A 69399-nucleotide genomic window follows, 5' to 3' on the forward strand; every position below is an offset into this window, starting at 1 on the left:
AAGATACGATACGATACACCTCCTGTTTGCTTCCACCCGAAGGTGCTTAGGCAAACTAAGGAAATCCTTAGTCGGTAATTATTGAGGTTCCAAGTTTTTTGTGCGTGGAAGGACACCGGCGAATTTCGCCTTCTCTTTTCGAATAGTGTCCTGAAGTAACGAGGCAGGGGTGTGTAGTCCTGCTCCCGGGACCGCAATTTAACGTCCCCTCCGAAGGACGTGAGTACCGCTTCCACGTGTAGCAACTTTCCTACCACGAGAAAGGAGCGGGGTGAAAATTGGTGTCAGTGTCGACACCGAGGTTTGAACCAGGGACCTCAGGTACTGCAGACGTGCCCTCTCCCGTTCTGCCACCTCATCGCTCTAGTTTCAAGTTTCAAGATACGATACGATACACCTCGTGTTCTGCTTCCACCCGAAGGTGCTTCAGCAAACTAAGGAAATCCTTAGTCGGTAATTATTGAGGCTCCATGTTTTTTGTGCGTGGAAGGACACCGGCGAATTTCGCCTTCTCTTTTCGAATAGTGCCCTGAAGTAACGAGGCAGGGGTGTGTAATCCTGCTCCCGGGACCGCAATTTAACGTCCCCTCCGAAGGACGTGAGTACCGCTTCCACGTGTAGCCACTTTCCTACCACGAGAACGGAGCGGGGTGAAAATTGGTGTCAGTGTCGACACCGAGGTTTGAACCAGGGACCTCAGGTACTGCAGACGTGCACTCTCCCGTTCTGCCACCTCATCGCTCTATTTCAAGTTTCAAGATATGATATGATACACCTCGTATTACGCTTCCACCCGAAGGTGCTTCAAGCAGACTAAGGAAATCCTTAGTCGGAAATTATTGAGGTTCCAAGTGTTTGTGCGTGGAAGGACACAGGCGAAACTAGCCTTCTCTTTTCGAATAGTGCCCTGAAGTAACGATGCAGGGGTGTGTAGTCCTGCTCCCGGGACCGCAATTTAACGTCCACTCCGAAGGACGTGAGTACCGCTTTCCACGTGTAGCCACTTTCCTACCACGAGAAAGGAGCGGGGTGAAAATTGGTGTCAGTGTCGACACCGAGGTTTGAACCAGGGACCTCAGGTACTGCAGACGTGTACTCTCCCGTTCTGCCACCTCACCGCTCTAAAAGTTCAAGATATGATATACCTCGTATTATGCTTCCACCCGAAGGTGCTTCAGCAGACTAAGGAAATCCTTAGTCGGAAATTATTGAGGCTCCAAGTTTTTGTGCGTGGAAGGACACCGGCGAATTTCGCCTTCTCTTTTCGAATAGTGCCCTGAAGTAACGATGCAGGGGTGTGTAGTCCTGCTCCCGGGACCGCAATTTAACGTCCCCTCCGAAGGACGTGAGTACCGCTTTCCACGTGTAGCCACTTTCCTACCACGAGAAAGGAGCGGGGTGAAAATTGGTGTCAGTGTCGACACCGAGGTTTGAACCAGGGACCTCAGGTACTGCAGAGAATACACCAACAGCCGAACACCGAAGAAAGTCTTACAAACCCACCAACAGAACGGACGCAAAAGAGAATACACCGGCAGAACAATACACCAACAACCGCATAATCCCCGGTAATCCCGACAAGGACCCTATATATTCATGGAGCATAACTTGAAACTTTGTTTTTTTTTACAAAGTTTCAAGTTATGCTCCATGAATATATAGGGTCCTTGTCGGGATTACCGGGGATTATGCGGTTGTTGGTGTATTGTTCTGCCGGTGTATTCTCTTTTGCGTCCGTTCTGTTGGTGGGTTTGTAAGACTTTCTTCGGTGTTCGGCTGTTGGTGTATTCTCTTTTGCGTCCGTTCTGTTGTTGGGGTTTTTTGCCTTCCTTCGGTGCTCGCTCCTTAGTTGTGTGTGGTTCTCTTGACGGTGTTTGGTGGTTGGACTGGAGTTGTTTATGTAGAACTTGTTTTCGTGGCGACACTTCGATATGAGCTCTGGGAGTTTGTTCAGGAGGGTCCGTTTGTCTGCGTTGATAATGATGAGTTTTTCAGTGAGACAGGGGTTGCACCGCTTCGACTCGTTGCTGTAGGCTTTGGCTCTGCTGGCGATCGACCAATTGATAGTGAATGGCTGGTTGTTCAGTTTCAGCTGCCAGATGTGCTTCGAGAGTTCCGTTGCGTTTTGGTGTTTTTCGTGGTTGAGCGCCATCTTCTTCTTCTTCTTCTTCTATACATAAGTTGCATTTATCGTTGCGGGGTTGTACGGACTATAGCTTTTTGTGATAATTCTCCACTATGTTGTAGTCTTTTTGTCATTCTTCAATTCCCATATGTGTTCCCTTCCCCACCCCCCCCCCACCCCCCTTACCATCTTACAACCCTCTGCAGAAATTCTGAACTTCCAATTCAAAAAAGGTTAGCAAAAGGTTAATTTGTGTCTAATTTAAAATCGGCCACATGTGTCAACAATACATTTGGGGAGAAATAAATTGCTCATAGCGCCTTCGTTATTTGATACCTTGCCTCTTCCAGCTTTTGATCGTTATCCTAAATGGATCAATTGTTTGCTATTAGTTACAGGATAAATTCAGAAGAAAAGTAAAAACATGGAAAATATAATCACAGATAATCGGCTAATCGTATAAGTCACTGAATAAACCTCAAGTACATTTTCCAAAGGCGGTAGAAATTTAGTGTGGATCATCCTCGACTTCACTGAGAAGCATTTAAAGATGTCCGGCTTTCTCAATGCGTTCAGTCTATACTTTGCACATTTATTTGAACATCTTAGGGGATCATAATTTTCGCAGGAATTCCTTCTCCCTCTTGTTGATATTAAGTGCAGACGGGGAGGGGGGGGGGGGCCTAAAATGGTGGCTACGATTGTACATTTAAAGTAAAGGTTGAATTTCTTGAGTATATGTCACGAAAAGTGTTCAAGAGTGGGGATGAGAAAATTATGTAATCATCTGCGTCTTAGAGTGTGGATTAACTATGTGTTTCACAGTTAAACGCATTCAAGATTTTGAATAGATAGGTGGTGGGTTGGGGGGGGGGGGGTGGCTACGAGTTGTATAAAATCAGGATTGACAGGCAATTGCCAGTTGTTTCTATACTAATAGCAGGACAAAATGAGTATAATATTAAGATAATTCGGGGTTTTGTTTGAACAATTATTGGGAAAGTTTACCCATCGGGGACACTTGCAAAGAGTAATGGACATCACGTGAATTCCGAGGAAAATTTAATTCGGCGGGGATATATCGTGAAATGTAGGGACTGTTTAATGAATCAGAGGACGGCCTGTGACATCATATCTTGTTGTCTAATTCATATAAGCAATTGTAGAGGGTCAAGAACTTTTCAAGAACTTTTGAAAATCCTTTAGCAAAAGGCTGTTTAAATTGTAAACTCCTTTATCAAACTTAATGACTAAGCATTAGTACAGGGATTAGCACATTTCTGGATCAAATACAAACAGACATGTTTTTTCAGCTTTATTTAACCGATATTCTAAGACCAAAAATGTACAGCCTACGTCTTAAAGCAAGATTAACCGATATTTGATGATCGTTAATTTAAAGAAAGTCACGGCTAACGAATAACCTAATGAGTATGGTAGGCCGACGGTTAGGTATAACGATACTAGCTTTCGCTTTAATTAATCGCGCGTAAAAAATCGCTTTTAATTGCAAACTAGACAAAAAATGATATACTTGTTCATGTCCTTGAAGAACGCAATCACCCCTCCCCCATCAAAGAAAAACAAACAATTAACAACAATAAATACTGAACGTTTGACTGCTCATAACCTACGCACATCCGTGTGCCGTAAGTAAACCGAGCTTTATATGTGACTTTAAAAATACTTTACCGTGTAAGCAATGTATTAATATTGTTAATATTGTTTGGTTTTGTACGTCTCCAAAATTTTGGCAGCCATGGGTGACTACTTTTCTTTTAAATTGATACGTATTCAGTAATTTTGGTACGATCGAAACTTCGAAAAAGCAACTTCACTGAAGTACTTCTTAAGGAAAACGCCGGCAGCATTGACCGTATATATATAGTATTTAACAAAATCGTCATCAAGACTAAAAGTTAGTCAGAATAGGCCCCAAATTACAGCACGTTACAATTGTTAGAAGTTTAAAAAAAAAGTATTTTCCTGGAGGTCTTTACTCTCCAAATTGTTCTCAGACATTAGATTCACATTTTACGTCCATTATTAAGAATTGTTAATTGTCAACAACTCTGTAACTGGACGACATACAGTAATCTTGGAGCGACTCGAGCTCGGGACCTTATGATTGAAAGGCACCGGCGTTAACCACTGAGCTATTACTCCATGTCAAACTCCACGTAAAATGACAAACCGCTTGGAAGGATCTGTCCCTCCAAGTATTTCCAAGCGTGGTGAAAATTGTCACAATTAGGGGAATGAAAAGGTTTTGAAAGCGGTCATGGATAGCTGAATAGCTTCCTTGTTCAGTTCAACATTTGACTCTATATAGATCTGTATGTTACATCTGCGAACACTACTGTTATAGGATACGTTTATACGTCGCGAGGGTTACACGATATGCTAGAAGACTTACAATACAACAGTTGAGTCACTCGTTTTCGCTTTAGTCGAGTTCAGTCAACCGTTTATACGCTCCGTGCCAAGCAAAAATAAATATTGAAGTAACCATTGGCTTGCTGTCAGTGGCAGTCATTCTTCGACGAGAAGAGGGTTCGGTTGTTTTGTGTGTAATTCGCCATACATCGTGAAACCATCGACTATATATATCACTACCGTGGCCAGGTTAAAACTACAATGGAGGGGAATGCATCTCGAGACCGTTATGGCTGTTTGCATGCTACACCATCAATAAATGTCATATTTCAAAGTGAGCTCATTTTGTCTTTTCTTTTTCATCTTTTAAATATTCGACTGTTTCCTAGTACCTTTTCACAGTGTTGATTCAAATCCATCAATCGCATTTAAGATTTGGCCGTGGCTATTCTTACGACGAGTCGTAACAATTATTTATAAACTAGTCTTACGATAAAGGCAAATTCAAGCGCAGCAAAGTAAATAAAGCAACTGCGCATGTAGTAGGGGTAACCCTAACCCTAAACATAACCCTAAACCTCAATCCTAACCCTTACCCTAACCCTAACCGGAAATTATTGTTTCTCCTCGTCGTAAGAATAGTACTCCTGGTCATGAAAATAGCAACTGCGCATGCGTAGTCGGGAATTATTCTTACGACTAGTCGTAACAATAGCCACTTTGTTAAGATTTCCTTCAGGTTAAATAGACACGTAGTATCGCCATAATGTGCTATAAGCACACACTATAATGATATATGCATGGGGACGTATATAGTATAGCATCACCGGTACAGTATAGTATAATAACAGAAATGCAGCATAAATGATAAGTACGTATCATAATAGGGATGATGGTATAATAATGATAGCCATATGACATAGCGATATATATGGTTATATTAGTTATTATAATTATAAGAATGTCTATATTATAATCATAGGGATAATGTATCAGCACAAGAATGTATGATTATCACAGGATGGATTATCACGACAAGATTTACAGTTTTAACTATAAGGTATAGTATTGTTAACAAATGGATGTATAGTATCATAATAGCGATGTGGTAGCGATACATCACCACCGTTAGAAGTATTTATGGATGTAGTATCTTCATAGGGATGTAGTATCATCACAGACATATTATCACGAAAGAGATACATCATTAAAATGATATAAGGTAAAGTAATGCCACCATAGGAATTAAGGTACCACCATGAAGGTATACTGGTCTGACTCTGTAGTATCACCATCGTCAGCAGTTATCATCATTATAGGAATATGGGAATAGGTCTATGTATAAACAAGTATAATCATAGTGATGAAATGTCACCATGTGAACGCAACGATACCACCATAGAGGTACAGTATCATTGCATGGGGACGATGAACTAGGACCTATAAGATGTGCTGTATCATCATGGAGATGTATAGTACAGTGACAGGGCATAAAAGATTCAAGTATACCATCAGAGGGACGACGTACCGTATAGCATGGGCAGAAGTTTGTGAGTATATGTATATATATATATATACATATATATATATATATTATATTATATATATATTATATTATATACATTAATTAATTACTTAATTACAAACCCGATAAAGTAAACTAAAAGAGTAACAGAACTGAGAATAGTGCAATAAATATTATAGACTTAACTATTTCATACACGGACAGTATATAACCTTGTAGGTTTAGTTATAGTGTCCCTCACACAGATTTAACAGCAAGGATGCATGTGTGTTACTCACAAACGTCAGAGAAGACGTTCTCATCATACATGTCCAAGCGAACTACTCGTCAAAGCTTAACTATATATTGATAGTGCTAGAAATAATGAATCTGAAACACAGGAAGGTGAACGATTATGTACAGATATTGTCATTCTATAGTTGCATTTTCAGCTGCTAACGGTTATTTTTGGAATGCGTTTGGAATGTGTTTTATTTCTTTGTTATAAAACAAAATGCAAATCAAGCAAGAAAACGGATATGCTCTATCTAGTTTAGAGTGACCTTAAATCCATGCAGTTTAGCTCTCAAATTGTAAAGTGAATGTGAAAGAAAGAGCTCTTGTTTCAAGTACAGTGCATAGGCATATACAGGCCGTCCCAATATGAGGGGAGTGGGGAGGGAAGGGAAGGCAGAAAGGTTTTGGCAAATCTTTGAACTGATTGTTTCTTAAGGAATCGGGAACAATTCGGGCCATGGGCGGCGATCCGTACTTCCGAGTGGGGGGGATATGACCTTGTTGACTATCTAAGCGTAGCGCCACCATGAGTTGGCGCGAAGCGTACAAGAAAATTTTGGGATTTACAAACCCTCTAGATGGCCGGAAACGGCACTTGCCGAGGTTTCCAAGCGGCATATACCCAACTTTAAAATAGGGATTTCATGTCCGAAATATCTCATAATCAGGATCCAAAATACTTTTTTTTTAAATTTCGGGTGTTATTTTGGGAAAATTGCCCCTGTCAATCTTGTTTCAGGCGCTACGTTAGAATGTTCGAGAGCTCTTTATATTATTCGATGAAGAAAATGGCCTCATGCAGGCTATTATAGGCCTATACATAATTACACATAGTTACATTCCTAGGTACCGATTGCTAGGGCATCCAGGTGAAACGTACGTGTATTAACAGGGGCGTCGGAAGCTATTTTGGATTGGTACGGAAGATCAGAGTGTGGCCATCTACCATAATTATCGGGGGGGGGGACGTTTGGAAGGTCAAACTACGCTACGCGCCACCATTGGTTGGCGCGTAGCGTAATGGAGAAAATTTTGAAAAAATGCCTCCCAGATTGCAGGAAATGGCACTTCCGGAGCTTTTCTTCTGTGCATTCTCCCTTGTCTGTTTTTGCACCCGATTAATCTTCTGAAACACATTTTGAAGTATGTTTTCATTTTGGTTCTTTATTTTTTGCCTTTTTTTCTTCTTAGTGCTACTTTTTTCTCCTTTTTTTTTTTGCGCCGTGAATATTGGTCCGGCGAACCGCTCCGACGCCCCTAATTAAGCATTACCCTGGTAACATGAGATTCTCAGCTGTTCGAGGGTACATGTACGTGTGTAGGCCTACTATAGGGCCTATATGAATACTATGAGGGTGCATATATGTACTATATCAATACCGTGGGCGCAATAATACATTTTGTTGTTATAGGGCCAATGAAGCCTACAGTCAACTATTCTTGCTTTATAAAGACGGTTTATTTGAAAAGATCGCACTGCGTTTATGGTATAGGCGAGAAATGAAGCTAAAAAGAGCCGTACATTCACGATGATGCATAAATGAAGGCATGAAAATATTCTTATTCCTGGCATTTGGTGGGGGGGATATGGTGTATTACATCCCCTCCACCCATTTTCATGGGGGGATATATCCCCCCCATCCCCCCCAGGATCGCCGCCCATGATTCGGGCACGAATCGAAGAAAATTCGGACAAGCGACCGTATCTTCAAATCTTTGCAATATCTGTCTAATATCTCTGTAGAAGCTGCCCGAATTTTGCAACAACTGTTGCCCGAATTTTGAGTCCCCTGAATTTTCATTGGGTGGGGGGGGGGGGAGTCTGCCCACCCCGTCTTGTACGGCTATGGTATTCTGAGTTGTGGATATGCAAACAGAAAGTTTGTCAAATGCCTTTCTATCTTTATATTAGTTAAGTTCTGAATTGACAAAGACGAAATAATGGAGGCCTGCATAGTTGATTGATATAACAGAAACGAAGAACAAATGCCATCCCTTACCAAGTAATGTGTCTCTTGATTCTGATTGTGGCTTTGCAAACAGAAAGTTTGTTAAAAATTCCTTTTTATCTTTATAGAAAAGTTCTGGAATTGACAAAGACGAAATCATGGAAGGATGCATAATTGACATAACAGAAACAAAGAACAGATACCATCCCTAACTGTAATATGACTCTAAATTCTGATTGTGGCTTTGCAAACAGAAAGTTTGTCGGATTCCTATTTTCCTTTATAGAAATTTTTTGAAATTGACAATAACGAAATAATGGTAGGCCTGCATTGTCGAGGTTTCCTTCAGAGAATTAGTAGCAACTGGAATGTAAAAAATCAACAGTCAACAAAAAATCGAAAAAAAAATTGTGGCTTTGCAAACAGAAAGTTTGTCAAAATTCCTTTTTATCTTTATAGAAAAGTTCTGGAATTGACAAAGACGAAATCATGGAAGGATGCATAATTGACATAACAGAAACAAAGAACAGATACCATCCCTAACTGTAATATGACTCTAAATTCTGATTGTGGCTTTGCAAACAGAAATTTTGTCGAATTCCTGTTTTTCTTTATAGAAATTTTTTGAAATTGACAATAACGAAATAATGGTAGGCCTGCATTGTCGAGGTCTCCTTCAGAGAATTAGTAGCAACTGGAATGTAAAAAATCAACAGTCAACAAAAAATCGAAAAAAAAATTGTGGCTTTGCAAACAGAAAGTTTGTCAAAATTCCTTTTTATCTTGATAGAAAAGTTCTGGAATTGACAAAGACGAAATCATAGAAGGATGCATAATTGACATAACAGAAACAAAGAACAGATACCATCCCTAACTGTAATATGACTCTAATTTCTGATTGTGGCTTTGCAAACAGAAAGTTTATCGGATTCCTATTTTCCTTTATAGAAATTTTTTGAAATTGACAATAACGAAATAATGGTAGGCCTGCATTGTCGAGGTTTCCTTCAGAGAATTAGTAGCAACTGGAATGTAAAAAATCAACAGTCAACAAAAAATCCTTTCGTTAAAAATTACTACTATATTATGAGGGAGATCTATATATACCTTATACATATAACTTCGTTTCCGTAAAGCATCAACAGTATATCATGCCTGTTAAGATAACACACTTTAAAGACCTCTCTGTAATGGTGGAAGAGATAATCACCCTTTAATGGAGGACAACGTATATGTCTAGACAATAAACTGGTTGTTTTGCCTATATAAACTACCCCTGCGGTACCCATGTTAAAAAGAAAATCAGCCAACAGCAAACAAGAAACAGCAACGAGCAAACAGAAAACAGCAAACGAGCAGGTTAGCTGTGAAGGGAAACGTCAATGAACTCTGACGTCATATTTGCGTCATTCTAACAAATCTCTGGAATGATGATAGCAATTAAATATAATACAATGCGGTAAAAGTCATTACGATCCACCTATAAGTGACACGGATTATTCGATTTCTTTGTGGTGCGCGTTTTAACGGTCATGCATAGTACAGTACCTTGTTAAGGTCTCTACTCCCTTTAAGAAGGAACTGAAAGTGAAAAAGAAACGTGTGTTACTTCCGATAAATTTCCTATAACGTAAACTGAACAAGAATTTTCGTTTTTACTTTAAGCTGTAGTTCGATATTGATGGTGATATCATTATTAAGTTTAGTCATACTTATTAATAGCTAGTAGATAAATGTTAAAATCTTCACATAGACCTGTTAGGTACAAATGATAAAAGGGGTGTATATCTCTTTCTTGTCTTGCAATTGACGAAAATTTGCCTTCCCATCGATGACTCAAACATGCATAAAAACATCAAGAATATTTGCATATTTGCAACAGCTATGGCAGTTAATATTAATAAATTGTAAATTAATCATTGAGTTTATTAGCAACAGTATTTCGATATGATTGTGTGATTTTAGTCGAATTTATTGACACAAAATGACGAAAATTGCCCAATAATATATAAAACATATATATATATATATATATATATATATATATAAACATATGTATAAACACACATATATACATATTTACATATATATATATATATATATATGTATATATATTTTTATAAATATATATATATTTATATATATAATTGTATATCTATCTATCTATATATATATATATATATATAGATATAAATATATATATATACATATATATATATACATATGTATATATATATATGTATATATATATATATAGATATAAATATATACATATATATATACATATGTATATATATATATGTATATATATATATATATATATATATATATATATATATATATATATGTATACCTTCTAATCATCACTGCAAATAAAAAGCTCCTTCAGTTCTAATGCAGCTCTGAATTCTGAGTACATAAACAGGTACTGACGAAAAATTCTAATTGCATCATACGAAGGAAACTTTATTACAGGGTTACAAGCCTCGGTGATTGAAGCTATGATCCATCTCTCAACTCTCATACATCACCTTTATTTCAATCTAATCATATCATATGAAACAATAAAAATGAGATAGCACTAAACATGCGTGAAAATATTGCCAAAACAATATGAAATAGGTATTAAATCACAGAGTAAGACGAACACTGAAAAGATGATTGATTGATTGAGAGGACTGCTGAGAAAGTTTAACAACTTAGAAAACTTGTAGAGTATAGAAGTCCCCGAAAAGCAAGAAATACAAGCGAAAAGAAAAACAAAGAAAGAATTGTCACACTTTAAAGACAAATGAGATCCCCACCCGCACACCCGCACACCCCGGACACCCCGGACACCCGCACACCCCGGACACCCGCACACCCACCATTTACCCCATACTACAAAACAAGCTACAGTGAACTATAAAATATAGATCTGAACGAAAATGGTAAGAAACATAGGAATACTTTTATAACAATTCTCTTTGTAAACAAGTTTTTAAAGTGAGCAAAGAACGGTACGTATAGGGCAGCCAGACGGATACTCTACAATGGTTCTTATTATTCTGCACATTTAATTCACATTTCTAAGATACGAACTGTGGGCTAATTAGATATAGGAACGAGAAATTGGGATGAATGCTCTTACCGTTTACCAATATGGAGTGGTTTTGGCATATATAGTTACCGTGCGTGAAAGTCGAAATAAACAGCTAAAATTGATACGGGAAAAGAAAACATAAAGCCATTTGGTATTTTCAATATTTTGAGGCACATGGAAAATGTCGTCCATTCGTTCGGATTCCTACAGAACAATGGCATGAATGTGTTGGAATTGGTGAAATCTGATCAAAACATTAAAAATAAAAATCGTCAGAATGATTATCATTACCGTTTTAAGTTTGGCCTATAAAGGAACATTCTGTGCAGTTGTCAGCGGCATCGCATAGTCATCGTATATATATACCAATCCAACATAATCTTCGGTTTAAGTTTTTAAAAGGTTTTACTGTATACTAATGACTTTCTATTTATTTCTTTAGTTTATTTTATGGAACCGTGGAGTTCCTTCCTTCTGATTGCGGCGTTCATTTCAACCTTCATCACCGTTGCAATTTACATCTACGCTCTGGTTAAAGTAAGACAACACAATCCTCTTGGAAGTCAAAGACGCGGTGCTCTTCAATTAGTATTTGGTCTCTTCCCGGTAAGAACATTTCACTCTATAGCATAACTCCTTACCATCATTGGCAACTTTTCTAAAGCAATTATGGTTTTTAAGTGTATGAAACTAAGAATACCTCATTCTTTATCCCATAATACACCGCCTCCCCCCACCCCCACCCACAATGGACACCGAGCCCCGGAGGCCGTCACTCATACACATTTTACAGTTTTAAAGTTACGTGATATCAAGTCGATCTCTGATTATACAAGATGAATTATTAATTGACATTCATACGTGTATCTAAATTATGTCGACAATTGCACGCATGTCTCCATTGAAGGCCACTCTGCCTTTTGAGATAGGCAAATACATGTACAGTATGATATTATTAAGGGCATTATGTTTCTTTGTTTCTATAAATGTTATTATATTTTAATTCCAATACAATTCTTTGGCATATTGAGTTCAGTATATATGATCAAAGCTATTAAGTGGCAAACAAAGGTTGCTTAGGATCAGCATCATAATCCACACATCAACATTTATCCTATGATAAACTACATCTTTGTTCTCAATTGTTTCCCCTTAATTCATATTTTCTTGACAGGTATTTGCCCTGACGTCATTATGTGGCATTATCATTCCGAGGGCAGCCTATAGTGTAGAATGGGGTGCAAGCGTGTAAGATTTTCTTTATATTGATAGTGACTTTCTGTAAACGTTCTTGTACAACATATTCCACTTCAAACAAACAAACAAACGGTGTTGGGTGTCATGGGTGGGTTGGTGAAAGGTGAGGGGGGGGGGGGGTTAAATCCCCTTAAAATACTATTAGGTTGTCACAGGTTCAAGGTAAGCCTACATAATTATTCGCTGGTACCTAAATAATTGACACCGTATATGTACACAAATATTTTACTATTCTGACTTTATCGTGAAACTTACCAATCTAAGGAAAAGCCTCACCATGGACTTTACGTTAAAAGAATCATATAATATACGGTTTTGTCCATGGAGCTATTTTTGTTAATAGATCTATGAGTTAACTTCATGTTCTTTCTAATCGTTTCATGAAATTAAATCTATATGTGGTCAACTTGAAGCAATTCTTGCAGTGTTTATTCCCTTTCATTGTATCTTTTACGTTAAACTAATAAGTGATTTGGAATGTGGCGAGACCACTTCATATCCCTTTAGTGAATAAGAGCGTCTTCAGAGTTGAAAGTTGTCGGGGGGGGGGGGGCAAGGAGAGGGTGAGGTGTAAGGAAGTAGGTATGGTCAACGAATCCACGTAATGCATGGTACTTATAATGAAACAATAACTCTGAACTATGAAACTGAACTTCTGAACTATGCAATGACATCCTGATAGTAGTATGTTTTGCAAAGATAACGTGTTGTAGAGTTTTGTTGAACATTTATCAATTTAGGTGGTCGTGCCACAGTGAGTGACGTCATCGTCTAAAAACGAGTTGAAAAAAAATGTCTAATTCTTTTCCAAGAGGAAAGTGCTGTTATTTTTTAATTGAACACTTCTATCACCTTCCACGAATAAATGAACAACAAGCTTAAAAATAAAATAAAAAAGCCTTTCGCCATGATGACATCATACAATAGGCCAGGACTAATAATGCGTTTTTGTTTCAATGTCAATCATGCTTGCATGGAAATCATGTGCATGCATAAATTATATTTCAATAGCATATTTTATATCCCTTTTTATACAGATATTTAGCGATAACTATTTACTCTTTTCTTGGTCTCGTTACGGAGTATTTCGGCGGCACAGCTGCAATGATGAAGTTCTTTGAAGAGAATAAAGTTTCTTACGCACAACCACCCTTCGCGTGTTGTTGTGTTTGCTTACCCGAGGTTTACATGGATGAGTAAGTAGGCTTGTAACTATAGGGTTACAGCTGTACGGGTAAAGCAGTCAACGCGAAGCTCTTGTAACGATGAGCGTAAATCATTCAACTTGACAAAATCATTTTGAATTCGAAACTGGAGAGGATTTTTTTCAAGTTTGCAGTGTTTGTATCAAAGATGGGGTAGATGGCAAATATTGTATCAAGTATTTCTGTAGATAAAGATTTCACGTCGACTGTTTTCATTGAAGCTGTGGCTGAGGCCGTCAGAATCTAACGAATTGGGTCTTACACCCCCTCCCCGCCCCCCGAAAGAAAAATACAAAAAACATCACTATCAGGCATAAGGGGTGCCCAACCCTTTCAAAACCAATGCAAATATATATATTTTTTCTTCCTAAACAGAGGCACTTTATAGTAAAATGAACATTTATGAAAGTTTATTGTATTTAACTTTATATACTCAGTAGAGTATAACTCTGACTCATATCCGAACAGCAACTTTGCCAACGGCATCTTTGGTTAAACTGCATCTACAACATCTAGAGCTTTATAAAGAGATACTTTTGGCTAGCCACGATTATGTCCGAAGTATTGAACTGTCATTATAATCTAATAGCTCTATTCTCTCCTTACCAACAGGAGAAAGTTTAAATTTAACCGTTACCTAGTTTTACAAGTCATTATTGTACGACCGCTATGTGTCTTCATCGGGGCCGTTCTCTGGTCTGACTCAGTTGAAGAAAATTCTGCGGTAAGAGGCAAATTTATAATTACTTTTGATATTTGAAAAATTATTGAGCAATCGCCAGCTATCAAGATGAGACTGAAATTATAGGACTTAAAGAATCATTTAATACTCTGCAATTTTGCAATTAGCCTATTCAGCACCTCCCCCATTCTTTTCAAGTCCACCCCTCAGATCCCATACCTCCACCGCCCTCATCTTCAAAATTACATGGGGATACACCATACGTATCTATATGGCCATATCATTAAAGAGGCGGGGGGGGGGGGACAGAGTTTACTCAGTAAAATTAATTCTTCTAATTATGTGTGACCATCTGTTTGTGTGTAATATGATATGGCGGCACGACTGAACAAGGCTGCCTTCACGGACGGTTGGTAGTTTCAACAGAATCGTTCTGCTTTAGTTTTGATTCACTATAAGAGTCTCCTTCATAGTTTATATGCATGGTTGTACGATATGATCGGGGTTGCCAGTTTCAAGTTTCTGACGTTGCAGTACCCCAAAGTTGTTAGACACAAATTGACATCTCTGTTATGATCTACGTCGTCTTACAAACTCTTTACATTTACTGAGCAGCTCTTGCTTTGGTCACCTCAGTACGTGGCCACAGCCAAAGCCTATAATGTCTGGCCCAGTCCCCCCCCCCCCCACACTCCCCCCAAATAAGGGAAAATTTGGTTCTAAAGAGTGAAGCGCATGGCAGTTGATTTAAAATGTATTCCTTTGATTTGAATATTTTGCTCCAGATACAAAACACGGACGCCCTTAACTTCTGGCTTGGGACAGTTGCCGGTTTCTCTACCGGTATTGCGGTGTACGGTATTCAGGTCTTCAGCAAATCGTCCAATCACTACCTTAAGCAGTATTATGTGAGAATAAAGCTAACGGTTGTGCTATTGGTGCTGATTTTGACCAGCACAGTGGCATTTGTACTAGATGTGATGAGTTTCGCTGGGTCCATTCCTTGTCAACCCAGCGGTCCCTTCAGCTCGCGTGAGAGGGCCCAAAGTAAGTCAAACTGGTACAATATGACCACGTGAAAGTGAAATAGTTTGGAAGGGGGAAAATTACAAGTAGATCTTACGGATTTGAACAAACGGGCCTATTATGTAGATGTGTCAACATTATGACCAGAAGCTATTAAAAATTTAATGTAAACAAATAGGCCTACAATAAAGTATGTAATTTACTACTTTACATAATCCAAAAGTTAACTTCTTGAAATAGTTTCGAAATTGGTAGTCCAGAAATATGCGTGTCATTGTTATACGCCATTCCGCATAGAGGTACATCACATTAAAGTAAGGTATTGCATAAGTTGCATATAAGTAATGCACATTTCAATATCAGACATGTGTCGAAATTCTGTTGGCCTAAGTAAGTTAAAACTTCTCATCAGCTTTAACCTCAAAAGAATTGACATAAACTCAACCATCAAGTTAAGCTTTTTAAAGAACTTGTGATGTCTCTAAAATGGATTTTTCTTTTAGCTATTTGGGGAAGTTGATTGTGACATTCATCTTTACCACATAGACGATTAATTGTGTGTTTTTTCTATAAACATTGATGAGAGAGAATATGTTATAATCCAATACTGGACAGACACACGGAATGAATTAGGAAAGTTAAGTGTTAACCATGTATAGAAAAAAAAAATGTACTGCAATCAATATGTAGACTGCTTATCCTTGTGACAGGTTTGTTGTGGTTAGTTTGCAGTTGGAAGGGAAGTACTTCACTTCCTTTAAGATTAGGTTCCCGTAGCCATGGTAGTTAACATGCAAATATCGTGATAACACAAACGGTCACAATTCAGAATCTCATCTGGGAGCAGAAGGATACTCATGTAACTTACACGCTACAGTTGCACGTGCGCCACTATCTGCTATAATTACAAGTTGAGACTTTTAAAACTTGTCTTATTACTGTTTTATCAAACACTTTATTCCCTTTATTTCTAATCCAGCTATGTACAACCACGTGACCATACACCTGATGGCTCTTACCATATGCGGAATATTTTGCTTTTGGATCTGGCTAAGCAAATTCAGTGACAACAAAGATGATGTTGAACTTGTTCCAGTGGTACCTAGTCCCGGCGGGGGAAACACGCCAGTTGAAAACCATAGCAGTGCTGATCAGACAGCCACTGTGATAGTTGACACACAGGGTACTTTGACAGTTGACAAACAGACGAATGACACTCAAAGTGACCAGCAGGACACTCAGACAGATGACAAGCAGGACACTCAGACAGATGGCAAGCAGGACACTCAGACAGTTGAAAACCATAACAGTGCTGATCAGACAGCCACTGAGATAGTTGACACACAGGGTCTTTGACAGTTGACAAACAGACGGATGACACTCAAAGTGACCAACAGGACACTCAGACATATGACAAGCAGGACATTCAGACATATCTACAAGCAGGACACTCAGACAGAGGATAAGCAGGACATTCAAGACAGTTGACAAGCAGGACAGTTGACAAGCAGGACAGTCAAGACAGTTGACAAGCAGGACAGTCCAGAAAGTTGACAAGCAGGACACTCAGACATATGACAAGCAGGACACTCAGACATATGACAAGCAGGAAACTCAGACAGTTGACAAGCAGGACAGTCAAGACAGTTGACAAGCAGGACAGTCAAGACAGTTGACAAGCAGGACAGTCAAGACAGTTGACAAGCAGGATAGTCCAGAAAGTTGACAAGCAGGACAGTCAAGACAGTTGACAAAGAGGACGATCAGATAATTGACAAGTGGGGCGAGGCTCTCCAAAAGTTGAGAAGTGAAATCCTAAGAGTTCACAAGCAAAGATAGATGAAACAGCAATGTAGACAGAGAGGACACACACAAAATAAAAGGAGAAAACAGAGATTTACTCTTTGCACAATGTCTTTGATAAAACAGTACAGACCGAATAATAAAATGTGAAAACAAAAGTGCAATGGGAAAAGGGGCTAGAAAAACAAAACAATTGGGGTATGGAACACAATGCTCAATTTTACAATTAAATATTTGCCCCAAAAATACATTTGCCAAAAAAAAAATCAAAAATTGTCATTGTTTTCTGACCAGATCTTTGCACAAAGTTTTCAGTTGTCTAGAATCAGTGGCTGAGTTTTACAAGAACTTTCACATGAAAGTAGACTATTATTTATACCACTTTTAATACTATTAATATTACCAAATCAACAAAAGGTACTGACTGCATGCTGTTACACTACAAAACCTCTATATTTACACCTCAGTGTAAATGCTACTTATGTAAGCAATAATTTCTTAGTTACTATATCAGAGTAAGTCAGTCCACATTTTTATGGCAGTTAAATTTGGTTAGTCTTCCAGCCCTTGTTAATGTATAACATGAAATGTGCAACAGTCCGATCCAGGATTTCATAAAGTTGTTGGTGGTTGTCCTGTAGTCGTGGAAGCCAACTCCAGCCCGAGGGGTGGGTAGAAAAAACTAAATTTAGGGCCTCACATAGGAGGTGTATTCTGTGGCATAGTTAGATTGTAAACAAGGTTTATTGTAAGGTCAAAACCGAAGGCTGTGATCACAACTACTGGATGTCTGTGTGATGTTGAACAGGGTATGGGCAGTTGTACAATGACTTCATAAGAATGTTTTAGTTACATTGCTGACTGGTTAGTTGATTATATTTATGATAATTCTCTGCCAGCTGATAATTTGAAGTAGCTGCCGCAAGTTTAAAGTGACAGTGTTGTAAGACAGACAGACGATGTACTTTAGCTGTAGTGTAGAACAGACAATACACTAAAGGAGAAGGTGAAACACTAAAATCAGATAGAAACACGATTACAATCTGTTTCTGACATCATAAGCATTCTACTGAAAATTGTGTCAACTTGACAAGTCGCACGAAAGCCTTCACCCTCCATCTAACAAAAGTACCATCAATGGGGGTTGTAACCATAGCAACCTGTTAAAGATAAACGTGGCTGGATAACAGAGGAACGACCCAGGATTGATCCATCATTTATGCTATTTTGGATTAATATATTTAAAATATGCATTTTTGATCTGTCAGGGTGTTTAATGATTCTCATTTTAAGTTTCAGTTTATAAGTATGTAACTATTTGTAAAAAAAATCATATAAGAAATATACATATGAAAATATCTCACAAGTGGAATTTGCTTGCTTGCTTATGTATTGATGTGTGTGTGTATGCTAGTATGAATAAGAGATGTCACTGCGATATGTTTTATACAGGACTTCTGCAACCTTTGAAAACAGAAGATACAGCCAGAACATTTCCACTTGTTACTTGAAAGGGTTAGAAGAGTACCATTGTACTTCTTAAAGTCAATGGTAGGTCCACAGCCACTGTGAAGTATTTCACACTACTGCTATCGCTAACATATTTAATTCCAGGATCACCAGTTTTCCCTCCCAAGTTTAGTATCATAGAAACAACAATTGGTTATAGTTTTTTCTTAAAATAATCAGTAGGATATTGTGACTGTAAATTATTCTCCTCAAACAGTGATAAGTGTTAAACTGACAATGATAATTCTTTGAGTGAGTTTTGCAGGTAATTGGGTGAAGGTTTACACAGCTGTGACTGTGTTTTATTGGACTGTCTGTCGGATTTGGGTTCAATACCGATAACCTTTACATAATACCAATGATGCATCTAACTCATAATTAATTAAATGGACAATGATAGTCTCAGATAAAAGGCAAAGGTATACTGTAAATACAGTTAACAAAAAATATTATTGTTTAACATCCATATTCACAAATCTGGAGCACATGTGAAATTAGCTTACTCAAAAATAACCTAATACCTGTCTATGATGGGCCTGAAAGCATCTCTATTCATAGAGAATGTCTGGTATGTGTGTTGGAGGACATGATCATTCTAACAAACAGATAAAACGTCCATGGTGGGCCTGCAACCATCTCTATTCATAGAGAATGTCTGGTATGTGTGTTGGAGGAAAGGATCATTCTAACAAACAGATAAAACGTCCATGGTGGGCCTGAAACCATCTCTATTCATAGAAAATGTCTGGTATGTGTGTTGGAGGACAGGATCATTCTAACATACAGATAAAACAAGAGCAGGGGATAACCTTTCTTGGAATTAGATTGAGTTCCAACTAGACTGACAACCTCAAAGTTCTTAAAACATATGCAACGGTATCAAAAGGAGACATATTCTGTGGTCGGTTGAGTGGGTCACAATCATTCCATTTTGGGTGAAATGTAACTCCCAGAATACGTCTACCGAGAAGCTGCATGATCTAGTCAGGTCTTTAAGCCGTTTGCAGAATGGTGATTCTCTAGACAGAGACTAACATGGTAGCTGGCACACATCGCCTAATTTTCAGGTGGGTAAGTCCCCTTTACAGCACCAGATCCAGAGTCACTTTTTCCCTTTGAATTAGAAGCATTCCACCCGCGCCGAATCCTTGCCAGATTTTAACTTTCCTCTAGACAATTTTCTCTATTTCGTCTGCGTCATCGGTGAGTAATCTCTCAATTTTGCGACCTGCAATAAACGAAGCGAAGAAATAATGCATGAACAATGACCAGCCATGTAGACAGATCATCAATAAGGGAAGGTTGAAAGTGCACTAATTGATGTGCCAAGTACTACTATTAATGGGTGTCACTAAACAGAAAATTGATATGACCCAGAGTAACCACAGCAGCATGTGAAGGGGGGGGGGTAGGGGCAAAGGAATTGGAGAGGGGAAAACGAGAGCGGGAATGGCAGAGGGTAAGAGAGGGGGACAGATGGATAGGGGAGGAGAGAGGAAGAATAGAGGGAATATTAACTATGCTGAAAGAGAGAGGGGAAAGGGGGAGAAGAGGGGGAATGATAATTAACCTGAAAAGTGGAACAGGGAGGAATGAGAGACAAGAAGAAAGAGAGAGGGGAGAGAAAAGAGTAAGAGGGGAATGGAGGGGAGGGAGAGGGGAAAATAGTAACTAAGCAGAAAGCTGAAAGAGAGAGTGTAGAGACAAACTGCTTTTGTTCCAGCTAATCTGAGTCTTTCCAAGCTAAAGTATCTACGATATGTTTTCTACTAACCAAAGTGCTGCTCTATCCTTTGAAGTTTCTTCATCGTTCTGGGTCCATCGATGAAGTTAATAGCCAGACCAGACTTGCCAAATCGACCGGTTCGTCCTATTCTGTGAAGGTATGTTTCAACGTCTGGCTCACCACTCATGTCAACAGGAAGATCAAAGTTGATCACCAATGTGACCTGTTCAATGTCAATTCCTGTGTGTTGAATAAAAGTTGATCATTTTCAGTACGAAGTGAACTTCATTATCAGAGTGTAATGAGATAGGACATACAGAAAGACTGCTATTTATAGTATCTACAAAAGGTGAGAATTTCAGAAATGATTGGCAAAAGCAGACATGCTTTTAAAGTCATCATCAATCTCATAGCTACCAATTTTGATAAACATTTCTACTTACTTACTAAGAATATCTATCGTTTGTGAATGGGAGAGTTGATATCGCACATTCCCAGTTTTTGTATTATTGATGGAAAATTAAAAAAGTTTAGCTACTTCCTAACAAAATGCAAGTGCTTAACATACCAAAAGGCTAAAATCAAGTTTTCACTGCATTTTCCTGAATAACAACACATGTACTTCAGTTACTGAACTGACTTTTCACAGGAGCCCAGTAATAGTAGCACTGATGATAAGCAGAAATACAGGGCTAATGTTAGGTACAGAAATTGTGCCAATTATTTGACCTATCTTGTGTTTATCTTCTTAATGTCTACTGTCAGAAAAATGCCTGTGACTTATTTTCTTCTAACGGCAATCCACTGGATTGTACCAGTAAACAGCCTGCAGTTTGAGGCAGTGTTACACAAAGATGGATACAACTAAATAGATAGATCAAATGTCTATAGTAGACATATGTTATAGGTATATGTGAGGAGTACTTTAGTTGAGGTAATTCATAAGGTTAGGCCACAGTTTGAGGCATGTTGATGCAAGGGTATACGGTGCTACACAATGATGGAATCCAACTTAAATCGATAGATCAATTGTCTATAGTAGACATATGTCCTAGGTATATGTGAGGAGTAATTTAGTTGAGGTAATTCATAACGTTAGGCCACAGTTTGAGACAAGTGTATGAAATACAGTTATAACAGTGTCTGTCTGTTATACCATACTGACGAATTTGTAACACAGAGTAAAAGATGCTTTTAAAGGTTTATGGACAGGTAGCTACAACTTTACTCTATTCAATAGCAAATTACATCTACTTTTCACATATGCCATCAAATCCTTGAAATTCGATTTCAAAAAGTGAAAAAATCGGGAAATTTTGAGCTTCACAAACGTAAGAATCGATAACCACCTCATAACGTATTGATTTTTTGTGACGTAGAATCGAGATGCGCAGACCGTATGTTAAATGTAAAGTTCTGCGCACTATCTTTTAACGTTGATTTCGCTTGGTAACCTCGAAAATGGAAGCTTCAAAACAACCCGAAATTTCCAGTCCAGAGGTTTCGGACGACGAAACGGGGACAGCAAGTGAGGAAGAAGGCTCTTTGGAATACGAAATTCCGAACCAATAGGAAATTAGGCCCTATCAATTTGAGCCAGAAGCCGATGAAAGTGACAGCACCACAGACTCGGAAGGTGAACCTGACAGCCATGAAAATCCACGGCGTCTGTTGAATACTGATTGGTGAGAATACATGTAGGCTCATATTTCCACTGTTAGTGTTACTGCAACCTCCTACTATACAACGCCGCGGCATTCTTACTCAAAACTCTCTCCAAACTTAAGACTTAGAACAGTATTTCCAAAAATAAAATTGAATACGAAGTAATCATACAAAATTAGAATGTAAACAAATTAATTCTCTTTTAAACAGCGTTTTGAATAAACGAATATGGATGTAGGCCTACGAAAACAAATTTGTCAACGAACGGAATGGTAACGATTACGTGCTTCGGGTATAGATTGATACACAATATATACCCAGTTCGATGACTCAATGTAAACATCCGGAGTTTTCACATATACGCATGCTCTTATCCCTTCTCGATTCTACGTCACATCGTGTCAGAAGTCAAATTTTAGAAACGTGCTTTCAGGCGTTTGTTTTTCGTTGATCTGAGTAATTAATCCTTAATATCTCAAAAACTAGAGCAAATTTTTAAAGAGTTTATATTGAGAATATGCTCGGACATACATAAGCAATACATTCATAGCAAAATTGCTACCTGTCCATAAACCTTTAAGATTTTGAGTATTTTAGACGCAACAGAACGGCTAATTGCAGAGGCGTTGACGTTAAATTTATCCCCCCCCCCCTGGCGTATGGCAGTTTGTCTCGGTACTGTACCTCTAGCCATTAGATTTGTGGTGACAAGGAGCTTCTCCTTAGCTTCTTTGAACCTCATAAGTACTCGGACTCTCTCGTCGATGGACAGATCACCCACCAACAGCGCCACTGCGTGTCCCTCCGCCTTCATCTCCTCGGAAAGCCACCTCGCTGTTGCTTTTGTCTAAACATACAAAGATAAATATCAGGTAGATAAACAACACAATAAAGGGCCATAACAGACCACAGGTGACCCCAAAGGTCAATGCAAATACAGGGCCATAACAGACCACAGGTGACCCCAAAGGTCAATGCAAATCACACGCTTCGAGAACACATTTGTTATGATACTCATACTGCCCTGGGAACCCTTACCCACAGCAAGGAAAGACAAGTATCATGCACGGTTTGAGGAGTTTTTTAAATATAGTTCCTACTCGTGACAAATTTGTAGACAATTTCTGATATATGACCCTCTAATTTTATCAAATTTGATATCTACCTCGCTATCGCTTTCATCAAAAATCTTTGATAGAAGAAAATCAACGATGGAAATAAGATTGGGTAAAACAAAAACTAATTCCAAAAATGGCATAGAAAGTTCTGGCAGAGCAGAATTGGATCAGTGACCTTCATGATTGTAACTACGAGGTATTAAAATGGTTTGAATCCTGTCCAGCTAAAACTTTCTTCTTCTTTTTTTTTGTCAAATTAAAAATGATTCAAAAAGGAGTATTATTAATTCTTAACAACACCTTATGCTAGCCAGCTTGCTGACTGCTTGTCTGTTCTAAGATGCCAAAGATGTATCTACATTACGTCAAGATCAAGGATATTACGGGCTAGTATTAAAAATCAAGAATGCATTTTGAAAGTCACTTCTCAATATCCTTCCTTGAACTGTTGTCAATTCATGACAGGCGAGCAATGCCAGCAAAAGTTTAGTCATTTCCTTGATCATCTTGGAAAATAAAATTGTTCAGTGTTCTCTCATATACCTTGAACTACAAATAAACAACAAGTTGTCTAAAGTCAAATTCTGAGTCTGGTTTTTAATTACAGGATTTCTGAAAGTTATCAATCACAAATGTTTTTCTTCTAGTCTCACATTTCTATGTTTATTAATTTTAAGAGTTATCAAGTTATCCCAAAGCAGAAATTCCTGATGTACATTCAAGTTAAACAAGGAAATAAATACACTTTGTTGAACTAAGACAGACTTTCAGAACAATTAGAGGTACTGTTGCTGCTGTGGGGGTGGTGCAGGGGATTACTAACATTATGATATTGATATATGGAAAAGTCTCAGATCGCAACAACCTTACACTTCATTTTCTGAAGAGAGGAAGACTAGGAGAGGGGGACCCAGTTCTTACACCAATTTCTCTGGTCCAATCTTACATGGGCAAATGCCTGAATACATGGCTAAAGTCCTCACCTGACAGAATATAATGGCTTGCCCAATGCTAAGGACACCATAGATGTTTGATAAGGCTTGAAACTTTTCATCCCTTGTACTGCAGAGTACGTAGTACTGCTTGATGTTATCCAAACTCTCCTCTTCTCGCTTGAGTCGGATGGTAACAGGATCTGCGATGATCTTCATGGCAAATCTCATGACTTTCTCGTCATAGGTGGCACTGAACAACATCATTTGACAGTTTGGCGTTAACTTCCTAGTAGCAAGAGGAATTGTAAATATAGCAAGGGGGAGTTTTTTTTCTCCAAAAAAAGGACCATGCACCATCATGGTCAAAGTTTAAAGAGAGGGCAAAGAATACCCAGGGTACTGTCATTTTATACACAATATTGACACTTTGCAGGTGTACCTTCTCAGACGTCTAGGTTTATTCAAGATATTCACATTTAAGAAATGCTGTATCTTTAGGACTGCACCTTTAAGGCTATCCAAAAGCAAACCATGTTCTTTGAACTCTGTATAAACACCTGAGCACCCTTCGATGACATTCAACAACAGAGCACCCTTTGATGATATTCAACACCACTTGTACTTTATTTGATGCCACAAAACTCTTTGTGTTTTTTGATGAGTTTGTGTCGCATCTGAGAAACTGACCTAATGGTCTGTGAATCCAGCCACTTTTATTGACAAGCCGTAGGTCTTTAAAGAGTAATTTCTAAAAAGTATTAAGAGCGTTATAGAAATACAACCTGAACAGATAGCCATACCCGTTTTAATGGTCTAAACTGTATTAAAATTAACGTTGTGCCTAAAGTCATCATTTAAAAATTGATAGATTATTCAGTCCAATCCCATTTTTTGAATACCTGTGTTTTCTCATTTTTTTTCATTTGAAAACCACAAAGTTCACAGCTTATTAATACACTCTGCTGCAAGCCTGCAATATTGATAGGCTTTGGAAACAGGTCATGTTTTCAGGTACTTTATCTATCCCTTAATAATGGTTGAGTAGGGGACCACCCGTTTGTAGAAGATTCCGCTCAAAATACAACTGAAGCACAGTGATGGATGATTGCTGAATGTAACGTCCTCCTAATTTAAGTAAGTTTGCACCACCCACACTTCAGGAACTGATTTTATTTTATTAATAAAGGGATTGAAAAAATTTGCACTTCATCGAGGGATCCCATTTTTTTTGGTTTCTTTCAAACAGTGAGCCTCAACTTACTTTTTGATCCTAGTAGATTGGTCTTGATGTCCCTGTGTGGCTATCATAACATCGGCTTCGTCCAAGACAAACACTTTGACTTGCTTCATATCGATCACGTTGAACTTGTAACACCAATCCAGAGTGGTTCCTGGTGTGCCGATGACAATCTGTTCGGTGAGACATCTATTTCTTGTGATGTTTTCTGGCAAAGGTGGTTATGAATAGGTGAGGGGAAATAACAGAGACAGATGGAGAAAAACTAACATAGCTTTCAACTTCGGGCGAATACCTTCAAAACCATTAAATTATTAATATTGCAGAATGGGTCACACCTTCACTCACAAGGTGATAGTTTCACCAAACTTGTCTTTTGTTATACGTAGATGGTCCTTTATCCAAAACAAAATTCGGTTGTTGTTTCTTTTCCATAACTCCTTGTCTATTTTCATTTATAAATAACTGCATGCAGAACAAAACCCTAAACAAAGACCTAAACAATCAGATTTTACAGAGCAAAGAAAAAATGACTAAAACTATGTTTTTTTTTTGCATCAAGGGATCAGATTAATAATCACTACGTTGAGATATTCCAGTTGTCATGTTATGTCAGACAGTTATATCAGTTAGAAGCTGGACTCCGTATAAATTTAGCTGATGACTTGATTTACCTAGTAGTAGAAGATGTCTGCATCTTTAGGTGAAAACCATATTCTCATATAGCTTTTCGTAGCGTGAAGATATGATTTTTTTTTTTACATTTGTTCATATTTTGCATCTGGTCACAGCACAATGATTGATGTTATCAGCTGTGTTTTATTATTCATATATATGCTTAAGTCAGGCATCCATAGATTGAAATAATATTTCTACAAAAAGTTGCATCTGGCTGAAATTCAAACTACAGAATAAATTGATCAATTAAAAGCTGAGGAAACGTTCCAAATGTGTCAGGTTGCAAGGCTATGATTCAACGAGAATATTATATTTGTTCATATTTTGCATCTAGTCACAGCACAATAATTAATGTTATCAGCTGTATTTTATTTTATTTTATTCATATATATGCTTCAGTCAGGCATCCATAATTTAAAATAATATTTCTACAAAAAGTTGCATCTGGGTGAAATTCCAACTACAGAATAAATTCATAAATTAAAAGCTGAGGACACATTCCAAATGAGTCAGGTTGCAAGGCTATAATTCAACGAGAAGATTCAAAATATCCTGAGTAGAAATTTTTGAAGAACATAATTGCTTTTATAATGTCAGAAACCATTCACTGTGGTCTACATCTTGAAGTAGTCGAGGCTTAGTCAGTCAAAATGGGTCACATTCAAGCAACCATAGCTTGAGTTAGCACACGATACTGACATGAAGCTATCTACATAAAGTGTAGTATATATTTCTTATACTCTTTATCTTACAATTTTTATATTTCATCAATTAGTACAATGATTACCTGTCTGTCCCCTAATAGAGTAACGTATCTTCAGTCCTTCTATAAACTGTCCCATGGTTTGGGCGACCTTTCCAATCTGAAGAGCCAGTTCGTACGTGGGTGCTAAACATAACGCCTTTGAAGAAATAGAAAGTAACATTGCTGATTTCGATATTTTTTATACAATAGAACAGACATGCATGTGGCTACAATACATAAACTAACAATTTCACTAGAATTCTCTAACTTTCCTCTTACATTCTTTCAACTTTGATGAAATTAGCACCCTTGTGTTTTGTTGAAAGAGTGGGATTAGGTAGAAACAATTAAAGTTAAATGTTTTGGTTGCATCTAACTATCCATTCTGATTTAATTTTGAAACAGCATGTTACTACTGTATTTGTAACTCAATTTGACAGATCTTCACACAATTCAGAGACTAATTCAGAGTCTAACCACATCTATCAAATTTGTGTTTTTAAACTCTTAAACATATTCCCATATGATGCAGAAACTAGCATCTATTCCCACAGCAATTCTGGGCAGCACACTACATCGGTTTGCAATTCTTTATGCGATCCTTTTACCATAAAAAGTAGAATAAACCTAGACTGCTCATCTCACCTGAGGGTATTGTGCCTTGGGGTCCACCCTACTCAGCATTGTCAAGACAAAGGCAGCAGTCTTCCCAGTTCCACTCTGCGATTGTGCAATCATATTCTTGGGTCTGTAAAAGTATCAAATTATGCATTAGGGCTAGACCTCTCTTAGGTGCACTTCACTCATAATGTGACAAAATTCAGGGATTGTGGTGACCGCTAGAAAAAGATTTCCCTTTCCATTCTTGAAAAGCATAGTTGAAAGAGGAACGCACTCACAAACCAAGTACTGCAGCCACCTTTTTCATTTTTTTTAATCATTCTTCCCTTGAAATCAACTACTCAGTACAGTACATCAATAGATTAACCCTCCATCTTAGTGCAACATCTATGTGATTTGGCTGTGCCTTAATACGAGATAATAGTTCAACATTTTGTTCCAATACGTGAAATTTTTTGAAACCACGGAAGTCATGTCAATTATTGAATGCTTTAATTGACAACCTCATTGACAATAGTTCGTCTTATTATTTTAATCATTCGCAGTGCAAATCTGGTGGATTTATGTAACAAATAATATTAATGGGTAACTCATGAATCTATTTTCAGCCATTACAATATACAAAAAGTAATGATTCTGTTGAGGATTTTGTCAAAGAAGGTTTGAATAACACATGAATGCTCAGACGCTACCAGCTACTGTATGGTGATTAAAAGCTGTATCATGACAGGTTCTTTGTCTACGAAAGGCTTGTATTGTAAATCCATCAAATCTACTTACGGATCCACTAATAGAAGAGGCAGAGCTGTTTCTTGAATCTTTGAAGGAGCATTGAACCCCATGCAGTAGACACCTTTCAGCAACTCAGGGGATCTGTACAGATGAAAAAGCAAGAAGATGAAAAAATTATTTGATAATTGTTTGATAACCTCCCCACACCTTTCAGCAACTCAGCTGTTATAATGTAGTATGAGGAGAGGAATGTATGAAACATCACAATATTGGATGGTGACCATAACTGAGCCCTACAATATGTAACACACAGGTGCTTTACAATTTACAAGTGTAAGTAATAAACCTTGAGTGATGAAGTACATGAATAACCATTGGGCAAACCTGAACCTCCTACAGTAAAACATTGTTCAACAACTAACTGCTATTCAACTGATTGAATGTAATATCAAATGAGAAATAGACATATACAAAGCCAGGTTATACTAGATTCTGACTGTCAATGGATTCATATAACATGGATCCCTTTCAATGAAACAATGCAGCGTATCAATGAAAGAAGGAATGTGACCAAAATGGAACCACGCAAAGCCGAGCACTTTCAGCAAAGGTCTCTGACTTAGATTTGTTTAACTCTCTCTCTGTGATACTGCGAGCAAGTTAAACAGGAATGTTAAGTGACCAGTCTCCAGCAGCATAACATCATCTGCATGCCAGACTCGTAGGACGTGGGTTTGACTACAAATGCAAAATGCCCAATGGTATGGGCACACAGTACAGGAGGCACAAGTTCAAGACTTTAAGCACGGCTACCGGTACTTAATCCCGCACGTGGAGCTAACACGCAATTACGGGCACACACAGCTACGCCAGAGTATTAGTAAGAACTGACTGACCGTATGCTACTGAAGTTTCATCTCAGATGAAAAACAAAAATGAATGTATAGACTCTCTCTCAGACAGAATGTACTGTATGAATTTAAGTTCTGAAATACTCACAGCCGTAATTCTTCGAATGATTTCACAGAGAAGAGTGGTGAGTTTGGATCACTCTGTTGAACTTCCAGCTGTGATGATGATTTGATCTGTACAAGTCTTGAGTGGAGGGCTTTGTTCAGCATAGAGGCATCAGCCGCTGCCTGGGCAGGATCTTGTGTCTCTCCCTCACTGGCTATGAGGCGGGAAAAACAACATAAGGAATGAATATTACATTGCACATGATGTATACTTACAATGTTACCAGCAACTTTGGGCATATAGCTCACAATTTGACCAAAATTTACCAAACATTATATGATATTTATGACTGACTGTACTTAGGGATCCTTCTTCATAACTAAAGCTTTTTTTTTTTTTAACTTGGCGGTTAAAATAGAAAAATTTGATGGTGTCATTCAGTTCTCACCATTTTGTCTCTCAGAAAGCTTTGCATATTCATAAATTAATCTCATGTAAAACAGAAGTTGAATAATATCAACATTTCAAGTTTACTTTCACACTGTATGACATGAATGAGGCTACTCATGCTACCTAGACTTTCAATGGAATTGTAGCATGGACTTACATTTAACAGACGCATGAACAATTGCATTTGTACGACGGATAAATGCAGCTGTTTGCACCACGCACCAAATAACTGAATTTTTTTCAAGTGATCCCTAAAATGACTCTCTATTATACAGTAAAGTAGGTGATTTACTTAAAAAAGGGTGTGAAGACTTGCGCACAAAGAAACGTCTCATGTCGGTAATCTGACCTAGTTTCGAATGAGGTGTAACAGAAGTGTTAGACACCACCATCAATCCCAGAAAATACACACACAGCTTGCTACTAAATTAGACACTAAAGTGTACAGTCAATACATGCAGCTAAGGTCAATACCCACAACACAGTGTACATAGCAGCGTGGACATCTCAGGTCTAGATATAAAATAACAAGGTACCACGTTTCATTACTGTCTGCATTTTGTAGCGACAAGAAGAAAACGTCATTTGCAAGCAACGGAAAGTTAACTTTTTCAGAGCCAGGCACGCGGTTTGGGGCGAGTCTTCAATGCCTTTACACACAAACTTAAGAAATATGCCAGGTTTGGGACTGAGTCTTTCATGCAACATTGTACCTGTTCCCTGCACAGCTGTTCCCTGCACAGCCGTTCCCAGTGTAGCTGTGCCCTGTGTAGCTGTTCCCTGAGTGTCACCACCTGCTGATGGTCCAGGTTTGATGGCCATCTGTTTTACCTGAAAAAAATGCCAAATCAAAACATGGTCAGTGGTAATAACTTCCCTTGTTGTTGGCAGGACAGAATGGGCTGAAAGCAAAGCTTTCCTCAAGAGTCGTTGCAGGTTATTGTTAATGTTTGGATTCAATAAGAAAACCCACTTTAGCGATCTACTTTATTTGCTTTTATTTCAAAACATTCAAACACAAGACATTTTCTGGAAAATTTCAAATGTGCTAGCCTGTCATACTATACGTACTACTTTCATTGCATACATGATGAATATAACCTAGATAGAGCGACTGATCAATGTAGATTATCTGTAGGTGTACATGTAGAACACATCCAGACATACAGTTTGTGGCTGAGAATTGTACATAGCTCAGGAAAAGAGCACAACAACAGTAACCATCATTTACACGCTCTATAATTATTATATTACCTATAAGTATTCTTTTGTTTGTCATAAAACTTGTAATATATCCTTTACATGTGTTGATGTATCTATGATAATTTGATGTTTGGTAGAAAATGAATTGAAATTACATTGAGTGTATATCCAATCATTTTTGTCATTAAGCGAATATTGACAGAATTTGTTCATGTCAATAATTTGTTTATGAAGCAAAAGCCATTGCTGCCTCATCATAAGCTATAGCCATTGTTGATGTACTGTATGTGAATGTTACCTGTGAATATCTGTGTATTGTGCGGGCATTGTATGTACGTGTGACGTGGCCAGTTACAACAATGGACTTATATACTGTATGTGTTGGTGGGTATCAGTTGTACCAAAGGTATACACTATAATAACAATTTCTTTCCTAACACTTTTCCTATCAACAGTTATCATACCAAGAACTCTAATGCCTCTAATGCCAAAGCCTCCCTATAGTAACACTGCCTAGATGGTGGTGTTTTAATATTATTGGGTATTGGCATACATTATAACTGTATCGGAATTCGGATGCTATCTGTGATTAGGGGTGCACCAGAAATCAAATCCAGCCAGAAGGAATTTTAATCGAGCATCTGGCCAGATGTTTTGCTAAATCTGACTGGATCATGCACAATTTAATCCTTAAAAGCATCATAAACATAAAACTCTGCTTTTTCATTTTTTGGCTTAGCCTACTGTAGCCTAACGGCAACGACACTGACAGACGTTTCGTATCATAGACCTTTCTCTCTTGTTTATATCTGTCAATGTACAACAATATGATGCAGCGTAACCACCCTTGTTAGTTAGTGATGATTTAGGCATATGACTAGCCTGTATGCTACGGTTAGGGCTTATAATGCAACCAAAGCTCACTGAAACCTAGGCCTAGCCTAGCTTTGGCCAAATGAGGATATGAATTAAACACAAACCTGTTCAGCGAGATTTGGCTTCCCTGCTTGCTGTTGGAACCCTTCATCCCAATCAAGAGCCGACATGATTCTGAAAATGAGCTATTTTCCTTAGAATTTTAGGAAATTAAAGAAATCGGTTTATCATTCATTCAAATGAACCGGACTGAATTCGCGAGACTTGCTTAATTTCGGCTTCATCAAAGAACTAGAATATAATTAGAAAGGGGCTTCACCTCTTAAGTCTTGACAGAAGCGTTAAGTTACAGTAGGAAACATGCATATAGAATGCAGTGCAATGCGGACTAAAAATCATGACAATGATTCTGATGTACACATGTGAGAGAAGATGTTATGGACCGCTAAATGCGCAAAAAAGCGGTTCGACATGAATCCATTTTTTTTTCTATACTGTACTCATGTATGTCCCGCTTCAAAGCACTCGTAGTGTCAATATGCAGTGGCGTAGCTACGGGGGGGGGGGCCTGGGGGGCCGGCCCCCCCCCCCCCATGAAATCGGCTGGCCCCCCACTGGCCCCCCACTGGGAATGGGGTAAAAAAAATTGTAAAAAAAAAAAAAAAAAACTCATCAGTGGGATTCACTAATATTTTTTGTTCAATAATTTGGGAAATAGAGTTACACAATTTTCTCGTCTGCATCTGGCAGAATAAGAATAATACAATATCTGTAGTAATCATGAGAATGGTCATACAGCATGGCATGGCAATGGTCGATGCGACGGTTGCGACCATACACCACGAACCTTGTGCATGTGCTGCGCGATATCGATATCTACAATACATGTTATCGGTCATCGATTGGCACAAAAACCCAGATTCTGATGACAGCTGCCTCAAGAAACCCAATAAATGGCCTAATTAGCACCGAGCCACCAATGTGGACCATTACCGAAACATCGATGCGTGTTAGTCTTCTATCCCCTTCCTCTAATGCTATTTAAGTCCACATGTGGGCATTTCCTGCAAACCTACCGGTAGCCCACAGGGGTTTGAGTTGGGAGAAAGGCCTTGACACCTTGAAACAACAAATGATGCCAACCATAGGCGTACGAGGCGGGGGTGCAGGGGGGGGCAGACTGCCCCCTAAATTTCCAGAGGACAAGAAATTCGGGCAAAAGTCCTGAAAAATTCGGGCAGCCTAAGAGGAGAAATATATATATATATATATATATATATATATATATATATATATATATATAAATATGCAGTAGCTTGCCCGAATCTTTTTCAAATTTTTGCCCGACAATTCCATGATTTTCTTTATTTAGCATCATGATGCCCGAATATTTCCGTGTAACACCACCGTAAGCGCAGTTCATCTGGGCTACCATCTGGGCTTTGCACGATCAATTTTTTTTCTTCTAACTAGTCAATTGTATACCTGGACCAAGGGCGGCGGAACCGGGGGGCACAGGGGGCACGTGCCCCTCCCCCACTTTTCCTCAGGTTAGAAATGTGCCTTTTTTCTACATAAAACTTGAGGTGCCTCAAGTTAGCAAGAGGCCAGGGAACCAGAATGAACACTCGGGAAGGGCCGTTTCCGGCCATCTGAGGGGTTTGTAAAACCAACAATTTTCTAAAAGCACGCTCCGCGCCAACCGATGGAGGCGCTCCGCTCAGATAGCCGTGCATACAACTTTGCAAATCCTGGCTAAGCCCGTGACTTTTAACGAATTTCTGTGAGTCAAACTCAAAGCATTTTCGAATGGAAAAAATTTGTTAAGATATTAACAAGAAAAAAACTCTAATTCGGAAGATTCCTACATTAGCAACTAGCATGATTTCACCTCATTTTGTCTCAAAAGAAAACTTGTTCCTTGTTTCCCAATTTGCGCATTGGATATTGCAGTGCTAGTATGCATATTTTGCTTGAGGGTGGGGGGGGGGGCGTTGATGGAGTGATGTGTATACACAAATAAGATAATGCAATAAGAGTTATAAAGGGTACTGAATATAACGCTGCATCATTCCAATCGAATTTCTGCAAAGTGCCCTTTGATGTCGGTGCCCCCCCCCCCAGATTAAAAGTGCTCCCGCCGCCCTTGACCTGGATATCCCCGACATGAGTGTATAAAAGAAACATTTTCTTTTCATGGATGGTGGGGGGGGGGGGGGGAGTGTCTACAAGCCTAGAAGTACAGGTTTATCATATTCTTTGTTATATTTTATACTTTTTTGTGAGACAAATTGCAGTCTCACCCGACACAGCGACATTATCCCGCCTACGTGTCGTTGAACAAGGTTTTTCTGGAGGTAGCTGAGTACTGTGTTAAAATAATAAATAAGGTAACTAAATGTAGCAGCTTAAAAAATATACTGTCCCATTTTTTGCCTTCAAAGTGATGTTACAATTTTTTCTTCTTCTAATTTACCAAATTTTTGGGGAACTGTAAATTTCTAAAACGTGAGATTATAAAATAAAGAATGTTTAGATGCAACTTGCAAGGCCTCAGAAGTGCCGTTTCCGGCAATCTGAGAGGCATTGTGTGCCAAAAATGTTCTTGTTCGCTACGCGCCAACCGATGGTGGCGCTCCGCTTAGATAGTGTCACGGGAACTTTCGGGCACAAAAAGTTCTGCCCCCCCAAACTTAAATGGTCCCGTACGCCTTTGATGTCAACTCCACTCAAGTTAAAAGTCTGGCTGAGTTGGCAAGGCCAGTCAGCATGAAAGAGAAATTTTTTTTTTTGCATTTCTGTCACCAAAGTTGCACATCTTTTTGGATGCTATTTTGCCTCACAGGTACCATCTCCTGCGATCTGGGGGGTGCTGAAATCTCAAATTTTCTCTGTACGCTCCGCGCCAACCAAGGTGGCGCTCCGCTCAGATAGTAACCTCCGGCCCCCCCCCACAAGAAAGAACAGCCCCCCCACAAGAAAGAACAGCCCCCCCCATGGCCCCCCACTCAAAAAATCCTAGCTACGCCACTGTCAATATGAGCAGTAGTAATATAATATTTCTACCAGATAAAATTAAGGAACTGCTTATACTGTCGATACGAGTGCTTTGAAGCATAATATGCGAGGACAGTTTAGAGTATAAGCATTAGGAAATTGTCCCAACTGGCTGGAATCAGATTTATTCGCGATGGTATACGGCGAAACTCACAGCCACCAAGTCATCACTTTTGATGTTAGCATAGAAAGGTGGCTTTGGGGTGACAACACGTTATATTTCATGCCACTTTTAAGATTTGAAGACACGTACAGTGGGAATTCTGTAATTGGGCCCTTGTCTGTAATGATTGTCAAGAGGTTTGATTTCGAGAGCTAGCATACTTTCGGCTGACAAGAAAGAAAGAAAAAAAAAGTGATGTCAAAACTGAGTAGCTGCTGTAGCCTACGTCTGACTTCAAATAAGAAAAGTAAAAATTAAAATGTCTGAATGTAAACAAAGATTTTCACACATCTGCTTAGTTATAATATCTGTTTGGCCAGATAATCATAACCATAAACATAATCATAACCATAACCATAATCACAACCATAATCATAATCATAACCATCATCATAACCATGATATAATCATAATCATTACCATAATCATAATCATATTCTGATAGACTACAGTGTAAAAAGTAGGCTTACAGTACTTGGAAAGCAAGTGGTTACCATTGCGACTTAAGCAGAAAGTATACAAGTTATGGGAATGATTCATCACAATACAGCCTTCGTACATACTGCCACAATAACACATACTATCAACAGCATTCCAACAAGACGTACCAAGAGACTTACTTTCACATTCATAAGGGAAGTGATATCAATAGTTCAATGTAATTGTATTTCACTAACACGAACACACGCTATTGAAATGCTAAACGGAACCGACACTCTCTCATAATTTGTTTCATAAGTGGGTCAGTTTTAAATTCCGCTTGAACGCTTTCACATTACAGGCCTGCAGCATGCAAACAACACAATGCAATGTGGCTATAATAATTGATACAACATTTTCGTTATAAACGGGCTATCGGTTAAGTACCAAACCAGACGCAAACGACTTTTTGAAATAATTTGTGGTGTTTTGAATTGACGCCAGCTCATTCCTACAGAAGAGATTTTTTGTAGTTGATACGGTGGTACAGGCCTGGTCGCTCGTCGATATGGGGTTCTCGTCTCTGCACTATCTCTCTTTATTGTTCGCCGTGTACCAATCCAGTAGTCAATCTCTTTTCTCAGAAGTCCCCGTGAAACTGTTTCTAAACCAGAATTCCAATATCTATCAAGTTGACGTAAAGGAATACTTAATCGTTAGGAATGATGATGACGTAATTATAGGATGCAGCACATCTGTTCAACAAGTCGGCAATAACACTAATATACGGATAACTTTAAGAAATGGAAACCACACCTTAAAGCAACAAGAAACAGGAGACGAAAGAAAACTACTCTGGTCCGGAGAGCCATTTATAACCTCAAACTTATCATGCGAAATCAATTTGATGTTTTTAGATAGTGGGCACACTTCAAGTGTTATAGTTAATGATATCGTTATACGAATGAGACAGGGGTTAACTTGTTTTCCAAATACTTCCAATAATGTTTTCCTTAGGGATGAAATTGTTCAAATTGTGTGTACAGCACCTAGAGATGGATACAGCTGGGACATAGAACCACCTGCGAGCCTGATACTGGACAATGACCAAGTGGCAATGTTTCTAGGTATGGTTCGTGTTGTACGTAACTTTGTGAAACTATCTGCTTCGGGGGTGACGGGCAGTATCACATGCTCTCGTCCTCGGATCAATGCAGAAGAATGCTCAATACAAAGTAAACTGATCAGGCTGGAAGAGAGTTTGATCCTTTCTGTCTCACCGCAAACATTTTCTCATTCTACTATTGGAATTGGTAGTTTTAAATGTTACAGTAACGTGGCCACAGAATATGTATCATGGCATGTCGAATTAATCGAGAGGCATGGATTTAGTTTAGAGGTGGGACCGTTATCAGATCTACCTTGGTCGTATGTAATAACCCATTACACTAACGAATCCGTGCTTACGTTGAGCGCTGACGCCCGTGGTATCAAATCAGTTTCGTGTTCGACAAGCAGAGCTGGATACGTCGTCATGGCAACTGCGAAGAATATTACATCTGATATTATTCAAAAAGACAATTCTGAAAATCATGATACAGAGACTACTTGCAGTGATAATAATATCTCGGTACTCCCTTATGTAATTGCGATTATAATACTTATTATAGTTTGTATCGTTTTCACGACGATTACCGGTTACGTAATGTACAACATAATTCGTTCTAAAGTAATGGCAAGTGAAGTTGCTGGACCTGACACTGAAATGACTACCAAAGAATCATCGGGCCCATATGACGACCACCACTACTATGCAGCTAGCGAACGTAAACTCTCGTGTGATAATCGTACGGGCGACGTTAAAGTTGAGGATTCGATCACTGTGGAAACGGGGATTAGTAAAGATATTGAGCATCTCTCTTCCGACATACTGGACTATGGGGCAGTTATAGCCACCAATGACGTTTATGAAAGTACTTGATGGGCAAACGCTTACTGATAGGCCTACTTATACAGATCAGGGAGCTTTCGCCGCGCTCCCTGTATAGACCTTGGCTGGTCGTACCTTATATAAAGTTGATTTATTTTAAAATAAGGAATTCCCAACTTTCATTCTCACTTTCATTGATTTCTTGTGTTTTGTATGTTCATATGCAGCATATGGGTCTAAATAGAATTCGGCATTTTTGTTGTATCAAAACTATACGAATTACGTAATGCAGACAATGGTAAAAACTGCCCTGTGTCCATTGCACTCCAACCCAAAAGTTGAAACAAGTTGACAGCCTTCTCAAATTGGGAGTAAACGTAAAAATTCGAATACGCATATTAGGTCTATTGTACTTGAATGATAACACAAATTAGCCCCGATAAACATTAATTACGCATTAAGCGTAATATGCTTCAAGATGCATTTCATAGGATACTTGAATGTAAACCAATGACCGGCCGTAGTATAGGCCTATACATTAGACTATCACCGATAGTTTAATTACATGTCAGTTAAAAATAATTATATGCCAAAACAAAGATGCGGTATCCATTTTAACTTCAGCCGATTAATTCTGATTATCGCATTTGTAAGTTAATGCTGTTACGTAGAATTGACATGTACCCTCACAGTAACCATATAATATGTGCTTACCGCGTATACATTGCACAATTACGCCTGTGAGTTTAGTACCGTAGTTCTGGCGCGTAAGTGTCTACTGTATTATAAACAACTTCTTGTCGATTAATATGTAAAGTCTATGACCTGATAACCAATGGATATTAAGTACTGATTGAAATTTAGTTACAATTTGTAGTCAAAATCAACAGTCTGCATATAGACGGAGTTTGATTAAGTTATTGTTTATTGACATCAATTTCTTATCTAGTCGAATACTTCATGCTTGCTGAGCAGGGGGGGGGGGGGTCTGATGTGTCGTGCATGTCTCAGCCTGGAGGATCCTCGGTTATGTGCTTTATTATCACCGCTGTTGTTGGTGTACGATGTAGCCTTGTCGTTACTGTTTTTCGTCTTGTTAAATTTTATATAGCGCTACCCCTGGATGGACTTCATCGTCTCGTTACAATAAGTTTGGCTACAAACATAGGCGTATGAGACGGGGGGCTGGGGGGGGGGGCTGCAGCCTCCCTCCAACTTAATTTTTTTGGTGAAAATTCGGGCAATATGCTGAGAATTTTTTGGGCACCTACTGAAAGAAAAATAATTTGCAATGTGTTTTTTAATGGTTAAACTTATAATATTATTATCATTTTTATTGTCACGACTTCCCCAATAATTGTAACCAATATGGAAGGGTAATAACACGGAAAATGATTGTATGTTGTTGGCATGTGTGGCAGAGAACTCCTTAGTAAAATGATGTTTATGCTGGTATATATGATGTTAAGGGTAATCGTTCAATGATTGTTTTTCTTGATTTGCAAAAAAAGTTGGATTGGCGGCTTAAAAAAATTAGGTTAGTAAATGTTCAATGCGTGGAGCTTTCTTTTAGCGATATACGATGTCTATAGGCTTTAGTTGTTAACCTGAGTATGCAGTATTGCGTGATTTAATATAATGTTGCAGTGTGGTGTATCTTATGCGGATAAGGCCACGTATTGTATCGGTACCATCTACTCGATCAGGTGATTACCAAGAAGTGTCTTGACATTGGTTTTTTGTTAGGATTTGACATTGTTATTATGGTATCAATTAAATTTCGTAGTGTCGTATCGCAATTCCTACGTTGACTAACACACTAAGGCTGCCAGAATATATGTACTACCCGACGTATAATTAAATGATCGTTTGGGCTAATATTTACGCATCATGACAGTTAGAGATTTTGATTTAGAAAATTTAATCAGCAATCTGCCAGCGCTTGCTGAGGAATTTTCGGTTTCACCAAGGAATTTTTAAAATGTTTTCAATTACATTTAATCCTTCCGATTTTTAGGTCCACCAGTAGTAGTTTATTTCGTCCTCTCCAATATCCAAAGTATTAAAAAGAAAGATGGCGACTGAATACATACCCAGAAAATCTAACCAGTATTTAATTTAAAAAAATTGGGGTGGGGAGGAAATCTGGCTTCCATCATTTCTAGGGAGGGGTCTGATGGGAGGTGTTTTCCCTCCCATTGAGTAATTTTGCATCGGTAAGGGGGCTGCAAAGCAAAATGTGCTCTATTTCCCCCTTAATTTTAAATGAACTATACAACTCTAAATTTTACCAGTGTTATACGACATTGTTCACATGCATATAATTCTTGTTGACGTCCCAGCTTCGTTACCGAAAATGTCTGTGGAAGTCACTCTGCCCGTCCTTTAGTTGGTTTGTGTTTCTTGTGTAAATCTTGCGGCAGGTTTTATACTCAAAGTTAACGACGGAGTGAGGGCGCTTTTCGCCATTTATTTCATCCACAATTGTTAAATATTCTCGAACCTGCTCTGCCCGTTGTCTTTAGCTGACCGTACTTATACCCTATGGATAATGCACGGTTAACTCACCATTGGCATGCTGAAACTCTCGTGTCTCAAAACCAACTGGCACCGAGATACATGGATAGAAAAAAGAAGAAAGAAACGTTTTAAGCAGGAAGAAATAGAGTACATCTCTTTGTTGTGGATCATGGCAGGGGCGGGGGATGCTTAAGGTGCGATAACAATAGTCGGTCAATTCATTTGTTTCTTCTTTTTTTAAGGAGGGAGAGGGGAGTTTGCACCATTGAACATGATGTTTGAAGCTCCACATTGTCATTATTGACCAAGTGGAACAACTTAGGCCGCGTTTACATTACTGATCAGAGTAAGATGTAAGATCCGTGAAAAAAGTGGGGGGTGGGGAATTGTTTACAACGGCGTCAATTTAGCAACAACCATGTAAACTTCGTTAACGTTCTGATTTCTATATATATATATTCTATATAAATTCTATATATATATTCCTCCATTTCATTAACATAAAGTCTGTTAAAAGTATCTCTTTTGAGATCCGGCTTTAGGAATATCAAATGATTTTCGAGTTGGTTAGCATCATGTTAGATCTCTAGAGTAAGGCAAAATATGTCACCAAAAACAGAACTAAAGTATTGTTCGATACAGGTGTCAAACGCCTACAGTGAAACTACGACTTTCCTTACCGGTTTCGAACCTCTGGACATACAATCAGCGTCTATAGCCTAGACGAATAGGGTGTCCGCGTACAAAGCGGGAGGCCCGGATTCGAATCCCGGTGGAGGCTGAAAGTTTTTCCACTGTTCTGGATTTTCCTTCTCATTACGATTTTCATTTATATATATTCATTTGCCTTGGTCGTTTACCTCCATTTCATTAACATAAAGTCTGTTTAAAGTATCTCCCTCGAGATCCGGCTTTAGGAATCACAAATGATTTTCCAGTTGGTTAGCATCATGTTTGATCTCTAGAGTAAGGCAAAATATGTCACCAAAAACAGAACTAGTATTGTTCGATACAGGTTACAAACGCCTACAGTGGAATTACGACCTTCCTTACCGGTTTCGAACCTCTGGATATACAATCAGCGTCCATAGCCTAGTTGGTTAGGGTGTCCGCGTACAAAGCGGGAGGCCCGGATTCGAATCCCGGTGGAGGCTGGAAGTTTTTCCACTGTTCTTGATTTTCCAACTCATTACGATTTTCATTTATATATATATATATATATATATATATATATATTTATATATATATATATATATACCCCTGTTAGACATCTGGATAAAGTAATATTTCAATACATTTGATATGATGGAATCAATACCTAAGTTTTTGAACACCCTAATGTTATTAAGTGCTGGTTCATTCCAAATTAAGTGAATGTTATAGCTAAATTGCTTTATTTGTTAGTATCTGTAACAGCAAACTCTTTTGAGACATCTAACCCACCAGAATAAAGATAATATATTTGTGTCTGCTCATTTTACTATGTATTAACAAGGTAACACTGTTGTGTTAAATTATTCCATGTAAATAGCTATGTATCCAGCATTTATGAATAGATGTATATTTACATACTTTTACAAATAAGAAACGTTACATGCAAGTAAAAGATAAAATAAGCAACATATTTCAAATGTAATATTTTTCATGTACTTATACAATGCAAATACCAGGCCTTGGCTAATGGACCATGCACATTTCAACGTATAATAGTAGAATTCACTCGGACATCTTTCATATTTCAGCTTTTACTTGGAGAAAAAGATAAAAGTTATATTTCCTTTATTACCCAAATGTTTCCTATTTTCTCTTCTATATATAAAATACGGGTAGGATTTCTGAACCCAAAGACTTACTTATTCACTGCAAACCAATAAAATGATGGTTCTTCAGTACAAATGCCCGCAAATGCCCCCAACGATTGTAAATATATATACAATCGCTGACTCGATCAGAATACTGAGCAACTGTCAAACACATGTGCCTGTAGCTAGTGATAGACGCACATATCGGCAGTAGCAATAGGCCACTATCAACAGCCAGCCTTACTTGCCAGTTAGTAGTGACGAATGCTATATGTTTGTCCCAGTATATAATGGAGAGGAACGAAGTTACTCGACTGGCAAAGGCAAACACTTTCGTTGCTAGGTTGCTTTGTAAATTCCTATTTTCGGGATCGGTGAAGGCTTACGGTGTTATTCTGACAACGTTTCTCGACGATTTCAAAACAACGCATTTCATTCTTGGATGCTCATTCGCCCTCCAGATGAGTTCGTGCAACATGGCATGTAAGTGTGAACTATGGCAGTAGTATTACAATGGGTGCATCTAGAATAAGGTTGTAGAGCTGAATTAATGCATTATGAGTATTATTATATCCATATTTGACGAAATATATCAAGTAGAAATTGAACTGTATTGTGTCCGTTAGTTTATAGTTCGGTATACGACAAGGAGGAGGGTCGTGTGGTGTGTGTGTGGTTCCTTGACTTGCATAGGCGTAGGAGCCCAATTTGATTGGGGGGGGGGGGGGGGCTGTAACGACTTGCCGAAAAATATAACCAAAATTGTTCAACAGTTTAATGTACATATCATATAGGCATGCATCTGTTATTACATCGCATGCCAATTACATGCAATCTTTTGCCGAGCTATTACCCTTCCATATTGGTTATCATTTTGGGGGAAGTCGTTACAATTATCATGATAATGATATAATATTAGTTTAACCATTGAAGAACACATTGCAATTTATTTTTCTTTCAGTAGGTGCCCGAATAATTCTCAGCGTATTGCCCGAATTTTCACAAAAATATTTGATTGGGAGGGGGGGGGGGGGCTGCAGCGTTACAAGCACACTGTCAGTTCTTGAACTATGATGTAATATTTGCAAAGTTTGTTTTCAATTTACAAAGATTAGGTGATCTTCATATTATTATTCTTGATTCACCTTCCCTGATTAACAGCATTCTATTCTAATCTGTGGAGGTCAAAAGGTCGGTTTTCAGTAATTACTTGACTTTACTATTTGCAGTGCCACATTAATTGTTCTCTTGGGAAACGTGTCAAGGGTCAAATCACTAAGACTGCTGGTATTGTAGTTTTCGATTATTTATGTTTTTATAAGCAATTTGTAACTCGAATGTAACACCAAAACAAGATATGATATGAGATGATCCGGCAACTTCACGTTACAGAAAAACACACACACACACACGCATACACACACACATTTGTTGTTACAAAAGGAGACGCGTGGAAGATTCCAGTTGCACTTGGAAATGTTACAAATTAGTTACTTTGGTAACATAGTTACCCTTCTCGTGTATCTGTAAACTTAACCAGTTATCTTTATTTATTATTATATTCTCCTTCTCTAAATGTTATAAACGCTGCAGAGTCATGAAGACAACTAAATCTCTTTTTTCTAATAAAATGTAAGGTTTTTTATTCTATATTCGCAGCACCTTTAGTCAAGTTTTTGAGGCGTTTTGCTGAATATAAAACCTTGTACATGTTTGGAGGGATGCTAGCTGCTGCGGGATACTTTTGTCGCGCTATTTTCCCAATGAATGGAATATGGGAACTGTTTATCTATTCGGCAATTACAGGTGAGTATTGTTGTTCAAATTTTAGTATTTGCGACAAACCAGAAATTCTGTCGCGTTGTTTTCATTTCTGACCTACTTAATATCGTCTTTAGTTCAAAAATCCTCTTTTATTGCTCTCGCAGGTATTGGATTCGGCTTATGCAATATTTCTTCGGTAGTCTACATGGAGAGAGCATTCCGTGATTCGTTCCCCACTGCCTATTCCATATCACTCTTTGCTGCGTATTTCGGAATCGCCATCTTGCCTTTATTGTCAGAATACCTGTTCAAATCCTTTGGAATTCGAGTTGACATGACAGTGTTTGGAGCACTCTGTTTTATGTTGGTGCCCGTGGGACTCATACTGCCATCAAAAGAATTGAAAAGCAGCGACAAGGCTCAACAACGTCGTAGCGAGGAACATTTACCTTTAACAGCTGAAGAAATGACACGGCGCAACCCGAATAATAATACTGCATCTTCTTCCATCATGGACCAAAACCGTGAACTTTCCGGATATGACCGGCAAAGAGAAACAGTCAGTACCAAGTTGGAATCGACAGAGAATTTATTGGAAGAGAAAAGATTAAACCATCCCTTATTTTCCGGTCATCCTGACTTTCTTCTGGTTTGGGCTATAGCTACCATGTATGGATTGACTTTGTCTAGTTGGGCTATCTTTTTGATCCCGTTTGGCGAATCCGCCGGATTAGACTCTTCCACAGCCGTTTTGATGTCATTCTGCGGTGGCATTGGTGGTGTACTGGGAGATTTGTATTGCATTTGCATCTTCTACAAAGGTCTTGGAAACATCCTGAGTGGACTTGCTTTACCATCTTTTCTAGTGTTTCTTAGTTTTATCGTGACATTAATATCGAGTGAATTTCCTGCACTGGCTTTGTATTCGTTTATAAGTGGCTTTGGTATCGCTGTTCAGGGAATCGTGTCCACCAGCTTTACTCCGTCAACACTTTGTGACGACCATTTTGAAGTTGCCATTGTACTATCATGTTTCACAGAGGGTATCGCCGCCCAGTTAGGTAGCGGTTTAACTGGTAAGGCGTTCACTTCTTTCTTCTTCTTCTCCTTTTTTTTTACTATAAACTATAACATCACATGATGAAATTTCACCATCCGCCGTTTTTCTTCATTCGAAGATATTAATAAATTGCTATTTTGTTAATCATTTGCTGTAATCAGACCCAAAGTAGTTAATGATTTTCCGCTACTATCTTTATTCTTGCACAGCTTAAGCTTGGAAATGACTCTATGCGTTTCGAAATAGCAAATTGATAAAACTGTTCATTTTAAGAAACAAAATGGGGAAAGGGGAAGGCTTCAACAAGCATTAATTAAAGACATTAATGATCGGAAGTATCAAAAAACGTATTTACTGAGGACAGATTTCATTCCTGTTTTCTGTTACGCCATGCCTCTTGAGGTAAACAAGCCAATGTGATAATGCACTGAAATGCTCATTCAACACTAATGAAGTTCTCCCAGCCAGTTGGGCCTTTTAATTAATGCTAATACCTCTCTAAACTGTACTCCAATATAATGCTCTCATAGCACTGGCATATTGACAGTACAAACAGTTACTGACCTTGATCTGATAGAAACATGATATTCATACTGCTCGTATATACTGACAATACGAGTGCTCTGAAGCGCGACATGACACTACAGTATATACAAAATGTTCCAACTGGGTGGCTCACCTTGCCCGAAGAACAGTTGGTGGTCGATTCGACAATAGCAGTGATAAACAGTAATAAGCGTGCAAAACCTAGCCTATAGTCACACATAATCTACTACACTTTGCACATACCTCCAATCATCTTCACAGCCTCTCTCTGACTATGCCTCATTGCGTAATTTGGTAAGAACTATATATGTCTCTGACTAGGCTATACTTAGACATATAGCCTACGTACAGTAACAGTTAGCTCACTGACGTTCGATGAAGCTGATGGAAGGAACAATGACTTACCAACTTGAATGTATATTTAATTAAGCAATAATCTCCCTTCCAAAAGTCCTAAAATAGTTGTCCTGTGATAAAACCTAACACAGAGGAAGCATTATAGGTCGAGAAGAAAACCGGTATCACTAAGCCTACTACTATCTAACAGGATTAGTGTGCAGTATTCATTCATTCATTTATTTATCATCACAGTGCCAACAAAATACAAAATAGTACATATAAGTAAATCAAATAATTCTAAGCACAAATCAAGAATTACAAAATGAACAACAAGTGTACACTGAGATAAACGGAGACCAGAAAAAAAGTTATGAGGCGAACTTTTACAAAGTCTGGCCACCGTGCTAGAGAACCCCTCCGCCACCTAATTAGGTAGGGGAGGGAATGAGCAACAAATAAAGGTTAAAAGAGACGAGTAGACTAAGTTTTACACACATGAGTTATCATGTGTTAGTAAGGTGCAGTTTAAGATTCTTCTTAAAAATATTTACTGTACGAATTTCCTTAAATATTTGGCAATGAATTCCAGAGATTAATACCAGTAAAATAAATACGTTTTTTGTTCTATGCTCAATTCTTGGCTTACTATTACGAAAAAAAAGGAGCACTTCGTGCATCATGGTTACGAATTTCAAAATTATACTGTATGCAGTTACTTATTGTATATATCAGGTAGAAGATTATTTAAAAGGCGATACATGAATACACCTAATTGCATAGTATGTATATTATTAATGGTCATTACATCGAGTTTTTCAAACAGGAGTGGTTGTATGCATCAATAAAACCAGCATTGCACATAATGTGTACCAGCCCTCTTTTGAGTTACCCAAACCCCACACAATATTAGCATAAGAAATTACCGGCAAGATCAGTGCATTGTACAACAATAGAAGAACTAGAATCAATATACTCTTTAAATCTATTAATAATGCCTACATACATTGCTACTTTGTTACATATATTATTAATATGCAATGTCCAATCTTGATTCTCATGAATAGTAACTCCTAAAAATTTGGTACATGTCACTCTATTACATGTATATGTACAGTACACATACCTTAACAATGTGTTACCATTATCAGTACGGAATACTGCTGCCGGACGGACCATTTAGTCAGGTGGCTTAGCAACAATTTTCAGGCTTAACGTTACCGTCTGGACAAAAGTACCAAATTTGGCATGGAGTTTCTTTTCGGCCTATCTATTGATTTTATCCGTGGAACCCACTTGATCGGCTCCGATTTTCCAAGATGGCGGCCAAAATCCAAGATGGCCGCCAGAAAAAAAGGAAATGTCATATATCTGGCTGTAAAAATCGGAGATGAGCAAATTAGGGGTCAATTGAGGTGTTTCCGGGGTCACTGAAACAGATGATGGTCATGGCATGTTGCTTGAGTAACCCACTTCCAAGATGGCGGCCAAAATCCAAGATGGCCGCCTGGAATAAAGGAAATTTCATATATATTCATTCTCCAGACCCCCTGTGCCCTTTACTGATCGGGACCATCAAACCTTCCGTCCTCAAACGTGTAAATGAAACCGGGCTAACACCCTGACTATATGTTATGGCTGGTATTCTAATTGTGTCACTTTGGCTCAGGAAGCCACTTAGGACTTATTGGGGAACTTTGAGGTATGATCGACCGTGGATAGACACTGTCGCAAAGCCCGTTATTATATGGGAGTTACGAGTGTCATGTAAGACTGATTACATTGTATCAACTATATAATAGGGTAACTTGAGGGAAACCGACCAGATGTGAATACCGACTCATTGGGAGATTTTGTACGATTGTGCACCCTTCATAAACACAACGTCAATTCTGCTAACAACACACGCTAAGTCAGGTTACTAGTCATCTTAAGTATTTAGGTCGTTCTTTTCGAACTTGTACTCCAGGGCTGCTGTTAGCGAGGATCTCCAGTTAGACTTGTTGTCTGGTATAGACAAGCCCCCCCCCCCCCCTCATAGTAAAAACGATAGCTTGGGTTCGAATCTCTCCGTTGGTGAGCTCTGGACAGCGGTAACAGCGATGAAGAAGGGAAAGTCCCCCGGCCCGATGGCCTCCCTGCTGAGTTCTATAGGACCTTCTGGGAGGTTTTCGGTGGGGACTTGAGAGACGTGTTCGCTACCTCTTTCCAGTTGAATTACATGAGCCAAACACAGCGGGTTGGAATATTGTTCTCCTCCCAAAGTTGGGAGACCCTTTGGACCCTAAAGGGCGTCCAATAACGCTGTTAAATGTGGACTTCAAAATCCTGGCCAAAGCACTAGGAAATCGCCTAGCGGATATAATGCCGGATATTGTAGGTCCTCTCCAGACTTGTGCTGTGGAAGGCAAGTGTATTCAACATAAACTCTGGTTGATGAGAGACTTGATCGAGTTTGTTAAAGTTCGTGATTTGCCATGTGCACTGGTCTCCTTGGACCAGGAGAAGGCCTTTGACATGGTAGATCACAACTTTCTGTTCAGAACCTAAGAGTCCTTCGGATTGAACTCAGTGTTTATTCGTTGGTTCTCGTTACTATATAAGGACCACACGAGCATGGTCACTGTTAACGGATTAACTTCTGGTCCCTTCCCGGTTCGAAGGGGAGTCCGCCATGGTTGTCCCCTCTCCCCGTTGTTGTATGTTCTCTTCAGCAAAACGCTTCAGTACCTCGCTGGACAGATGCTTAGGTTTTCGACCCTTCAATGTACCGGGTGGGGCTAGAGTTACAAGCGTGCAATATGCCGATGACGTCACTTGTATTTTGTCGGACCTCGCCTCCTTCAAGCCTTTATCGAAGGTTTTGGCCACCTTCCAAGAGGCTACTGGTGCCAGACTTAGCAAGTCCAAGACCAAAGGGCTGCGTTTAGGAGGTTGGCGCGGCCAATCCCTCCCGTTCGATGCTACTTGGTCAGATGTCATGATCAGGGTAAATGGCATCTGGCTAGGTTATAGTGCCCCAGAGGCCACCACTTGGGCCGAGAAGGCTGATCAGGTGGGGCACGGCTCGACACTTTTAGTCGGAGGTGGCTCTCCCTCCCTGGGAAGGTTACAGTTGTTAATCGTTTTATTGTTCCTCTCCTTTGGTATCCTGGTACGGTGATCGCTGCACCGGATAATGTCTTGGTGCGATCGGAGATTGGAGAGGATCATTTTTTATTTCATTTTTGGCCACCACTGGCCCGGATCCTTTTCCAATGACCGGCCAAATGCGACACGCCCTTCGGGGGTATATACTCAGATTGGTGACTCACTTCGTAGCATCAAAGAGGAGGGTGGGACAGATGTTCTACTGAGCGTGGCCCCCTCTGTGTTATGTTCAATGCCCGCGCCTGTGTGCCCGTCAGGTTGCCAAACCGCCATCACTCCAGATGTGTGGTGTTCTGTGTGTTGCAAGTCACTAGATAGCCGTCTCCGGGACTTGGCGTGGAAGATTGTACATGGGGTCCTCATCACTTACCATTTTCGCCTAGTCAGGTGGCGATTAGGTGATGGGATTTGTCCCTATGTGGGCTGTGAGGCCATCGAGACTATGCAACACCATTTGCTGGAGTGTCCCTTTGTCCGGTTGGTGTGGGAATGATGGTTTCACGCCTTCGTTATTGGTGTTATTGGTTGCACACTGTGGGCCATTAGTAGTGATTTTGTTTTGTATGGTTTGTTGCCCTCTGTATGCCCAACCTGGGTTAGGGATCTGCTGTTGTTGTTTGCCGCTATCATCAGGAGACACATCTGGAACAGCAGATGCCGCCTAGATATTTATAGGGACGTCTGGAGGGCCGAGGCTGTCGTCTCCCTCGTGCAAAGTGACAAAGGTTGCGCATGGAGGCGGACCATGCACGGCTTCCCGACACTGCCTTTCGTAGACGCTGGCGCAAGCCTGTCGTCTACTATCGGGACGGCGTTCCCCGGATGAAATTTGGAGTGAGTTAGTTGTTAGGTGTGGGGGTTTGAGTGGTCGTTACATCATATATGGGTTGGTGTGGGGGGGGGGGTTCTGTTTGTGGTTTGCAGTTGGCTTTTTGGGGCTGGTTTGTAGTGATTTATTGTTTTGGTTCTGTTGGCCTTTGGGTCCGTGTCTTATCACGTCACGTTAAACGCTACGTTATATACATATGTGGGTTAGTGAGAGATTTCTGTTTGTGGGTTTCAGTTGGGTTTTTGGTGGTTGTTGTTATACAGACTGGGATTGTTTTTGGTTCTGTTGACCTTTGGTCTGTGTCCGTTTTCTTTGCACGTAAAAGCACACACGCAAATGCAGCAAGGCAAATCTGCCTTGCATATCTCTTTGTTGATGCACATGTTTATCCAAATAGTGTACATCGACTGTGAACTGTCCGGTAAAGAAACATCGTATTGAAACATTGTAGACAGAATTCCCGAATACTTCCAGTATGTACTTAAAGGTCAGTGGAAGTGTAAACTTACATTTTTGACGGTCACTTTAAGTGCAGCGGATTGATTTGAAACTTACATAGATGAAAAGAGTGTATTTCATAACCCCAAATATCGAATTTTGAGTTTCAAACTCATTTCGTTTTTGTGTTACCTAAATATCCGGGTCCGTTGACTTCAAGAGGGAAACGAAATGAATGTCGCTATTGAGTTTACTCAGTAATTGCTGATTTTTCGTTCCTCCATAGGTGAAAAGTTCAAGTTAATGTTTTCTTCAAAGTCAATGAATGCCTGCATCTATATATTCTTCAAAATTCTGTAACTTTTCATTCAAATCAGATTCGCCATTCTTAAGTGGCAGAGTTTTGAAAATGTAAATTTTGCATTATCCTTTGCTTCCCCCCCTTGACGTCACCAAAACATTACGTAATAGTAAATCTGTCTAAGTTTCACACTGCATCGACTAAAAGTCAGTCTGGTGGTTGGATTTTCAATACTAATCAGAAGGAATCAGAATCTTCAAAGTCAAGTCTACACTTCCACTGACATTTAACAGTGACAACAAGTGTATTTTCTGTTATATTGGCCGTTATCTTGGTAATAGGTGACCCTAGCAACGTGTCATGACCATCATCTGTTTCAGTGACCCCGGAAACACCTGAATTGACCCCTCATTTGTTCATTTCTGATTTGTACAGCCAGATATATGACATTTCCTTTTTTTGGCGGCCAGCTTGGATTTTGGCCTCCATCTTGAAAAATCGGAACCGATTAAGTGGGTTCCACGGATAAAATCGATAGATTTGCCAAATTTGGTACATTTGTCCGGCCGGTAACGTTAAATTTGCTAAGCCACCTGACTAATTGGACTAAATATGTAAATGCAAGTCATGAGGCAGTACGACGCTAAGCGACCACGAATGTGGGAGAAGCCCGCACGGGTTTATGGATAACAACATCGACAATTTAACTGGAATCTAACAGTAAAACTTGAAAAGTATGCATGTGTAACAACGATGGCACCGTAGCTGTTTAGTGTTGCATATTCATTATTCATTACTAAACTCACATCTACAGTATATACGTACTTTGCAACCCTGCACTCTCCTAACTGACATGTATGCTACAGGAAGGCACTAGCCTATAGGAACGGCGCATGTTTACATCCTCATATACCAGCGCATGCGTGTTACTGCACTTGTTGTCAGGCACACCATATACAGCATAGTGAGCTCGACTAGTTGGCAACTTAATTTACTGAATTTGAAATTCAATCTGAAATGTACGTCTACATGGGTTGGGGATTGTGAAAATGAAGTGAGCAAATCTAAAAAAAAAAGCTGCTTTTGACGATTCCACTTCTTCTGCAAGTTAGGTCCTAATGTTTAGGCTTAATCAGGCCCAGCTGCAGTAGGCCTACGCCCCTACACTACAAACTTCTGGCGTCATGCCTTCCTATCATACTCACGTCCATGTTTCGCCAAGTTGCCTTGGGACCCTCGACGTGCCTGGGCAGCCGATTCACACAGAGATTACAGTAGCTATACAGTCAATCTTAAAGTTTTGTACCGCAGTAAATACTGGATCGTGCTGACAAATCTGATACATCGGTAGCATGTGCTATTAGGTTTACAGTAAGAACTGTGGATATGTGTAGTCCCAATAAATCCCAACAACTGGATTTGTTGGAATTACACATATCCTCAGTTCTTACTGTAATGCTAATAGCACATGCTACCGATTTATAGCACGATCCAGTTCTTACTGCGGTACAAAACTTTAAGAATTAAAGTAGTAACCGTGCTCGCTGTGTGTATCGTGTGGCCTGGGCTCAAACACGATACGTAAAGCAATTAGATTCATTTCTCTGCCAAACTTGATAAATTAGTCATGTCAGGGTACGGGTAACAGCTAAATGCTTGACTTGTATCGACAATACGTAGTAAATGACATGTGACTTCTACATAAATTTCTAATTATATTATTCATACATTTCTAGGTGGTTAGTGCATACATTTCTAAGCTTACCGAAAACGTATGAACTGGGTGACATCTAGGCGTTTTTTTTTCAAAATGCTTTAAAAATTGTACCGTTTTTAAACCGTTTCATACATATAGTAGTAATGAAATATTGAATATGGATATTGTTGTAATGAAAACAGAAATAACCATTCATAATCAAACCGTTATCTTGACAACAACTCTCATCTTATTTTCTTTCTTGCCTTTACAGGTGCTCTAATTGACATTACTGGATCCTTCTCCTTGGCCTTTGGTTTACTTTCTGTTCTGAACTTGTTTCTATCCGTCGTTTCACTAATTTGGTGGATTGTGAGAAAGAATAGTACAAACTCTTTCTCAAGCTAGAAATCCCTTACTGCAAACAAAGTCTGTGCAATGGTGGTACGCAAGATGGAGGGGTGGGTGGGGTAGGTTCCAGATGTTCTTTGTTTGAGTAATATTATGCTAACAAAAGTGCTAAACCTTTCTGGGCCCCACGGGGGCTTTGAAATACATTCCAATAACATTGGAAGCTCTAAAGAATGTATTTACTCAAGTTCAAGGGCTACAAGTGAACAGTCTGAAAGCAATGCAACTTTCAGGTTTAAGATACCTTCCACAAGAAGTCATTACAATTTCGGACACGTGCCTTTGTGATTTAATGCTGATAAGAGAGAACAAGAAATACCTCCAACTTAAACAACTTCGCCCATGCTTCAGGCTTTGAAATAGATTCCGTGTATATTGAATATCTGTCTCCCAAACGTATTTTAAACTCGCTACGAGAGAATAATCGATATTTGAAATTGAGTTTCCGGAGTATTTGTAGCTTGGACCCCCCCCCCCCCATTGGGGCCCAAATTCATTCCAGAGTAATGAAGCTATCATTTCTCTTTCTGACAAGTATTTATAATGAAGTTAACATAATGTAAACATTGAACAAAAGTTAATTTAAATTTATTGACATGTAAAATGTTATATAAATATGTTCTAACACAATATATTATATCAATTGCAATAGGTACCAATCCTACCCACATAAAAATGAACTTCTATTTCTCTGTCTTCGCATATTCATGAGATTTACAAAGTGAATATTAAAATTATAATTTCTTACGAAAAACTGCATGAACCATACTCAGAAACTGTCGTTCCCGATTCCACTTATGTATCAACCATTGCGTTAAACAATGTAACCAAAGATGCCTTGTAGCAGGAGATAATGCTGACGAAACATTTACGTCACGTGATCAAAATTAGACGTCTAGGACGCATAACTGACCATGACTCATGGTCAGTTATAAATTACTGATTTGAGACGAGCTGTATATCTGACTCATGATCAGATACGTATATAGTTATAAACCTGCATATATCCAAGGACATCTTACTGCCAACTGTAAATCAATTAAACGTATTCTTGTTATACATTGCCAGTGTGTGCATCGTACACTGTGGCTTAGACTTCATCAATTTGCTGACGTAACGGTAAATATAATAATAATTATAACAATAATAATAATAAAGTGGCCACTTATAACGCGCCATATCTGTCAACTTGACACTCATTCCGCAGGTTTATAGTCTTGTTCAAGGCCAAGTCCTCTCACACGACTTTGCAACTTAACCCTGGTCATTGGTAACCTGTCATAGCTACACACCATGGTGTGCACAATTCAATCAATCTCTCCTGGGGTACCACAGTTCACTTCATCCACGTGTCTCCCGGGGGACTTCCCATAGGGTGCAGCCACAAACCGGCGCACGCTACTACATTTAAAATTTACCTAGCAAGTCCCCAGTTATACACCTGGGTGAAGAGAGGCAATGGAGATAAAGTGCCTTGCCCAAGGACACAACGTAATGATCTGGCCAGGACTCGAACCTGTAATCCTTAGATCACAAGTGATCCACTGCCTTAACCACTTGAACTGGATCCTAACGAAGTAGACAATCACACGAACTGAGAAATGGGAAAACTTCATTCAATGTTTTTTTAAGCAATTTGAATATCATCAAAATATACATATTCTGCAGGAAAGGCAAATCCCATTGCAAATATGTTTCTGAAATTAGAACCACTGAAAGCTGAAGGCGTCTTTCTGACACGATCCTTACAGGACTCAATAAACAATTTTTATTGTGATGGTTATTACGCCCTAAAGACTAGTATATCAATACATTATGTACTAAATAATAATTTTCTTTGTATTCATAATATTTTATAATTAAGTAATTAATATTGTGGTATGATGCAACGTTTCATAGGCAATTAATTGTATTTATGTTTGCCAAATTTGTAGTTATATATATATATATATATATATATATATATATATATATATATATATACACACTTCCAGCTTCCAACGGGATTCGAACCCGGGTCTACTACAGATGCGGACACCCTTAAAAACTAGGCCATGGACGCTGATTGTATGGGCTGAGGTTCGAAACCAGTAATGAGGGCTATCAGTCCATTACATTCTTTGTCAGCTGTATGGAACAATGCTAGTTCTGTTATTGTGGTATATTGTTGCCTTTCTCAAGAGATCGATCATGATGCAAACATTGCAAAGATTAAAAAATATTCATACATGCAGCCTCTATATGGTTCACTAGCTATGGTTCAAATAAATCAGATCGCGTGAAAAGTGCATGTATATTCTTATTCATTATCAGTTTCCTCTAAGCCAAGCTAAGTTACATACCTGCATGTTTTGCCCCAAATTGGGAGACACTGGAGTTTTAATTGTGTATAATTATTGTTATTTTTTATGTCCTTTGTCTGTTGCTAACAGATGTTTCGTTGATCCGTTGTAACAACACGCCAAAGTATTATCTGAGCGCTTTTTGTTATATCCTTTTTTATTTTCACAATGATCTCATTTGGTTATTAATGCCTACTGTTTGTCAAGTTCTTTCCTCGCGCCATTGATTTCCTGAGAATTATTGGGAGAGCGTAGAGGAAACGATTGAATAAGTATTACACTTCTGTTTTCTCCTCTTCCATGCAATAAAGGTACAATAAAAGATACCAGTAGTATGTAAACATGTAAGTATTACTTGTAAACGTACTCACTTGTCTGTTCTATTTTAATTCTGTACAAGTGTTTACTTACTGAAAATGAATGAATGAATGAATGAATGAATGAATGAATGAATGAATGAATGAATGAATAAACAAATACATGATGAATGAAGGAACGAACGAACGAACGAATGAATGAGTAGCTTGATTATTCGCGATGCCATCAAGACTGAATGGAAGACCAAAATGCACAAAATCTGTGTTAGGTCGGTGGACGCGGAGCCTCACTGACAGGGAGCTCTAGCATGTGTTTTATAACGAAGCTCTAAAAGCTCTGTGAACGAGAGCTCGATTTGCAAACGATGGCTTATAGTTGCTGTTGTAAGTTCCATACATTGTAACTGCCGCAATTTCTCGAAAACGCCCTTTAAGTATAATTTATAGTATATTATTCTAACCTATCACTGCCATTACCTTTCTTAACGCAAAGGCAGTGAGTCCGTCGTAAAGCCAGTGGTAATGTATGAATCCAGTACACAATAATTGTGTGTTGAACGGAGGGATCAGGGATTTTACTAGCACATTACTGCTGTTTCTTCTGGGATTCAGTGCTTGAGACTGCCACGCATATGATTTATTTCTTGTTTTTATTGGACCAAGGATACATAAATATTTACATGGCGTATCGACAAGGATTTTACATAATAATGTTATGTGTACAAATATATACGTACTTAACAGCGCATTAACAGTGTACTATACCACCGCTCTGCGAGAAATATGTGCTGCAATTTTCATTCATAAAGGGTCAGACTAGTATTGAACTTAATTACATTTTATTTAGTGCATCAGAGTAACCATTCAAGACTCATTTTTAGCTATAACGTCCTTTGATTACAGCTATATAGTTGATTAAAATTGTAAGCGAACATCGCAGAAAGACATTAGCACATTTATGAAAAGCTACAAAAATACAGCTTCAAATGGCAATAAAGCTTATTTCTGTCATCATGCAGATCTTTGCTGTCTTTATTGCTTATTCTTCTCAAACGGAGATAAAATATGCACAATTTCGAGATCATGGAGATACGAGCGGTGTGCAGTACTTCCCTTTCGGTAGTCAGGTAAAGATTTACTGTGTGCAGAAGACAAGCAGCAAGACAGACATCACTATCTACGATAAAGGTATTATACACATAGTTGAAAATTCGGTTTTACAGGATGGGTTCTCAGACACTTATCAGTTTGAAGTGATTAATTCATCGACTTCTCTGTTTACAATAAATAACCTAACCCGTCAGTTAAATGACATAATTTATACATGTCTGTGCGACCAGCAATTATTTGCCACTATCGTGGGCTTTTATCCGATAAATGATGTTAATCCTGTTTGTTCGTCATCATATCCATCTCGATTCATATTTGAAGATTCGTTAAAAAGTGAGATGAATTGTACTTCGGAGGAAGGAGACCCACCAGTGATGATGTCAACTTACATCAGAGATGGAGATGAAATAAATGATGTCACTAGCAGCTCAACCAGGACATTATCCTCTCACCCGCATCTCTCTATAAGACTCTATCATTCTCATCGTACTTCAACTCATCATTTAACAATAGTGTCTTTGTCTGCAATGTCTCTCAACAATTACCAGCTCCTTATCAGAGTTATCGAGGATCTTTCTTCTTCGGACCTATTCTGTTTCACCCATTGTTCTCTGTAACAGCGAATCCATCAAATGTAAACTTTAGTGATATTAGGAATGCAGTATTACGTTGTACCAGTAATGTGAGTGAAGTTAACCTAACCTGGACTAACATCCCCAGCCACTGGATATATGATATTAATGAAGGCGATACATATATTGAACTTATTTTTACGGATACCGGAAGTGACGTCTACTCAGTTGACATACAATGTGTTGGTTACTATGGAGATAGAGTCATTACAACAACAGCACATATATCATATTCACCACTGTCTTTCCAAGTAACCAATCTAGCAATATATTTGACCTTGGTGATCATCATTGTTGTTGTTTGTGTTGCTGTTGTGTTTCTTCTTAGACGCGTTTATGTGACAAACTCTCAACAAAACAAGGACACAATTCAAATGTATTATGCTTCCGTAGACATTTTACCGGGAATTCTTCCCACGGAGAACTACGTGAACATAAATTCATCTTCATTTACATATGACAGTGGTGGTTATCTCTCCCCATGTGAACCTTTACAAGACGATGAACAGTATGATATTGTTAAATGAGTATTCATTACTCTCAAAAACAATTGTTCATCTTTAATGTTTGTATTTGATTTGTTATGTTTTTTTGGTTTAATTCTTATGAATACTGTACTCATAGTACTATTTGTCAAGTTACCGTTACACTCGAAACAGTCAATCACTGAAGTTATACTTTTGTATCATAAACTTTTAATAAACATGTCACTTTGGTGATATAAGTCTGAATATATCCGTCCGTGCAATGCGGTATTTGGGTTAGGGAGCTGAACGGGCGTCTTACAATATAGTAATACTTATAAATACAGCAAACGATTCGAACACCATGAAACTAACATAACATAATGTTTAACAAAGCATTTCGTTCCAAATTGATCATTGGTGTGTACGAGGGAAAACTGTCTGTCAGTGTATCTGCTTTGCATATACTTTAACAACAAATGATTTAACCTACAGAAAAGGTGAAAATTGTCATCGAGATAGGCATAAAATTGGAATGGAAGCCGTTGACTTCCTACACTTAAAATCTAATATGTGAACGAGTTGTCCTGAAGGTATACCAGATAACATATCTGCAATTCATACTGCAGGGGTGACCAATCCTGTAATTAATTCTGGTCACTATAGTCCGTTTGTTATCCCCACCGTGCTCGTCGAGGAGAGCATGTGTGGCTGATTAAACTACATGACGTTTTCCCTCAATTTTAATAACCTATTGTGAGACCCACAGTCTCACAACTGACTGATTGGCGCACATGACGACAACGATTTAATTTCCCCTTGGTCGCATTTGTTGGGACTAAGCAAATGCGAACTACCACGCATCGCCGACTGCCAGACTGAATGATATATAGTATATAGTGTAAAGTTATGAATTCCAATTTATTACTTGGCTACTACTTACAAATTGAATATATATTATAAAGTATGTTAAACACTTTGCAACTGATATGTTATTGATACAATTGGTACCATATATTAATACTGTGCATGTCTTGCTCACATCAGTTAACAAGCTTTGCACACTAATAAAAGTTGAACACCTACTCAAGTTTATAATGTGAAGTGAGCCTATCGTGTGTTGCAAAGTCAAAAGGTACAATATCGAATAGAAAGCAAATCTCGACAATGAGAGTGTTTAGATAACACTCCAGGAGAACTTAGATAATGCATACGTTTATACACAACGTTCTTATGTAGTTTACTCTCGACATCACAAACACGGTTGCTATATATTATAGGTTCAATAAGTTGTGCATGTATCAACAGTAGTACGTTAGTCAGGACTTGTTTTTCCAATCCTCGCATGATTTTAATTTACGTTTTATGATAACAATAAGTATATCCACTGTATAAAGTAAGATGATCATTGATCTCTTCTTTGTTAACTCCTCCATGTGTTCTGATTAATATGCTAATAACAAAATGTGTGCATTGGTTGTTTAAATTATCCATGAATGATGAATACTCTCAACACAGAAATAGTTATTCCATGAATTATGACATGTCATGTCTAACAGTTTGTCTTAAGTCTCTTTTCAGGGAAAGTAAATACCAAAGTAACACAAATATTATGTTCTGATTACACGTAGGCTTTGTGCGGATACTGAATGCCTTTAAAGTATGTAAATTTTCAATTTCGATTATTTTATCGTGAAAAGCGTTTCCTGAAACTAATTTAGCAATGCTACATAAAAGCAAGTACAACTCTTACCCAGACCAGTCTTTGAAGTGTTTGCTTGAGTCGTTACAAAGTAAAAATAAACATCAAAACTGAAAGACATTTTGACCAGGAAGTTTGAACTGAAAGAAATGTTATGTCAAGGGAATAGTGCACATGATTGTCAACTCTGCATTAAGAGCAAGACCAAGATTGAAGTTGAAAACTTTTGAGATCAGACGCTACTTAAATATATATTGCGTTCCATAATTCATATTTGCTCTAAGTCTATGATGCATTGAATTAGACAAACCTAACTATGGAGATAGATTCACTGAAATTAAGCTATCTGTTTGCTCTCTATACGGTTTTTCATCTTCCTTAACATGTCAGGAAAGCCTGAAAATGTAACCGACGTTTCAGAAGAAACTAACATTTCTAAATATATATAACAAGTGATAAAAAATGTAATTAATATAATCAGCTCGTATACGTGATGATTCAAACGAAATGCATTAAATCACCTTTATCTAGTCATGACAGCTAAAGACTTACAATATTTGTTATTATAAGCCACACATGATAGGGTTTATTTGTATGACAGATCCTATTTATTTTCTTTTTTCATCTTCGTCTTTGACACACCGTCTGTTCCGAGATCATTTGATATAAGGAAGCCTATTATTCTCCTCCCTTTATTTTGTCGCATTGACTCCATCCAGAATCAAGTTCAGTGACGTCAGGAATAAAATACTGAGGTGATGCAGTAATGTACTAATTGAAGTGAAGTGATATGGAAGTAAATGCATAACCACTAGAAATATGATGTTAACACAGACAACAACTCAATTGAGCTTAATATTACGGATACCGCCTATGCAGTGTATATATGGAATGTGTTGATTAATATGGAAACATATTCATCTCAACAACAGCACAATACGTTAGTCACATAAATTTCTTGCAACCAGTCTACCAATATGTTTGATGTTGATCATCAATATCATTGTAATTGTTATTTATTTTATTTTCCCCGTCTCCTTCGGGCTTATTCTATTAAAAAAAAACGAGTAAAACATAGTATTGATTCTACAGTTTGCACTACCAACTTCATGATTCAGCTAACCTTTAGCCAATAAGGTAAAATTATTTTGCATGTGACATTAATTAAGTATCTTTAGTTAATGGAAATCTAATAAGCGTAGAAGGGGACATCACATTACGAAACTTCAAATATCTGTACATTACCGTTGTAAACAAATGTACTAAACAGTACCGTACAAAATCTGAAAACTATAACGTTTTGCAAACAAGTAGTTTTCACTGTCGGGGCTGGCGCCCCAGCCCCCGGTTCCTACGCCCTTGAATAGAGACAACATCATCATGATCATCATCATCATCATCATCATGATCATGATCATGATCATGATCATGATCATGATCATCATCATCATCATCATCATCATCATCATCATCATCATCATCATCATCATCATCATCATCATCATCATCATCATCATCATCATCATCATCATCATCATCATCATCATCATCATCATCATCATCATGATCATCATCATCATGATCATCATCATGATCATCATCATGATCATGATCATCATCATGATCATCATCATCATCATCATCATCATCATCATCATCATCATCATCATCATCATCATCATCATCATCATCATCATCATCATCATCATCATCATCGTCATCATCATCATCATCATCATCATCATCATCATCATGATCATCATCATCATCATCATCATCATCATCATCATCATGATCATCATCATCATCATGATCATCATCATCATTATCATCATGATCATCATCATCATGATCATGATCATCATCATCATCATCATCATCATCATCATCATCATCATCATCATCATCATCATCATCATCATCATCATCATCATCATCATCATCATCATCATCATCATCATCATCATGATCATCATCATCATCATCATCATCATCATCATGGTTGGCGCGTAGCGTAATGGAGAAAATTTTGAAAAATGCCTCCCAGATTGCAGGAAATGACACTTCTCCCTTGTCTGTTTTTGTACCCGATTAATCTTCTGAAACACATTTTTGAAGTATGTTTCATTTTGGTTCTTTATTTTTTGCCATTTTTTTTTCTTAGTCCTACTTTTTTTTCTTTTTTTTTTGCGCCGTGAATATTGGTTTCCGACGCCCCTGTATATGTAACGCGAAAAGGACAACATTATTGTGTTGTTAAAGCTAAGTTGGTTGCTGTCTAAACCAAAGTTATTGCTGCTATTTTAACATCTTGCTGTTGTTCGTTGATGTCTAAACTTACGCTGTCTAAAGTCATGTTGATGACTAAACGCGCGTTAACTTGTCTAAACTCACGTTGATTTCTAAACCGGTACGGTTGATGTCTAAACCCACGTTGATGTCTAAAATTTTCGTTGCTATCTAAACTTATACGGTTGATGTCTAAACTCACGTTGATGTCAAAACTCACGCTGATGTATACACTATCGTTGATATCTAAAGTCCCGCTGTTGTAACACATTGTGAACGAACATCATTCTTTCTTTACAAAAGTTTATAACAATCAACCGCAACCGCTTGCGTGCAGAGCTAGCAACATATACAGAGATTTTCATGCTAAATACAGCCAATGATGTTTTCTCAAATTTCCCGCGATTTGTTTGGCTAATAGTCCCTTACTCATTGTCCACTCATTGTCTGCAAACATGCTTGCATCTTCAGTGCTTAATGAACGCAAAGTATGATGGCTTAACTATGTAACGCGAGAAGGGGAAAACATTTTTAACGTCCTAATTTGTAGCAAAATCAAGTTGTTAACGATACTTACATGCGAGGACGTTGTTAACGATATTGTTAACGTAATATTTGAATAATTGTTTTGTCACAGAAAGTTATGAGTTTAGACAATCTATGAATTTTGCGGGAAGCAACCACAACATCTCTGATACTGAAAAGGACTTTTCATCTCACAGTATGTTTTGCTCTCTCCGTATAGAAAGCTATAATGTAAAATGTGCATTCATACCACAATAATTTCTTCGTTGCGAACTTGCATAAATTTTCGCCGTTTCTTTGACCATGTGCTTCAAGTCATGATTCTGGTGCAACATTCGTGTTCAAAACTACTGTATTCATACATCGTCAAAAGTAGTCATTGAAGTTGAAGATACTTAACCGACATTGCGTAAAAATGTTATTTAAATGCTATAATTTACGTGGAGCTGGTTGTTTCCAATTACTGCAAAGCCTCCAGGATAAATGTTAGATCAGTTGCTATATGGTTGGATTTAGTCTGCGCTTCGTGAGCAACACTAAGGGCACAATATTGAAGTACGTAGGCAATACACTCACTGAACTAGTTTACCGTTCGCTCAGCATTGTTACGCATTTTTAGACCAAAAAGACCGCTAACATGTTATGCAAGAAACGAATCATCCAAGATACAGTCGAGTTTTGAGTTTGGTTATGTGTTGTAGGTACGGTGATATGATCTTTTCTTCACAAATTTTCAGGATCTGCGCATGTGCAGTTGAAACTCCGAAATTCAAACAGGCCTAATACAATTGCGTGGAATTTAGCGAGATATGCACACTGCATGTACGGGGATATTTGAAGAGTTGGGGTTGTTAGTGAAATCGCTGCAAGGTCAAAGCATGGAGGTACTATATACGGAGTTGACGAGGAGGAAACAGTGGCAGGGCAGGCGAAATGAAGGTCGGGCGGCCGCCCCTGTAACTGACAGCGAAGCTAGGGCACTGGATGGCATCTGCCATGTATGTTGTGTAGAACATTCACAAAGTACAGGCAGTGATACGATCGCATCTTTACAACTACAATAGTAAAAGTATATATATGTCATAATAAACGCAATTGGTGTTCGATCGGTACGAAAACCTTTCTCTAGTAATATTACTGTCACTCGTTTTACTTGATTGCCGACATTCACAACATATCCAGACATCATTTAATGGTTCAAACAAATAAGTTTGTTGCTGGCATTTTGTCTATAGACACTCGTTTTACTTGATTTCCAACATTCATCGTATCTCTACACATGGTTGAAGGGGATAAATGAAATCAGATTAAAAGGCAGTATTTTTATGCTGGTACTTTGTCTAGACACTCGTTTTACTTCATTTCCGACATTCACAGCGTATAGGCATAGCCTATAACATTTTAAAAGTTGTTTACCGTGCCGCCTCCTAATCGTATGAGACGTATCGCACATGTTAACTGATAGGCTGGCGGTGGGAGATACGGTAGCTTATCAAACAAGGGGTCCACAATTTGGCGTCTGGTGACTCCAAATGACCTTTGACCTCAATAAAATCCTTTACTGAACGTGTCACAACTACATACTAAATATGAGATTCGTCCAACCTTCCCTTTTTGAGTTATCGTGTATACAAGGTTTTCACAATTTGACCTCTATAGTGACCCCAAATGGACTTGGACCTCCACGTCCCCTATTGCTTTTGGTGGAGGTGTGTATACCCACGTACGTACAGTACGTACAGTACAGTACGTAACGTACAGTACGTACCTGTATTTATCATGTCATAGTGTTATTGTATCATAATGTTGGTTCGGGCCATTTCTATTGTAACAGCTAGTTCTGCTTATACTAACAAGCAGAAATCTAGTGCATGAAGATCATCGAAACCTCAATGCATTTTGCATTCTGGTTTACATTACAGGGTTGAGCAATATTGAACGCCGATGGCAACAACGTAAGTTTAGACAACGACGTATGTTGAGACAACGGAAGACATCAACGTGAGTTTGAGCAACAACGTGGTAAAACAGCAGCAACAGGCTTTAGTTTAGACAATAACAAACTTAATTTAGACACAGGGGCGTCGGAAGCTATTATAGGATTGGTACGGCAGATCAGAGTGTGGCCATCTATCATAATTATCGGGGGACGTTTGGTAGGTCAAACTACGCTACGTGCCACCATGGTTGGCGCGTAGCGTAATGGAGAAGATTTTGAAAATATACCTCCCAGATTGCAGGAAATGGCACTTCCCTAGAAACAAGACCCCTGCCATGCCAGAGTAGTCACATTGAGCCTACTTGCCGTCATCATTATTTGCCATGTTATCATTTTTTGCCATTTTTTTCTTAGTCCTACTTTTTTTTTTTTTTTTTTTTGAGCCGTGAATATTGGTCCGGCTTCCGCCGGACCTGCCGTACCGGCTCCGACGCCCCTGTATTATGTTCAGAATAATTGCGAGAGTAAATTGGAGCATAACCACAGCCACAGGCAGTGATGTTACTATGGAAATAGTTAGCGGCTGGTTACAAAGATCAAAATTAAAGTCACCCATTGAAAAACAATGATCTCCAGCAGCAGAAATATCACTTAAAATATCATTATGTATAAGATAGGTTAGTAGTTTATGATAACATGGATTACAAATGTATGGTTATGTAAGATAGGTAAGTAGTTTATGATAACATGGATTAGCAAGTGTATGACTATGTCAGATAGGTTAGTAGTTTATGATAACATGGATTAAAAATGTATGGTTATGTAAAATAGGTAAGTAGTTGATGATAACATGGATTTGGAATGTATGAATATGTTAGATAGGTTAGTAGTTTATGATAACATGGATTAGGAATGTAGGCTATCATTATGTAAGATAGGTAAGTAGTTTATGATAACATGGAGTAGGAATGTAGCATTATGTAAGATAGGAAAGTAGTTTATGATTACATGTATATGATAATGGTGATTATGTAATGTAACAGTGGTAACCCTTATCGATAGACTTGGCAAAAGGTGACAAGCGCCATCTATTTTACTTTGCTACTTTTTTATGAGAATCATTTGTTACGACTACTACTACTATTACAACTTTTTGTGAATGGTCTAATCATCCTTTTTACGGAGCCATCTTTTGCATGACAAGAACATATTATATTCAGGGTAAGCTTTCATTTATGATTGTTTGATAGGATTTAATTGCAGAGTGATGAAGAGTGTATTCGATTTCGAAATTGCTGTCAATTAAGTAACTTAAGTAACTTGCCTGTCACTGTAGATCGCCATTCACACCGTGCTATCCTAACGCACGTGTGTTGTGGGGCCTTGGCCTTGACGTTATATCTTTGTAACAATGTGCACTACATCGACCGTTATGTGTTTGCTAAGTTGTATACTATTAAGCTTATACTTATCCCTTTCGTCATTATCATAGTCAGTGATGGATGATCAAACTTATAATTAGTAACGGTGTTTCCTGGAGATTGGTGAAGGTGTAAATTAGTATTAAAATGTAACATCAGACCTGAGAGTTCCATAATCTCCTTAGCAACCCAATTGTTTAAATGAAGTTGGTCACATGACATGTCACCTGATATATTATTCTTTTTATTTCCTAAAGTGATTTGTTTTCATTCTTTTTGTTGAAGTAATTGGGATTGTTGGATTCATTTATTGCTTTGCTATGACCAACGTCTGAGAATAACGAAACAATATTCAGTTAAGTAAGAACAATACTCAATGTTTATGACTCCTCGTCACTCATGTATTGGTTCTCATTGCACATTTAATTTACGTTAATTATCCATGATAAGTAATTACCTTAATCTTGTATTTATGAGCCATTTGTTTTGTCTTTGCAGGGTTTTTCATTTCTTATTGTTGTTGAATAAATACCATAGCAACATGAACCTGTGTTACGGTCATTACAGTAAGATAGGTAACCAGTTCATGATTTCCTCAGTTTGTTGATGATTATTCAGAACGGAGGTAAACAGTTTATGATTACATCAGTTGGGTAATGATGATGTGAAGTTGGTAAAATTATTACATCGGTTGGGTAATGTAAAGGATATAAGACTAGTGATAATATATTTGTTTGTTTAGAATGTGAATTTGCCATATTGTTTCATGCTGGTTTAATGGTCACATTTACAGCGCGTGTATCTTGCACTATATTATACAGAGTCCATCATACTGCTGTCTCTACACAGCCCGGGCTTTAAAGCAGTTGATTGCACTGTGCAGCATGTTTCATTTAAGATATTATAATCTTCACGTGTATATGTATTTATCTATGTGTTACTTAGTTCAAGATTCATTTAATAAATGTAGCATGATAATTATCAATACTACTTCTGTCCATGTTCTCTGGTCACTTGTTCTGTCCATTTTCAGGAAGTCATTATCGGGGGCAGACTGACCCGTGACCTACACCCTTGGGCAAAAACAGTCATCACGCCAGTGTTGTAAAAAGCAATGCTCAATTCACTAAGCTTTCAGGTGTATAGAAATAACACAGTGACTTGAGTCAATGAACTGGTGCCAGGAAAATCTCTGACAATTGCTTGTCCTTAGAAAAGAGGTTTCTCACTACCACTCTCTAGTATGCCCATTCGCCCAGAACCATAGCCAGAAATAAACAGCTGATGTGCAATCCCCCTCCACTCCTTCCCCGAGTCCCACCACTGGTACCGCAGGGCACGATCTAGCCTGATGCAGCAATATAAACTCCCCTCCCCATCCCCCACTCCTTGCTACAGTTCCACCATTGGTACCGCAGGGCACAATCTAGTCTGATGCAGCAATAGAAATCCCCCTCTCGCCTCCCTGCCACAGTCCCACTAGTCGTGCTGCAGGGCACGATCTAGCCTGATGTAGCAATAGAAATTCCCCTCCCCTTGCCCCACTCCCTGCCACATGCTCACCAGTGGTGCTGCAGGGCACGATCTAGCCCTGGTGCAGCAATAGAAATTCCCCTCCCCATCCCCCACTCCCTGCCACAGTCCCACCAGTGGTGCTGCAGGGCACGATCTAGCCCTGGTGCAGCAATAGAAATTTTCCCTCCCTTCCCCCACTCCCTGCCGCAGTCTCACCAGTGGTGCTGCAGGGCCCGACCTAGCCCTGGTGCAGCAATAGAAATTCCCCTCCCCCTAATGATTTTCCTTAATGAATACAGCCACACACTCTCTCATTAAAGATGGGCAGCTCTTAAAATGGGCTTAGCAAATCTTTAGGTTCAAACTTATCATAACTATAAAATGATAAAATCGAACATATATATATATATATATATATATAGATATATAGCATATCTATATAGCAGATCTGAAGCATAAGTTTTTTCCATATTTTTGGGTTGTGGGGTTGGGGCCCAAATACTGGCTGTCTGTACTGAGGACTGAGTGGGGGCTATATACTCCCCTGTAAATAATTGTTGTTTGCATTAGAGGGCTTAGATACAAATCATGATATCATTGTAACTACATTTCTGTTGTACAACTTTTCCTTTTTAGTGCATGCTGTTAAAACTAAAGCCATTTGGAAGAAAATCTGAAAAAAAAAATGTTTGGTAGTTTAGATAGTTTGCGACAATTACAATGGACCCTTCAGAGAAATAGTAAATCGCTGCTTAAATATGTACCAAATACATCACTTTTTTGCTCATTAATTAATTATTTGTTTTAATCAAGTTTGGAAATTTCTCTGTACACATCCAAACTTCAAAGCAATGAAAAAGTGGCAAGTATAGGGAAGGTAATTACCCCCTGCAGATATACTAAGTACCTGGTGTGTCGTAGGTACAGTACATGGTGCAAAAGAACAATCTTACATCAAATATTATTATATATGTATTCATATTAACACTGGAGGGCTTAGATACAAAATCATGATATCATTGTGACTACATTTCTGTTGTACAACCTTTCCTTTTTGAGTGCATGCTGTTAAAACTAAAGCCATTTGGAGAAATCTGAAAAAAATACAAGTTGTTAGTTTAGATAGTTTGCGACAATTACAATGGACCCTTCAGAGAAATAGTAAATTGCTGCTTAAAAATGTACCAAATTCATCACTTTTTTCTCATTAATTAATTATTTGTTTTAATCAAATTTGGAAATTTCTCTGTACACATCCAAACTTCAAAGCAATGAAAAAGTGGCAAGTATAGGGAAGTTAATTACCCCCTGCAGAGATACTAAGTACCTGGTGTGTCCTAGGTACATTACATGGTGCAAAAAAACAATCTTACATCAAATATTATTATATATGTTTTCATATTAACACTGGAGGTATAAATTGTAGATGTTGTTGATGGTTGTAACAAAGTCCTATCTTTAACACCAGCTAACACTCTTCTCGACATATTGACAAAATTCTTCATCTAAATTGAAACTTGGCATGTGTTGTTTGGAAACCTTAAACCTTTAAATTTTTACAAGTAAATACAAGATATTTCTTGAGATATTAATATAAAACACTAATGATCAATGCAATTAAATTAAATAAATAAAACTAAACAATTCATGCTGGTGATTTTTTTGTGAAGGAAAAAATGTTTTGTTTCAAAAACAGTGGGCTTTTTTTTCAAAATGTGAACCATTGCCTGTCGTGTCGGGACATCTACCGCTGCACTAACTTGTCATTGCTATCATCTAAGTCTGATGAATCAACGGTGCCCTCAATCAACGAGGTAGGTTTCTTTAAAATGGCCACCACGATGGAAATGACCACAAACTGCAATGTTTCAAAGAGAAAAAAGAAACTAGAGACAATTACATTGACATGCTACAGCATTCCTTGCAAGTTTGTGAAACTAATCTTAGGTTGATAAATTCAAGCCTCTGAAGAAGGCTATTGTGACTGACTAACCCTTTAAGAAGTGAATTTAGTAAATCCTCAAATGCTTCAGTCACTCAATTGCCTCCCGATATTGCAAACTGTATATAATGCCAACTAATAGCATGCACCTGCCCAGACTAAGCTCCTAAGCTAGGTCTGACCAGTAAATAATTTCCCTCAAGCTGCTGCAATGCCGTAAATTCACACATAGCAATATAAGAGGCGAAGTATAACCTGGTATACTTATGTTGAACCAATCATCAAGTGACAAACGGCTACCTAACCTAGGCTATAGTAAACAGCACAAGAGGCATGCCTGCCTATACAGTTACAACTCAGGTCAATATAACAGAGAGGTCCTATCTCTATGACAGCAGATATGAGACACAGAGAGAGATTGCTACCACATGGCATCAACTTATGTACTAGGTCACTGTGAGGTCAACCTAATTAGCATGGACCATACCAAATATGCATGGACCAAACCAAAATCCAGATGAGGTTGTGCAAAATTGCTATGTTTCGAATGGTTTGGGCCACTACACCTCTCCTAAACTGGGAAAAAATTATTCCTTTCAAAAGTGAATCAAAATTCTGGAGTGGATTGAAAGCACTACTGTTAAGTACTCACAGCCATAAAGAGCCATGTGGTCTAGTAGTAACAGGCACCAAAGAACCAAAAGTTGAAAGTAATAGTGGCCAAAAGAGCTGTTGTCACTGTAAATATATACATTCTGCAGGTTTAAATGAAAAAAAAATGTCTATCTTTGATAGATGGCATCTCATGTACATAGAAAGAGATGTTGACAGTTAACCATAAAAGCTTGCATCTATGAAATAATAGATTCAAGGCCTTTATCGATGACCCTAAATTACACTACCTCTCATCTCATGGAGATTATAAATTATGTTAAACCCACTCATACTGGAATGTAAGCTGCCTTTCTCATCGCTAATTTTGTCCATATTGATTGATTGATTTATTTGTTTTATCACGTG

General features: G+C 38.4%; 4 protein-coding genes across 5 annotated transcripts in view; 2 read left to right on the forward strand and 2 right to left on the reverse strand.

Annotated features, from left to right (window-relative positions):
- Positions 1-3584: 3584 nt before the first annotated feature.
- LOC139975549 (organic solute transporter subunit alpha-like) lies at positions 3585-17257 on the forward strand. Its single transcript, XM_071983560.1, has 7 exons — positions 3585-4835; positions 11776-11939; positions 12508-12581; positions 13628-13786; positions 14408-14519; positions 15263-15524; positions 16483-17257. The coding sequence occupies exons 1-7, from the start codon at positions 4763-4765 to the stop codon at positions 16857-16859; spliced, it is 1221 nt and encodes a 406-aa protein (XP_071839661.1). The 5' UTR covers positions 3585-4762; the 3' UTR covers positions 16860-17257.
- Positions 17258-17399: 142 nt separating this feature from the next.
- LOC139975535 (ATP-dependent RNA helicase DDX19A-like) lies at positions 17400-32127 on the reverse strand. Its single transcript, XM_071983535.1, has 11 exons — positions 31863-32127; positions 30393-30510; positions 29272-29443; positions 28321-28413; positions 27565-27667; positions 26962-27076; positions 25521-25704; positions 24308-24545; positions 22891-23053; positions 20590-20781; positions 17400-20043 (listed from the first exon to the last, which is right to left on the reverse strand). Exons 1-11 carry the CDS (start codon positions 31926-31928, stop codon positions 19985-19987), a joined length of 1503 nt encoding a protein of 500 aa, XP_071839636.1. The 5' UTR covers positions 31929-32127; the 3' UTR covers positions 17400-19984.
- Positions 32128-35671: 3544 nt separating this feature from the next.
- Positions 35672-54130, forward strand: LOC139976097 (monocarboxylate transporter 14-like). Of its 2 annotated transcripts, XM_071984536.1 has the most exons (4): positions 35674-42133; positions 43310-43456; positions 43579-44490; positions 52045-54130. In XM_071984536.1, exons 1-4 carry the CDS (start codon positions 41941-41943, stop codon positions 52176-52178), a joined length of 1386 nt encoding a protein of 461 aa, XP_071840637.1. In that variant the 5' UTR covers positions 35674-41940; the 3' UTR covers positions 52179-54130. The 2 variants fall into 2 exon arrangements, with proteins under 2 accessions (XP_071840638.1, XP_071840637.1); XM_071984537.1 differs by lacking the exon at positions 43310-43456 and having other exon boundaries at positions 35672-42133.
- A 12939-nt stretch (positions 54131-67069) lies between these two features.
- Positions 67070-69399, reverse strand: part of LOC139976421 (uncharacterized) — a 7741-nt gene continuing 5411 nt past the window's right edge. Inside the window, exons 4-5 of the mRNA XM_071985131.1 lie at positions 69032-69134; positions 67070-68295 (exon numbers count right to left, since the gene is read on the reverse strand). Of these exons, the coding sequence (XP_071841232.1) occupies positions 68240-68295; positions 69032-69134 (159 nt within the window). The 3' untranslated portion in view covers positions 67070-68239. The remainder of the gene's footprint in view (positions 68296-69031; positions 69135-69399) is intronic.

The sequence above is a fragment of the Apostichopus japonicus genome, chromosome 11 (genome assembly GCF_037975245.1).
Source record: "Apostichopus japonicus isolate 1M-3 chromosome 11, ASM3797524v1, whole genome shotgun sequence".
NCBI lineage: Eukaryota > Metazoa > Echinodermata > Holothuroidea > Aspidochirotida > Stichopodidae > Apostichopus > Apostichopus japonicus.

Excerpts from the sequence above, each read along its gene's own strand:
- LOC139975549 (XM_071983560.1), top strand. The coding sequence starts at position 4,763 with ATGGAGGGGAATGCATCTCGAGACCGTTATGGCTGTTTGCATGCTACA. Across the intron at positions 11,940-12,507 it reads TAGTATTTGGTCTCTTCCCG|GTATTTGCCCTGACGTCATT; the intron begins GTAAGAACATTT and ends TTTTCTTGACAG. Across the intron at positions 13,787-14,407 it reads CCCGAGGTTTACATGGATGA|GAGAAAGTTTAAATTTAACC; the intron begins GTAAGTAGGCTT and ends CCTTACCAACAG.
- LOC139975535 (XM_071983535.1), bottom strand. The coding sequence starts at position 31,928 with ATGTCGGCTCTTGATTGGGATGAAGGGTTCCAACAGCAAGCAGGGAAG. Across the intron at positions 25,705-26,961 it reads CTCTATTAGGGGACAGACAG|AAAACATCACAAGAAATAGA; the intron begins GTAATCATTGTA and ends CACCTTTGCCAG. Across the intron at positions 24,546-25,520 it reads CAATCTACTAGGATCAAAAA|GAAGTTAACGCCAAACTGTC; the intron begins GTAAGTTGAGGC and ends TCTTGCTACTAG.
- LOC139976097 (XM_071984536.1), top strand. The coding sequence starts at position 41,941 with ATGGAGAGGAACGAAGTTACTCGACTGGCAAAGGCAAACACTTTCGTT. Across the intron at positions 43,457-43,578 it reads TATCTATTCGGCAATTACAG|GTATTGGATTCGGCTTATGC; the intron begins GTGAGTATTGTT and ends TTGCTCTCGCAG. Across the intron at positions 44,491-52,044 it reads GTTAGGTAGCGGTTTAACTG|GTGCTCTAATTGACATTACT; the intron begins GTAAGGCGTTCA and ends TTGCCTTTACAG.